At 39.3% G+C, this 68,220-nt stretch overlaps 9 protein-coding genes and 1 long non-coding RNA gene across 12 annotated transcripts in view; 3 read left to right on the forward strand and 7 right to left on the reverse strand.

Moving 5' to 3' along the window:
- Positions 1 to 1,559: 1,559 nt before the first annotated feature.
- mrpl51 (mitochondrial ribosomal protein L51) lies at positions 1,560 to 5,615 on the forward strand. The gene is made up of 4 exons (XM_003450577.5): positions 1,560 to 1,743; positions 1,929 to 2,034; positions 4,758 to 4,865; positions 5,224 to 5,615. The coding sequence occupies exons 2-4, from the start codon at positions 1,944 to 1,946 to the stop codon at positions 5,418 to 5,420; spliced, it is 396 nt and encodes a 131-aa protein (XP_003450625.1). The 5' UTR covers positions 1,560 to 1,743; positions 1,929 to 1,943; the 3' UTR covers positions 5,421 to 5,615.
- Positions 5,616 to 7,164: 1,549 nt separating this feature from the next.
- LOC100706223 (synaptobrevin) lies at positions 7,165 to 12,236 on the forward strand. The gene is made up of 5 exons (XM_005455443.4): positions 7,165 to 7,934; positions 8,964 to 9,111; positions 9,299 to 9,457; positions 9,874 to 9,925; positions 10,304 to 12,236. Coding segments are annotated over exons 1-5 (378 nt in total). The 5' UTR covers positions 7,165 to 7,932; the 3' UTR covers positions 10,321 to 12,236.
- Positions 12,237 to 13,623: 1,387 nt separating this feature from the next.
- tapbpl (TAP binding protein like) lies at positions 13,624 to 21,105 on the reverse strand. Its single transcript, XM_003450641.5, has 8 exons — positions 20,748 to 21,105; positions 20,267 to 20,476; positions 19,909 to 20,178; positions 19,613 to 19,813; positions 17,396 to 17,563; positions 17,209 to 17,312; positions 16,579 to 16,804; positions 13,624 to 16,048 (listed from the first exon to the last, which is right to left on the reverse strand). The coding sequence occupies exons 1-8, from the start codon at positions 20,809 to 20,811 to the stop codon at positions 15,981 to 15,983; spliced, it is 1,311 nt and encodes a 436-aa protein (XP_003450689.1). The 5' UTR covers positions 20,812 to 21,105; the 3' UTR covers positions 13,624 to 15,980.
- Positions 21,106 to 24,628: 3,523 nt separating this feature from the next.
- On the reverse strand, positions 24,629 to 25,221 carry LOC112848258 (uncharacterized). Its single transcript, XR_003222279.1, has 2 exons — positions 25,080 to 25,221; positions 24,629 to 24,719 (listed from the first exon to the last, which is right to left on the reverse strand). It is a non-coding gene; the product is annotated as an uncharacterized LOC112848258 (long non-coding RNA).
- A 499-nt stretch (positions 25,222 to 25,720) lies between these two features.
- On the reverse strand, positions 25,721 to 29,375 carry LOC112848257 (complement C1r subcomponent). The gene is made up of 11 exons (XM_025911752.1): positions 29,224 to 29,375; positions 28,662 to 28,875; positions 28,293 to 28,470; positions 28,058 to 28,198; positions 27,703 to 27,908; positions 27,472 to 27,619; positions 27,262 to 27,380; positions 26,969 to 27,050; positions 26,654 to 26,859; positions 26,346 to 26,560; positions 25,721 to 26,159 (listed from the first exon to the last, which is right to left on the reverse strand). Exons 1-11 carry the CDS (start codon positions 29,310 to 29,312, stop codon positions 25,793 to 25,795), a joined length of 1,965 nt encoding a protein of 654 aa, XP_025767537.1. The 5' UTR covers positions 29,313 to 29,375; the 3' UTR covers positions 25,721 to 25,792.
- A 444-nt stretch (positions 29,376 to 29,819) lies between these two features.
- Positions 29,820 to 34,930, reverse strand: LOC100706759 (complement C1r subcomponent). The gene is made up of 13 exons (XM_025911751.1): positions 34,769 to 34,930; positions 34,189 to 34,402; positions 33,021 to 33,204; positions 32,796 to 32,936; positions 32,391 to 32,596; positions 32,129 to 32,276; positions 31,901 to 32,019; positions 31,717 to 31,795; positions 31,479 to 31,613; positions 31,079 to 31,153; positions 30,774 to 30,979; positions 30,466 to 30,680; positions 29,820 to 30,279 (listed from the first exon to the last, which is right to left on the reverse strand). Exons 1-13 carry the CDS (start codon positions 34,867 to 34,869, stop codon positions 29,913 to 29,915), a joined length of 2,190 nt encoding a protein of 729 aa, XP_025767536.1. The 5' UTR covers positions 34,870 to 34,930; the 3' UTR covers positions 29,820 to 29,912.
- A 4,268-nt stretch (positions 34,931 to 39,198) lies between these two features.
- Positions 39,199 to 44,627, reverse strand: c1s.2 (complement component 1, s subcomponent .2). The gene is made up of 11 exons (XM_005455444.4): positions 44,482 to 44,627; positions 44,128 to 44,326; positions 43,860 to 44,040; positions 43,166 to 43,291; positions 42,761 to 42,954; positions 41,089 to 41,239; positions 40,873 to 40,988; positions 40,682 to 40,766; positions 40,459 to 40,593; positions 40,298 to 40,372; positions 39,199 to 40,215 (listed from the first exon to the last, which is right to left on the reverse strand). Exons 1-11 carry the CDS (start codon positions 44,493 to 44,495, stop codon positions 39,392 to 39,394), a joined length of 2,100 nt encoding a protein of 699 aa, XP_005455501.1. The 5' UTR covers positions 44,496 to 44,627; the 3' UTR covers positions 39,199 to 39,391.
- A 129-nt stretch (positions 44,628 to 44,756) lies between these two features.
- On the forward strand, positions 44,757 to 55,230 carry LOC102079592 (tumor necrosis factor receptor superfamily member 5). The gene is made up of 8 exons (XM_005455445.4): positions 44,757 to 45,346; positions 45,488 to 45,613; positions 46,438 to 46,584; positions 46,697 to 46,790; positions 47,194 to 47,270; positions 50,537 to 50,647; positions 52,527 to 52,655; positions 53,806 to 55,230. Exons 1-8 carry the CDS (start codon positions 45,277 to 45,279, stop codon positions 53,982 to 53,984), a joined length of 933 nt encoding a protein of 310 aa, XP_005455502.1. The 5' UTR covers positions 44,757 to 45,276; the 3' UTR covers positions 53,985 to 55,230.
- On the reverse strand, positions 55,182 to 58,428 carry rbp5 (retinol binding protein 1a, cellular). The gene is made up of 4 exons (XM_003450579.5): positions 58,033 to 58,428; positions 57,438 to 57,622; positions 56,144 to 56,245; positions 55,182 to 55,344 (listed from the first exon to the last, which is right to left on the reverse strand). The coding sequence occupies exons 1-4, from the start codon at positions 58,106 to 58,108 to the stop codon at positions 55,291 to 55,293; spliced, it is 417 nt and encodes a 138-aa protein (XP_003450627.1). The 5' UTR covers positions 58,109 to 58,428; the 3' UTR covers positions 55,182 to 55,290.
- Positions 58,429 to 60,370: 1,942 nt separating this feature from the next.
- Positions 60,371 to 68,220, reverse strand: part of ptpn6 (protein tyrosine phosphatase non-receptor type 6) — a 23,224-nt gene continuing 15,374 nt past the window's right edge. For all 3 annotated transcript variants that reach the window (XM_019364430.2, XM_003450643.5, XM_005455447.4), the window contains 8 exons: positions 68,200 to 68,220; positions 67,925 to 68,071; positions 65,833 to 65,964; positions 65,574 to 65,728; positions 62,945 to 63,012; positions 62,657 to 62,808; positions 62,293 to 62,357; positions 60,371 to 60,666 (listed from right to left, as the gene is read on the reverse strand). The exon at positions 68,200 to 68,220 is cut by the window's right edge and continues 59 nt beyond it. In XM_019364430.2, coding sequence (XP_019219975.1) covers positions 60,570 to 60,666; positions 62,293 to 62,357; positions 62,657 to 62,808; positions 62,945 to 63,012; positions 65,574 to 65,728; positions 65,833 to 65,964; positions 67,925 to 68,071; positions 68,200 to 68,220 — 837 coding nt within the window. In that variant the 3' untranslated portion in view covers positions 60,371 to 60,569. The remainder of the gene's footprint in view (positions 60,667 to 62,292; positions 62,358 to 62,656; positions 62,809 to 62,944; positions 63,013 to 65,573; positions 65,729 to 65,832; positions 65,965 to 67,924; positions 68,072 to 68,199) is intronic.

A 68,220-nucleotide genomic window follows, 5' to 3' on the forward strand; every position in this document is an offset into this window, starting at 1 on the left:
TGAGGTTTGGAACAAAGTGTACTCTTTTTTTCCCCCAGATTTTTATCAGTGCAAGAATTCACCTGCCTTATTTTTTGCTTTTCAGTCCCTTTTTACCGTAAAGTCCAGTGTTGTACGAACTTATAGGAGGGCAGCTGAATGTGAACATCAGGACACATATATAAATATGTTGCTCATAGACGTCACATGCAGATGTTTCATAACAAAACAGCAACAGTTTCCCAGCACAGAAGCCCCTCGGGGCTGAAAGCTAAACACACTTCTCTACTCCTTGTGCACCCACGATTTCACACCAACCCACTGCACACAGCTTGCAGATGACACCACAGGCTTGCACATAATTGTTATGAGGCTGTTTACAGGCATGATTTGCAAAGCGACTGATGTTGTTCCATCAATAACCTGGCATTTAACACCTCCAAAACAAAAACAGCTGATCATCAGCTTCAGCACACAGAAAGAGAATCCTGCTCCTCCAAAGGTGGAGACAATGTGGAAAAGGTTCCAACTTTAAATTCCTCAGCACAAACAGGCCTTTAAGAAAACCGTGCAGAGCTGTTTCTTAAGCACAGTGAGGAGAACCAAGCTGCCCAAACAGCTGCTGGTGTCATTCTACTCCGCTATGGCATTTTGGTGTGAAATACCATTTGCACTGGAGATGACAAAAACGCTCTTGACAGAAACAAAACATCAGAAAAGAAAACCACTGTCATTCAGCTACAAGCACAGCTACAAGTTGTGCCACAAACAACAACAAGGACTCTTCTCATACTGACAACCACCTTTTCCTTCTGTTGCCACTCGGATGGAGCTAGAGGCCTGCAATAAATTGCACACTGCCGCCACGCACAGCATCCTTGTGCAATATCACCAGGGACTGCATAAGGGATATTTGTGTGCATGTTTCTTGTAATTCATAAATGTGTAGGGTGTGTGGATTTTAACTTATACCTGTCCTATTTTTCTAATTTATATCCCTAGATTCGTTTATGTATTTGTTAATTTTGTTAAAGCGAGGCTTTTTTAGAAGTTGCTTGAAGTTTTTCTGCTTAATGTGTCTCAACTTTGCAAGGCTCAGGAAGACGCTCATTATCTGTAGAAACACAAATAAAGGCATTCAGTTTTATTCTGTTTTGTTCAAAAAGTAGATACAACAGATGTTAAACATATTTCACATAACTAAATTCTAATGAGTGCTATTCTCTCCAACCTTTGATTTCTCCTCGCCTGGCATTTGTCTTTCAATTAAAAATTGCATTTAGATATATTAAAAGATTTAATGCTCTGTGGACTCCTTTAAGAACTAGGCCTAGCCAGGCCTTCTAATGATGCTCATTTGTTATTATTTTTATAACTATTTTTTGTAATTTTCTATTACTTTTAACTGTTTTAATGTTCTTTTTATTGTGATTATTCCCAGTTTTCTGTATACAGCGCTTTAAATAAACTTAACTTACCTATTTACTCGGGTATTGACAGGCCTATCTCCCCCTACTGGGTAAAATTCGTAGTAAAAAGTTGCAAAGACAATAATAAAACTCTTCCTTTGCGCATCTCTACAGACAATACGGTACTGCCGCGTTGAATTATGGGACACAGAGTAAAGATGGAAGCCGCCACACCGAGCATGTCAAAGCGTCAATAACAAACATTTTAAAGCGTTACATGTTCGTAAGTGATCCTTGGTTGCGATATAAACAAAGGACTCGAGTGGCATAAGATTCTGAACACGCGTGGAAACAGGTAATGGTCGAAACACGGACTTCGATGTAATGTGCTAGCTGAAGCTAAAGCTAAGGGTCACCGTAAAGATGGTTAAAGAAACTGATGCCGTGTTTAAAGAAGGAAAAGCAAACTTAAAAAAATACACTGAATTTTATGAGCGTTGACTTCAGGTTTCATCCAAATGATCTGTTAACAACTTATAGGAGAAAACTGTGGACATGTCTCTGCTGGGAGGTCTGCTGAGAGCTGGGGCGTCCTACTGTCAGTCTGCTGGGACGCTGCTGCACACAGTCAGGACCATTTCTACAGGTGAGTTGTCTCACTGGTTCCAGTAGCAACTGGTAACCTGAACCGGTCCGGACTTAGTATTGTGACTCAGGAAGTAAAGCAAGTCGTCTACTACTCGGAAGATTTCTGGTTTGATCCCTGATTGCTTCCGCCAAAGTATCCTTGGCGCAGATTAAAACATGTTTGTACGAATGTCGGTGTGAGTGTGACATTCTGCATATGCCTGCATGCATTTTCTTGAGTTCAGTAGCAAAAACAAGTGAGACTCAAACTATATTAGGGATGGGATCTCATGAAATCAAGCTTTCAAAGTTGTATAGGGATTTTAACTCTTTCCTCCTTAGACCCCTATTAGCCCTGTTTCTCTTTTCTGACCTGAGCGGTTTCTGTCATCTATCAGGCCTGCTTCCTGAACAAAATGACTAGATGTCCATCAGAAGTTAGTGAGGTTAATCTCTTCCTACGTGGTATTACTAGGGCTATTCATGAGAAAAACCTGGAACCCATTTTAATGGTTATTAAACCTCATCTTTTATTTTATGTGTGTATATATGGGATTCGAAACACATACAAGTTGTCAAATGCCTTTGTGGGGGAAAGATATAAGATAGCTTGATAAATCAGAAAAAGGGTATTTTTGTCCAGTCAGTGCATAACCTCTCTAAATTTGATTTGAGTGGGAATTTCACTGTAATTTCACCCAAAAAATGGGAGTAGGGGTTAAAATGGGGAGGCATTTCTGTTGTTTGGGTTAAATTATGATAACATGAATTGAACTTTTTTTAATTTTAAGGCATTTTAAGAGTTAAAAGTTTGACTGATTTTTTTTTTTTCTTTTCTCCAAATGCAGGCTAGTTTTAATGTAGGCTGCCCTCATTTAAGCACTGTTTCTGAGTCTAGTGCACAGACTGTGGATTTTATATGTTACTCTTTACACTGTTAGTGTAATATGTTCCAGTGTAAGGTAAAAAGTACTAAGTATGCACAGCCAGCAGTTAGCATAAATTTCGAGAAGACCAGAAATGGTCCAATAGTCTAAAACTCCAATAAGTTCAAAATTACGTCTCAACATTTACATTTGTTTACATTAGACAAATAAAAAAACAAACCATACATATATATATACTATATTGGTCCAGAAGGAAATTTAGACATCCAGTAGCTTACAAAACCCAAAGCATCAAATAATTAAAAAAAACAAACAAAACATTAAATACAGATGCTAATAGACACGCCAGAGAATTATGGGAGGATTATGAGAAGCTGAAGTATTGAAGTGATAATCTTGCATTGCTCACATATGAGAACTGAGCCTGTTGTTCCTGATCTGTGAGATCAGGAGATAAGTGTTTTTATATACGGTAACTACCTACAAACAACATGTTATTTGTTCAGAAATATACAGTATAGGACCATAGACATTAACATATACTATATACCTCTAAAAAACACTGTTAATTTATACAAACTGTGCTGCCAAATAAACAGTAAGCTACATTATAATTAAACATTCACTCCAAAGCGAGTGTTTGTTGTTTAGAAATCTCTTCAGCGTCATTCACGGAAGCCCGAGTTGTTTCTTTGAAGCTGAGGCAGCAAAACTGCAGCCACCCTGTCATCACTCCGTCACTGCCAGTTAGTTGTGTTTACAACCACTAGTTAACGCCACTACCTCTCATGATCATCAGTTGTGAGAAAGAGGACATTGAAGCTATCTTGCTGTGATGGATATTCATGAATCATTCCCTCCATTCTCACTTTTTAGTCGCTCTCAGCTCAGTAGAAATGGGCCTACACTGCCCGACAAACACGTAATGTTTTAGCATATTCCATTCAATATCAAGATGAAATGTTCACCAGGAAGAGTTAGACACTTGTAGGATGTAATTAAGATAACTTAAAGATGAGATAGTAAAGGGAATATCTGCTCTATAGGCTACATCACTGAACATTCCAGCCACCTGGGAGGTGACGAGGGTTGAACTATTTGGTTGTTTTTATATGAGCATTTGTCATGTCTGATATTTTGTGTTAAAACATTTATGTGGACTCCAAAAAGAAGACCTGCTTGCTCTTTGCACTGCCTCATTTTATTTTTTTCAAATAAAGTCACGCATGTTCGAATCATTTAAATATCGTCCACAAGTCAGACTGGCACGATATGAACACGACCTTTTTAAAGCTCTAAGCAGTTACACATTACCAAATAAATAAGACAAAAAATTAGGTTCACATAGAAATTGAAGTCGTGAGCGACCTCTGCTGTCAGGAACAACAGTTATATTTTCCTCAACAAGAAATAGAACAAACTCAAACCACTCGGGACCTGCCGCGCATGAATCACGCTTTTCCCACGTGTGTTTGAAAAGCTTCTCTGGCATCTATTCAGTCATTAGTAAACATCTGTTCCAATATGGCTACCTGCTACAGTTATTCTTATAATTTTCTGGCAACCTGGATGTTAAATATTTTCAAATAATTTAATTGTCTAGGAGTAGAAGAAATGTTATGTGTTTATTTGTACATTTGTACTGTATGCATGGAGCCATATACATGCTGATTCATGGAGTCTGTGAACAATATAGTGCATAAAGTGTACATTAGCTTTTATATTTGATACGTTTGATTTGATTAATTTAATGTGAATGAGTACATCGAGTAATCTGCAAATTGTTTAGAGAACAAAATCGACTATTTTCCCCAAATGTAAACAAGCACTTTGTGCTACTGTGTGCTGTTTTCAGGTACATGCTGTCAGATCAGGATGCACGCCATCCCTCAGCCGAAAAAGGTGGACAGATGGACTGAGAAGAGGAGCATGTATGGAGTTTATGATAACATAGGAATCTTGGGTGAGTGTCCTCAGCATCCAAGAAAACTAAGAGGATGTACTGTACAACTGTGTCGGATGGTTAGTTTGCTGTTTCTAAGTCATAATGAGTAACTTAACTTGTTTTAAGGGCTGACAATCTGTGTGTGTGTGCGCATACAGTCTTACAGTATTCTCAACATCCGCACAGTAAATTGGCAGGAGATGGTGTGAAAAGATAAGCTGAGTATGATCGTGGGTGAACAGATCTATGATGATCAGACATTTAATCTGATATGGTGCCTTGCTTTGCTGTTCATTTTACCAATTTTGCCTCTCCCACAGCACACTTTTTTCTTTCTTTCACATAAACTGTCTCTCTCTTCGTGCTCTTTCTGCAGGGGACTTCAAAGCTCATCCTAAAGATCTAATTGTGGCCCCCTGCTGGTTGAAAGCTTTCAAAGGTAATGAACTGCAGCGGGCAATTAGAAAAAAGAAGATGGTGGGAGACAGAATGATGACTCAGGACAGGCACAACTTGGAAAAGAGGATACGCTTCCTCTATAGACGCTTCAACCGCACTGGCAAACATCGCTGATGCTGAACAAAGAGCAGAGCAGCCAAGAAGGACTGTCAGTCTGTTGGCGTGATTTCCTGCTGTCACTGTGCTCTGTTTCCAATTTTCTAGGTTATTGTGTGTTTCAGACTGAATGTGCTTTATTCATTTCTTATCAGTAACTGATTCAAAATAAATGCTACTAAAACCTGAAAATAAATTATAAATGGACTGGAATTTGTGGCTTTTTATTCCTCGAGACCCAACGAACATTCAGATAAAGCTGAACTAGTCAGTCTGTAATTAAAAATGATATCATGGGATTACTTCATGAAAATAGGGTCTAGTGCAAAACTCAAAAAAGATAAGGAAGAAATGACCTGTTGAAGTAACTGATAAATTCAGACATTTAATACAAAAATCATTTGGAGGGTTTATTGAGTTAGTTTGAGGTCTGGGAAACTTTCAGAGCTTTAACTTTTGTCAAGTGGAGTGAGTAATATTTTCACCTTGTAAAGGACCTTGGATGACTGTAGTCTTTGTAAGGTGCTGTGTAAATAAATTTGCCTTGTTGATCATCTCGTTAGATTGCAGTAAGCTGATGGGTAAGTTTGGGTCCTGATTGTATTTTGATGTTACTTTGGCATGTGCCACTCAAGGTGTCACATTGTTACAAACCAAGCTTGTAGCCAAGGTCGGTGTCAGTGTGCCCTGCAGCCTGGCTTCCCAAACTCCCCCAAGCTAATCCAATACAGGTTTCACAGAAGCCAAAGGACAGCCTCGGAGTTTCTGTGTGTCCTGGTGGGGGGTTTTAGGATCCAAATATTATGCAGATGGTTTTAATGTTATGTCTTAAACAATGGAAATGACTAAAGATAATGCACATGATCTACCATTTCAAGGCTAATGGGACTCCATTGTCTGAGAAGATTTTCAGTGAGACAGTGGACTCTGCATGCAGTGATTTGCTCCTACTCCAGAGCACTGCTGAGCTCGCTCATTGGTGTTCAACCATAAGAAGGCCTTTTCCCACACTCCAGTTCACTCCCAGGGTGTTTGATAGAGTGGAGGCGGAGGCTCAGTGCAGGTGAAGTTCTTCATACGGGCACTTGCGTTGAAACAGGGGAAGCACTTCCCTAGTGTGCAAAAAGCATCTGTCTCCATAGTGTCATGGGATAAAAAGCAAATTTTGTATTGGCAAAACAGATGATTTCTTCATTTTTCTCCATATGCATCATCAAATTTTGAATAAACTCTTCAAAGCTGTTCTTGCAGCTCAGACAAATGCAAGTTATTGTAACGAGCCCCGAAAAGGTTCACATGCCAAAATATGTTGTAGGGAAAATACCCTCAATGAGTCTAAATGTGACATCGTAAACAAGACCTTTTGGACATACTTATCTGTAATTTTCTTTTTAACATCTGAAGAGCGTCACATTTTAGTATGTTTCACTTCATTGCTCTACTGACCTTTTCTATTTCATTTGAGGCTTTTTCTAACTCCGCTCACTTTAATATGCATAAGAGTTGATTCAAGATAGAAACAGGTAGGCTCAGATGTAGGACTCCATTAGTTTTCAAACGAAAGCCATTGCAAAGGGAAATGCGATACAGGATCAGAAAGAGGAGGGAGCTGGGAGAATCCCAGGCCAGGGAGGAAACAGTCGAGTCAACACTCTGTAGGCATTCACGGTACCGCAGTGTCGTCCCGCCGCCCTATCCGACACAGAGCTGCAGTACTGCAAAGTGTGAGGGGAGAGAGAGGGAAGGAGGAGGGGAGGGGGTGCCGCACTGTCGTTACGAGTCCAAGTGGTGAAGGCAGGAGCAGAGACGCATTATTGCAGTTGCCCACAGAGCCACTTTGCACGGACAAAACTAGCGCACCTTGCACACAGCGCGCAGTGAGAGAGAGAGAGTGAAGGGGGCAATCAGAGACAACAGATTTCCCGTGACTGCATTTTCCCCATTTATTGTTATTATTATTATTATTTTATTTCAATCGCAGGTATTCTGTCAGTAGCTTTCAGAAGAGGCAACTCAACAACCAGCCAATCAGTGCTGCGTCTCAGGATCCAGGAGGGGAGCATCACTTGGAGGAGCCGGATGCAGCTCTGCAAGAATCCAAACATCCGTGGATTTCTTTTGCATGGATTATAATTTGGAAGTACTCCCTTCCTGAGCTGGCATCGCTCCTTTTTCACTCCCTGCCCACTAATCCGGTCACACAGTGAATTATCACCCGACCTGTATACGTGTCTCAGTATTGCAGTACTTTTGGTGACGACTTGCAGTATAAATGCATCGCTAGAAGATCGGCTCCACTGCGCCAAGAGCCTCCGCCTCAGTTTACTGTCAGTGCGCCACTTCAGTCTGTTTACTAATTAAGCATCTGGACTTTCCTTTGCACACGTGCCTCCGCTTTTTCGTCTCTTCTGTGATCTTTTTGGGGTTTTTTTTCTCTCTCGCGTTGTACTTCAGACCCTCCTTCTCCTGCCTCACAGCCAGTCACCCCTCCTCCGCTGCCCGTGAGTCAGTTCAAACAGCTGCATAGAAGATGTGAGTATTAATGCGGCTTTTCCATTCCGCTCTTTAAAAAAAAGAAAAGAAAAGAAAAAAACCAACAAAATCAGATATCTAATATGTGGTGGCGGATGAACCCACATTCAAACGTGTTCATTTCATTATTTTCTTCCACTGGCGGTCCGAAGTGAGGTGATTTACTTTCAGCTTGAAGGGTTTTTGCTGACGCAAGCGAAAATATTCCATCACTGCTTCGCTGAATTATGTATTCAGAGGTTGACTTCTGTCTCTTTCAAAGCCCGAGACGGGGCTGAATGAGTTGTTTTGGATGTTTTTGTATCAGATTTAATAGAAAGCAGCGTGTTTTGTGGTGCTGGATGAGTTAGAAGGTTTTTGTGGGACTTGGGGTCATCACATGTTTAATGCTGTAAAACATGAATTTTTAAAGGAAAATTGGTCATCGGTAGCTTCCTTTATGCAGAATTTCTCCTAAAAAAATGGTAAATTTTCATGCTGCAGGAGTTAGTTTATCATATATTAAACTGTCTGGCAGCTGCCTCTGCAGAGGTTTTTTGCTCAGTTTTAATTCTCCTGTATACCCCTTCCTCTCCCCTCCTGCTGGATTAACCCTTTCCTCACTTCTGCCTCACCTTTTCTTTTCACTTCCACACATCTCTCTGTAATCCATCATGAGCAACATCTGCCTCCTCTTTTTCTTCCTCCCCAAAATGTTCTCTCTCTTTACTCATCCACCACCATCCTGTGGCCTACATAATGTTTTTTTTCCCCTCTCCCCCGCTCTCTCTTATGCACCCCTGTCTCACTGAACCATTAGTTCCTCTTTTCTTGCTAACATTTCTGCCTCTTTTTTGCTGTGTGGTGGTTTCCTTCCTGCACATTACCCTCTTGACCCTTACAGGTCTTTAGACGGGGCATTTTTCCTTCTCAGCATATTTCAAGTTTCTTTTCAGATTTTTATAAAAACCTATTCATTGTTGAATGTAAAATGTTCTGACTTCATCCAATTCTTTCTCTCACAAAACTCTCATTGTTGTGCTTGGTCAGGTCTGCCCCAGATGCTGCCCCACCAGCTGGAGCTCCTGGAGCTCCAGGTGCCCCTGGCGCAGATGGAGCCCCAGCTGGCGGACCTCCTGCCCCTCCCAATACCTCCAGCAACCGCAGGCTACAACAGACTCAGGCCCAAGTGGAAGAGGTGAGCTGCTCTGAGTTTGTGGGTTCGGAATGCATGTAGAAACTCACTGATGTAAAATATGCATGAGCTACAAACTGCAGAAGAATGACCACTTACGAAGATGACATTCCCATCTATTTGCCTCCTTTACCCCCCCCCCCCCCCCCCCAAAAAAAAATGTTCTCTCATCCTTGCTGGCCTGGTCTAGGTGGTGGATATCATGCGGGTGAATGTGGACAAGGTTTTGGAAAGGGACCAGAAGCTTTCAGAGCTGGATGACAGAGCGGATGCTCTCCAAGCTGGAGCCTCCCAGTTTGAAAGCTGCGCAGCCAAGCTAAAAAACAAGTACTGGTGGAAGAACTGCAAGGTGGGCACATTACTGTGGCTCCGTTACACAGACTGGTAAAACAGAAAGAAACTTATGGTATCGTCTGACTGAGAATTAACAAATGCCTATTAGTATGTGTTGTGGCACGCAGAGATTTAGTATAAATAGAGGACTACATAGGAATTTGTTAATGAGCTGCTGTGGAGCACTGAAGTGATACCTCAGGGAAAATGGGAGAAAGGCATCTGCTATTGTGGAGTTTTCACTCTAAACACTGAGGGGATTATGTAACTAAGCCACAAGAAACACAAAGAGCCTTTTAAATGTCATAATTGTTTTGTTTTGTGGTTCAGATTGGTCTCCATTCTGTTTGAACATAGTGAAACCCTAAAAACAGAGTGTCATGTATTCTTCTGTAAAAGGATGAAGTGTAAAATTTTCATCTTTTCTTTCAGATGATGATCATGATGGGTATCATTGGAGTTATTGTGGTTGGAATCATATTCTGTAAGTAGTTTCATTCTGACACCAATGCAAAAATTTCCACAATTAACTGATTACTTTCAAAATGTAGATAATCATCATGTGTTGACTTCCCACTCAGCATGGCTATTTCCACTTGCACACGTGAGCAATTTAGAAGTCACTAATACATCAGTGTTAGAACCGATACTGATGGGGTTTTTTTTTTATTAATGTAAAAAAAACCCAACCCCATCAATATTATACATATAAGACAACACCAGCATAATATTATTTCGGCTTTAACAACCCCACATTCCTACATAAGGAGAGGTCAGTGTGTCCTCTGCCTCTTTAGTTTTAATGATGTGTTGCCAGACCCATTAAACTAATTACTTCTTCCCCTCTCTCTTTAATTCACAGTATACTTCTTCCACTGAGCTCAGCTCATCAGTACAGATGAATATGGACTTGAGGATAATATGAGAGGGGAGAGGCAAAAAAAAGAAACCCAAGCGCTGCTCCTCAATTTTGTCGGTCCTCTCCTTCCTCTCTTCACACAGTCTTCCATCAAACCATCTTGCACTTAAACATTACATTAGTGTTTATAGATGTTTCTGCTCTCTTCGTCCTCTTTCCCTCCCTTTCCTTGCTGCTTTCTTCCACTGTTTTGACGTGAACTCTTGCTCACTCTGCCTCTGCACCTCATGTATTATTGAAGGACACAGCAGGCAGAGTCAAAAGAGGAAGGAAGGAAGAAAAGGAAAGAAGGTAGAGGGTGAATCTGCGGGGCGCAGGAACACGTGGGGCTAAGCACGCTGGTGGGGGGTGTACAGAAGAGTTTGCAGTCTTTCTACACCGAGTACGCCAAAGCTTATTCATATGACGTTTTTTTGAGAGTTCTACATTTGTAAATTGATACTGACATGCATAACTAACACTCATCTTCTGTCTGCTGCTTCCACTGTTGCTACTTACTAACACAAGGTCATGTTAGATTAAGATTATGCTAGTTTCTGTTGTTTGTGCTTGTGTGTATCTGTGATCCAAAGCATTGTAGCTAAAAGCTTTTTTCCACTTTTACCTGGTAGGCTTTGATTGGTATTTTTTTCCCTTTCCTGTCTAACTTTCACTCACTTAAGTCTTTTTTTCTGCAACCTCCAGTGATAACAAGAAAAGAGAAATGCAAAATAGGGAAAGAGACTGTGTGAGAGTTTAGGAAAGGAGGAAGTGATTCAGGGAAAGGTAGTAGGAGTACTGCAACACATTTCTACTGCATAAATAGGTAAAAATTTAAATCCGGACTGAAAAACCAGAGTGTTTATACCACAGGCATAGAGGTGGCATTGTTGTAATAATATGCACAGCAATGAAGTCACACGAGATGGCACTTACAGACAATCTAATGAATACATGAACTAACTGCTTCAGTCCAGAGGAAGGCCTCTTAATTCTGATTTTGCAGAGAGTCCCAGCCATAGACAGATGAATGTGTAGCGTCACATTTCAAACAGGTAGAGACACACAGTTATTTTGAGAGTTGTGCTGTCGAAGTGTTTAATTGTTGTTTAAGTTGTCCAGAAAGCAGGAAAAGAGGAGAGAGGATATGATTTTGGAAACCCTGAGCCACCTGGCCGTCCCACCGTCGCTGCTGACTCACATAAAAGCACCCATCTGTCACCGGCAGTACGATAACGGCCAGTATGAAGCGTTTGTTTCTAACCTGCATGGCAAACGGTGTCCGTAGTTTTGCCTTTTTGTGTAACCTGTGTATCTGCCATTTCTGAACCTTACTGCCGACTGTACATTTTTTTTCTTAGTGGTTTAAAGGACCTATGTACAATGTCTTTCTGATCTGATAATTACTGCTTATGCAATGCAACAATGCTCAAGAGTTTGCCAACATTTTGTTAAGATCACTTGCGTTGGAGAGTAAAATAATATCCAGAGACTGCAAACAAACTGCTACTATAGTGAAAAATGAAAACTTAGTATTAGTCGTGTTGTATGAGTAGAACCATAGTACACATCTGTCAGTTTACGCTCCTGAAAACAGGTTTATAAATTCTTTCAAGTTTTTTGACGGGCTATAGGATGTGAAGTTTATTTTCCTTACTTTGGACTGATATTCAGGGTTGATAAAACGCAAAGGGCATTTATGCATAATTGTAGCGGTTAGCCAAAATTATCTAATGATACTGTGCAGTAATATTATTAGATAATTAACATGGGACATGAGAAGATGTTTTGTGATTTACAACTTGGAACTACTGGAAGAGATGCAACTGGATTTAGGAGAACAAATGCATGTTTACCACTTTTTGCTGTTGCCAATAAAGAAATCATGAACTGACTACATACTGACTTTGATTATATCCTTTGGTTATGTTATAGCATCTATCAAAAACTACAAGAATATAATGAAAAGATTTTTGGCTCAATAAAATAAAAATGTTCATAATTTATTTTCTTTATATATTTTACATTAATTTTAATATTTCAAGCCTTTATCGTTTTACTTTTGATGTTTAGGACTCAAAAATCAGAAATCCAGTTTCACAAATTATTAGAATATTTTATTTAGCATTTGAGTAAATTATTAGTCACACAGTATACTGTAAATAATATGTATCTTTTGCTATAGTTCAATACACACAACCACAATCACGGGGAAGATTGCTGGCTTGATTACTGATGATGATCATGAGCAGCCTCCATACGGAGGGCCAGCCACAAGATGTCACTGCTGAAAAGGCTGGCTGTTCACACAGTAAAGAAGCATCTTAATAGAAAATTGACTGCAAGGGAAAATTGTGGCAAAAGCAACAGAGGCGACTGCAGGTTTGAGAGGAATGTTAAGAAAAGTTGGTACAAAAACCTGCAAGAGCTTCACAAGGAGTGGATGGAGGCCTAGGTCACCGCACGCAGATGTCTTTAGGAAATGAGTTACAATGTCAGAAGCTTTTTTTTTGGTCTTCTGGGAAAAAGAGAAGAAATGGACTGTTGCTCCGTGGTCCAAAGTCCTCTTGTCAGATGAAAGTCAATTTTCCATTTCTTTAACACTTGCCTCACAGGATCTGGGTTCGAGTCCACTGTCTGACCTTCTGCATGGAGTTTGCATGTTCTCTTTCTGTTTATGAGGATTCTCCCATGTGGCTTTCTCCCACAGTCCAAAGACATGTAATTATTGGGGTTAGGCTAATTTGGTGATTCTAAATTCACAGGTGTGAGTGTAAATGGTCTGTCCATGTTAGCCCTGGAACAGACTGACGACCTGTCCAGGCTGTACCCTACATCTATGGTGGCTGAAAAGGCTGCAGCCTCCCCGCAATTCTGACAAGGACAAACAGAAGAGAATTTACCTTACAACATAAAGCACCTTGAGATGCTTTTGTTGTAATTTGGTGCTATAGAAATAAAGTTGAATTGAACTGAGGCTTTATAGACATGCCTTTTCTCTTTTCCAAAAGGACTTTGCAGCCTCCCACAGTACCAAAACCACAACAAAATGGTTTGTTGACCAACCTGCCTGACCTGAACCCCACAGCAAATCTATGGAGTATTGTTAAGTTGAAGATAAACACTTGAGCCAAATATACAGACAAGCTGAAGGCTGACATCAAAATAATCTGTGCTTCAGTAGTGGCAGAAGCTGATCACGTCCACATTGATGCAGTCATTCGTGGTAAAGGATATGAGTGTTTAGCATTTTTTAATTAAAGTATAAAAAACAAACCTTTTCATGATGTTGTATTTTTTTTATGTCCTAGTATGACTTCAATCAATTCCACAATGTACAAAGATTGATCAACGAAAATGCCTTAACCATTGTCACAGTGTCACATAATCCTTCAATATTACACGTACAACAAAATAAAATCATACAAAAACAGAGAGATAAAACAAATATATATATTGTACCAAAAATAACAAGTATAACAAAAACCTTCTCAAATTCCCCCTTTAAGTATAATAATCTACATTTATTGGGTCTATGTACCATCTTTCACTGAAGTTACACACCAAGTCACACATTCAAACTAAGGCTTGTATGGCAGCATCACTCTATCTGTTACTACAGATCTCTGGTTAATGGTACATGTCCTCCTTAAATGTCACAGGGAGCATCAGGATCTCCACTAGAATATAAAACAAAGTTCTGCCAGGCTCCAAAATTATTGGATGTACAGTAAATTCAGCTGGTAAGCGGGACTTAAGAAGCTGAGAGTGTTTAAATAGTCATACCAATTTTTCGGTAGAGACACAGAAAAAAAACCCCCTTTTCCCACTTTATATTGATTAAAAAAAGTCCAAATAAGCCCCAAATACTCAAAGCATAATTTTACATTCAAGGAAAAACAACTTTTATACTCATTTAAGGTGCTTTCAATATTGTTGCTCTTTTTTAAAAAGAATTTCTGGGCTCCTGGGAAAAAACATAAAGTAAATAGTTTACAAAAATATTACAGAGACCACATCTCAGGTAATAAATACTCATAGTGCAATTGCGCTATTAGCTGCTTTCAAATACAAATCGTGTGGACCTTTCATGTCTGCAGAAGATGAAAATGCCTACTGCCCCTACACACCATTATTTTCTACCTGCAAACAGCAGGTCCCCTGTCAACAAACATACTGAAAGCTGTGAAGGGAATAATTCCATGTAAGGGAGTGTGCTACTGTATAATTGCAGTGTTATCTTATATGAATAAAATTTGTACTGTTGGTGAATAACATAGTTTGTGATGTAATCTGTGGGTTTTAATGCAATTTAGCATATTGCAAGCTTCAAACTTGCGTAGTGCAAAAATAGGTTGGTATTAAAAATAATAAACAAAAAATGTATCATGTATAGAAATTTCACTGCTATGTCATAAATAAATCAGTTACCATATGCATAGCTTTCACCCCCCAAAAAAGTTTTTTGTACGGAGCAAAATTTGTCCCAAACGTTTACAAATTATATATAAATGAACCGTAAATTAAGATTTACAAATGTGCACAATGATTAAAATTTTCAGTACTCACAAATGGGTGCTCTGATCCACACATAAATAAACAGAACAGCTCATTACACTCGACTAGGAAACATACATTTACCAATTACAGATGCCATATAGTAGCCTAGATTGTTATTCCATATCAACTTAATCATATATAATCAAAATATACAAGAAATTGTCTGCATATATTCACTTCAGAGGACGAGGCATAGAGATGTGTCTCCACCCTACATAATCCATAGTATGATGTGAATACTACTGGCTATATAAAAACTACGTGTGCATGGCTTTTACAGTTGACCTTGACTTGAGTGCCTTTCTGAGCAGCCTGAAGAGATAGTTTCTCGACTCAGAGAACCTGGGTTACAATGTAACCAACTGTTCTCCCATCTGCAGCTGCACTCAGACTGTTGCTCCAGCAGAAGAATATCCAGCATGTCGCAGCAGCTTATTTAAACCATATATTGGCTTTCATGGGCTAATTTATAGCATCTGTAATCAGTAAATAAAATCAACTAAAACAAACACACATATGAATCCACAGGAAGCCCAGATGTTCCAGTTGTTTCCTTTAGCACTTGAACATAGCTTACATTTGTGGAACTATGTGAACATTACAATGTGAAGTCTCAAAACGCCACTGTGCATATCAGAGGATTCATGCATGCATATTTAAAGATCTGTACGTGAGAATAAAGAATGTTACAGGAAGCTTTCTAAAAGTACAAATTATCAAATTTATAAAGTTGAACTTTAAAATTTGTGTAAAATTCTGTTTATTCAGGTTTGATGTATCCATTTGTAACTTAGTTTTCCATGTGTTCCAATTCCTCTGTATTTGTGTGTGGACTGGAGCATGTGAGTCTTCAAAACTTACACACAAATCATTGTACACATTTATAAATATTAGTATACACCTGTTGATCACATATTACACATTTGTAAACCTCCTGAGACTAGTTTTACTTTGTTTTTTCAGTTTCCAGAAAGCTGGGAGAGTTGAACAAACCAGTGGAATACCTAAAAAAAATAACTTAAACACTAAAATGACACAAAGAAACTTTTCTAGTCTCCAGTCATGATGATGTAAGTGAAATTTATCCCATGACCTGATAGAAGAAAAGTACAGTGATGATCAGGAAGCCCAGTATCCACCAATAGGAATCTGCAGAGACACACACAGGTTTTGTGGATAAGGTTAACATCAGACATAAATACAATAACTCTCATAACAGAAAAAAAAAAAATGTTTACACTGTTTCTGAAATAAATTGTCATGTTGAAATTATCCAAAAAAGATCCTCTGATTTGACTCATTTGTCATTTGTATGTCAGACTTCATGAAATATTATTTTTTAATAATTTTTATGATTTTTAAACACAAAGTCAACCAAAGTGTTGTGCATCAAGGGTGCTAAAAGTGATCTGTAAATTGTTAAATAACATGTCAAGGCCACAAATGCTGTTAAGTCAACTGAAAATGTGGAAAACACTCGGTTTAACTACAACTGCCAGTTTCGATATGATTGAAGAAAAACTTCCGCTGTAGGATTTTGTTAGCTCAGGACCGAGCCAGAGTTATTTTCGATAGAAAAATATAAAAATAGCAATGTCAGACTTGTCATCTATTTATATTCCACTCTCAGCAAGATAATAATGATAATGGTAAAAAAAGTGTTAAATAGATATACATACTAGGCTCAGGAGGTTCCACCACCACACTGACAAAGAGTGGTTCTTCTAGAGCTGTGTGGGAGACCTTGCAGATGATTTTGGTTCCCGGGACGGTGGTGGGAGGCACAGCTATGTGAGAGGACAGGGTGAACGTTCCATCACCGTGCTGCCGATGACTGGACAGGGAGCCCTGATCTTTAAAGAGCTGTGGCTCTGTGTCCGTGGGAGAGAGGGAAAACCACTCAATCTAAAAAACAGAAAAGAGCAGAGAATTATGACCTGTCATTCAATTAAACGTAGCCTTGGGAGCTAGTGCAATTCGAAAGGACACAAATGAATAAATATGGAAGATAACTTATTATTAAAACAGCAAATAAAATCAGACACTTTTGATTAACAAGATGAAGAGCATTGGTACGTTTAAAAATATCTACACTTTCAGGCGTCCTTAGAGAGACTTTGAGAGAGTGGCTGGTTTAAGGCCTGCAATAACTGCTCTATTAAACTCCTCTATTTTATTCTGATTGAGAAAAAAATCTCCTTTCATAAACTTGATAATATATTAAAGTTACTAATAAGATTGGGGTTTAAAAGGATGGAGTTACAAAACAGTAATGGGTAACAGTTACATCTCAAAACACAGTTACTGACCTGAGAATCCAGTGGGTAGTATTTACTGCTGTGACAACTTAATTTCTGGGACGAACTTGACTTTAAAACCAGCTTCTCCACTGAGAGGGAAACATCTGGAGGTTCTAAGGAGAAAAAGTAAAAGAGAAGAATTAACAGAATATCAAAGAAAACAGCGGCTGTGGATTAAGATCAGAGTGAAACTTACGAATCATGCGAAGTTGAATGACCTGCTGGGAGTGGAAAGGACCAAGACTGACTGTACAGATGTAGGTCCCCTCATCTCCAACCTTCAGCGTGGTCAGAGTCAAAGAGGCGTTACCCTCACCAACAACCTGGGCAGCATTTATGCTTGAGCCGGCCCTCTCACCATCCACTAAACAGACAGAATAATAATTGTTTGATGTTTCTTCAGTTCGTGCTCTTCACATCATCTCCACATGTGTGCTTTAATGGCACCTGCCTGTCTGTCAGTAATTTAGCAAGACTAAACTACTGAGCAGAATTTCATGAATACACAGAGGTGAATTGTGGGTAAAGGATGAACATATTTAATTTCTAAATGACCTCCTTTAAAACTATAAGATAAATGTGGCTTGTATCCTAAAAGTGCATGTAAAAGCTTTATGTAATTAAAATCCAAATCTAGTTATATGTACACTGACACTGGAGCTGGTGCAGGACTGAGATCACCCATTATCACTGTGATTTCATATGTTTTAACAGTTCTTCTGAGGTCCTGAATTATTTATAAAATAACAAACTTGTATATCTATTTAAAATCTATTTATTTAAATACAGATACAAGCAGCAATGTGGGGTACAAAAAGTATGAAGGTGAAATTATCTTCCTTTTACAGGTGGCACTAGTAGTAAGACAGATGCATTTTGTTTTTCCGTGGGGTTTTTTTTGTTTGTTTTTGTTTATTTGTAAACTTTAAATACATCCATAAAGTTTGGTTCCAATACCATAAAAATCTTTTCATATGACCTCACTTCCTGTTTGCTAGCTTCTCCACGGATAAATATTTTTTAAAATCTCAAATAACTTTTGAGTTAACTTTCCGATAACTTTTTGTGACAACTTTACACAAAGATAGTAAAAATGCTAAGATGCTAAAGGTCATCTTTGGTGACAACAGGCCTGAAATAAAACTCAAAAATTGACATTATAGTCTCCTTTACACTTGTCTCAATACCATTATCTAAACTATTAATAAAAATCAGGCATTTGGTTCAAAACTTACTTAGATAAAGAAACCCATGGGTAGAAACTCACTGAAAACATTCAGAAGACTGTCAATAAAATTATCCTCCTAAGATCACTAGAAACAATCATTCAAAGCCTTTTTTTTTTTTTTACATATATTTGTAAAGTTTGATGCCACTATTGAACTATCACCATCCTGAGTACCATCAGTCTTAAAGCCATTAAAATGAACAGTGTCACGATCCTGGGTCTTATGACCCAGTGTTTTGAGTTTAATTTATTTGGATGTTTATATGATTAAGCTCATGAGTTTCTAGTTCTTTGTTATTAGATTCCCCTTGTGTTTCCAACCCCTGTTAAGTCTCCCCTGCTCTTCATGTGTTTCATGTCTGTGTCTTACGTTGTCAAGTTCTGGTTGTCATGTCTGCGTCTCATTAGGTTTCCTATTTTATTTTGAAGAGATCTTGTGTTTGTATATTATGGTTTATGTTTTGAGTCCTTTGTTGTACTGTTTCTTGTTTCCCTAGGTTTCATAGGTTATCATAGGTTTAGTTCTTTGGCTTTGTAATATGGCTTCCCTGTGTTCAATGTTGTGTCTACTGTGACCTTTTTGTACCATGTTTCAGGTTCCTATGTTCTGTCTGCCCAGTTTGCCCAGTTACTGTTAAGTTTACATGTCTAGAGTTCAGTCAGTGTTTCCTGTTTTACTTTGAAGGTCCGTGTCTCATGTCAGTGTTTCTAGTTTTACTTCCCTTGTCTCGTCCAGCCTGATTACTCCCAGCTGTGCTCTCCTTCTGTGTCTCATTCCCTCGTTATCCCTCTGTGTATTTAAGTCCTGTGTTTCTCTTTGTCAGTGTTGTAGTCTCCCTCATGGCTGTGTTTCCATGTGTGTTAGTTATCCATGTCCCAGTTTAGTTTAGTTATATTTTTTGTGCCATTCTGCAATAAAGCAGTGTTTTGAGTTCTGTCATGTTTCGGCTGTGTGCAGGCAGGAGAAGGACCCAAACGCAAAACTCACCGAGACAAAAGTGAACTCAAGGGGAATCTAATAACAAAGAACTAGAAACTCATGAGCTTAATCATATAAACATCCAAATAAACTAAACTCAAAACACTGGGTCATAAGACCCAGGATCGTGACAAACAGTGTAGGTTCTAATTGCCAAACCCTGCATTACACATGCAGATACACCTGCTATCACCTACAGTGCTTACCTATCGTGCTGCCTTCTGTATCATCCAGCGCCCTCTTCATTTCAAGCACCTTCCTGCCTTTACCTCTGTGCTGCAGACGCCACTCAATGCCCACTTCCTGCGCTAATGGTGTGTCCTGCTGCTTGAAGCCACAGTTGAGGAGAACATCACTTCTCAGAGGGGCAGACACAGACTTTATGTGGGTGAACACCACAAATATCACTGAGGGGTAGAAAACATTTGAGGATGATGTATAATCTAATAAAACCATATAAAGCGCCTTCATATAAAATGTGATATTAAACTATGGATCTCACAGTCGGTAAGCAGAGTTCCTGACTGGCTGAGAGGAAGACCCAGCTTGCTTTGCATCAGGGTTGACTCGTCTTTCTCCACCTTCAAGGTCTCCAGAATCAGCGCAGTGCTGAAGTCAACCTCATCCACGCTGAGGGACACCATGAAAAAGACCCGATCTGAGTTTTCCTCGAATCCCCGAGGAGAGTAACTACTTAATTCGCACATCACTTCCTGCTCATTGCAGTCTGCATGGAGCAGCACGTTTGCATTGGGGATCTCAGGAGATGATACTGTTACAAAGAATAAGAGAAGAAGTTCATCACAGAGTTGTGCTTACATTAGAGGAAACTTTGCACAAAGAGGTGGCAAGGGAAAAACCTTTGGCCTCAAACAGGAGGAGGTCTGGATCAGGGATGGAGGGAGGAACAAACGGAGTGAGTTCTTCGAGTGATTCGTCAGGGCCCACAGCAACATCTCGTAAAATAAGAGTGGCTGGAGTCCGAGTGAAGTGACCGCCTCCCATTCCACCAAGTCCAGCTCCCTCCTCCACCAGAGTGCAGGTGAGTACCACATCTGCAACTCCATCAGCTGAAGAAACAAGAAGAAGCATTTCAGATAGAACCACTGTCTGGGCTAATAGTGAGAAAAGACCAGAGAGCTCAGGTGTTTCGGTATATTGAGCCCGTCTATTATTCTGCTGCCATTTTAACCTAAACACTGTGAATTAGCGGTTCAGAAAATACCCCCTTTTCACAGAGCTCTTCGGTTATCAGCAAATACTTCTGTTAAAAGCTTTAATGCTAAGCTCACAGTCACGTCTCCACAGTCAGTGCTTAATCAATGAGATTTCTGCTCTTACCATAAACGCACGTCATGAAGTATCCAGTTAAAATGGCTTTAATAACCATCATCATCCCCACCATAGTGCCAGTGTTCCCAGTTTTTTTGTAAATTAAAATTAGATGAATATCAAATAACTGCTGAGTGCACCACAGCACTTTCACTTTTGATTTCAACAACTACCACCGCATTATTCAGGAGTTTACTGCTTAAAGTTGTTTATATCCGTTCTTCGCTCCATCGATGGCGATCATCATAAGTGTACGACTTTAAATTTAACGCAATCTAAAAGTAAACAATAAAGGTAGTTCAAGAGTCTGTGCAGCAGTTTCTTTGTCAGGAGCATGCGCACTGCAGTAGTGGGAGAATGAAAGTGAAAGCGAGCAGGCAGGACCGCCCAATGACAGAACAGAGGCAGGTCCGTCATCGGTCACTGCGGAAACAAGCACAAACGCTCATTTTAACGTAAATCGACGACATAAATAAAATAGATGGATGAATGAATGAATAATTAAATAAATAAATCTTCTTTTGTCTGTTTGATTTTAGGGTTGCCACAGTGGATCATGGATAGGGACAGAGATATACTGGACATCCATGCTTTGTCCAGTCCACACAAGCATGTCTCCAAACCGTTCAACCAGGGGTGTCTCCACTGTGTCCCTCTGATGTGCTCATTTCTTATAGACCCTAATGAAGACTTAGATTCTAAATGTATTGGTCTGTTTTGCTTGCTGAATTTCTTCAAGAATAAATTGTTACAGGATTTTATCCTAGGCTTTGTGTTGGCCCTGCGACAGCCTGGTGACCTGTCCAGGGTGCACCCTGCCTCTAACCCTATGGTACTGTAGCTCAGATAGGCTCCAGTGTTTCTCAAGTTCAGATAGTTATAGACACAATATGTCCCCTATGTTTTGCTCCTAAGCAAAATGATTTAATTCCTGCATGTCTCCTTCACCACTGAGAAATGCACATACTCCAGTCTGCTTGTTTGAATCTGCCTGTTACCCATGTTTACAATGCAAAAGCAAAACACCAAAGCCTGAAACAAAAGTACAGTGGGATGCAAAAGTTTGGGCAACCTTCTTAATAGTCATTATTTTCCTGTATAAGTCGTTGGTTATTGTTACAATAAATAATGTCAGTTAAATATATCATATAGGAGACAAACACAGTGATATTTGAGAAGTGAAATGAAGTTTATTGGATTTAAAGAAAGTGTGCAATAATTGTTTAAACAAAATCAGGCAGGTGCATAAATTTGGGCAATGTTGTCATTTTATTGATTCCAAAACCTTTAGAACTAATTATTGGAACTCAAATTGGCTTGGTAAGCTCAGTGACCCCTGACCTACATACACAGGTGAATCCAATAATGAGAAAGAGTATTTAAGGGGGTGAATTGTAAGTTTCCCTCGTCTTTTAATTTTCTCTGAAGAGTAGCAACATGAGGGTCTCAAAACAACTCTCAAATGACCCGAAGACAAAGATTGTTCACCATCATGGTTTAGGTGAAGGATACAGAAAGCTGTCTCAGAGATTTAAGCTGCCTGTTTCCACAGTTAGGAACATATTGAAAAAATGGAAGACCACAGGCTCAGTTCAAGTTAAGGCTCGAAGTGGCAGACCAAGAAAAATCTCGGATAGACAGAAGCGACGAATGGTGAGAACAGTCAGAGTCAACCCACAGACCAGCACCAAAGACCTACAACATCATCTTGCAGCAGATGGAGTCACTGTGCATCGTTCAACCATTCGGCGCACTTTACACAAGGAGATGCTGTATGCGAGAGTGATGCAGAGGAAGCCTTCTCTCCGCCCAAAGCACAAACAGAGCTGCTTGAGGTTTGCTAAAGGACATTTGGACAAGCCAGCTTCATTCTGGAATAAGGTGCTGTGGACTGATGAAACTAAAATTGAGTTATTTGGGCATAACAAGGGGCGTTATGCATGGAGGAAAAAGAACACAGCACTCCAAGAAAAACACCTGCTACCTACAGTAAAATATGGTGGTGGTTCCATCATGCTGTGGGGCTGTGTGGCCAGTGCAGGGACTGGGAATCTTGTCAAAGTTGAGGGACACATGGATTCCACTCAGTATCAGCAGATTCTGGAGACCAATGTCCAGGAATCAGTGACAAAGCTGAAGCTGCACCGGGGCTGGATCTTTCAACAAGACAACGACCCGAAACACTGCTCAAAATCCACTAAGGCATTCATGCAGAGGAACAAGTACAACGTTCTGGAATGGCCATCTCAGTCCCCAGACCTGAATATTATTGAAAATCTGTGGTGTGAGTTAAAGAGAGCTGTTCATGCTCGGAAGCCATCGAACCTGAATGAACTAGAGACGTTTTGTAAAGAGGAATGGTCCAAAATACCTTCAACCACAATCCAGACTCTCATTAGAACCTAAAGGAAGCGTTTAGAGGCTGTAATTTCTGCAAAAGGTGGATCTACTAAATATTGATTTCATTTCTTTTTGTGGTGCCCAAATTTATGCACCTGCCTGATTTTGTTTAAACAATTATTGCACACTTTCTGTAAATCCAATAAACTTCAGTTCACTTCTCAAATATCACTGTTTGTCTCCTATATGATATATTTAACTGACATTTTTTATTGTAACAACCAACGACTTATACAGGAAAATAATGACTATTAACAAGGTTGCCCAAACTTTTGCATCCCACTGAGACTTATGGAAAATTGGAAACATCTACAGGTATTTCATGTTGAAGCTGAGTGAGATCTATAGGTTGGCACTCGAGTGGAGAAAAGCATAAATTGGCGAATGTGTTCACAAGAATCAGCATCTTCTGCTGGCAAGCATATGGACATAATCATAATGAATGAGGTGAATATGATCAAGTGTAGAGGTTTGATCAAGGCGATGGCATTGCTGTAGTGTGATCAGAAACACAGGGGAGACCTGGAGGGTTCTGATATTATTAGATCACATGAAAATCTGCAAATCAACACCATAAGAGGAAGGGGAGAAGTATTCAATAAGCAAATATCAAATAACACATGCAATTGAATATTTACCTGTTAAATTTGATACAGGTTGCCCGTTATTTACAACATAACAAGTTGAAGTCATAATTAACTGGTCTTGCAACCATGCTTGCTCTCCTAGCTCCATTTATACTTATGTTATACTCTTACACTATTAATGGATTTTGCTGTCTGACAACAGACTGAAGACTTAAATGTGTAATTAAATGCCTTTATGTTGACAACAGATTGTTACCTGGTATGCACTCAACCCACCAGCTGACAATCCCAGCAGCCCAGTGTCGTCTATCCTCACTCAGAGTGACGGGACCTCCTCTGTGACCCTGGCATGAGTCCTTCCCACCTTCAGGGAGTCCAGCAAGGGACATGTTATTTGTTAATTCTAGTATTTCATGTGTCTCCTTGTGGAAATACACACGCTCATGTTTGAAAGACCAAAGCCTGAAACCAGCCTGAAAACAAAAATACAGCAGTGACTTCCTGTAAATCTTTTCCACAAAATTAGTGAAATTTATACATGTTGTTACTTGTATAAAAAATTTTTTTTAACTCCTATTAAATAAATATGATACTTTAAAAAATCTAATGTATTTATTTGCCTCTCATTTCAGTGAAGTATGTAGCGCCCTCCTCTGGCAAACATATGGGCATTACACATGAGACTATGAGATCTACATTTGCACTCTGATCAAGTCAGTACCATTGCTGCAGTCTGTACCACTGGAGTTGTTGTACTCAGGGTGAAAATAGACTGAGCTGCTTACTGAAGAGAGCGCTGAAATGTTCTGATATCATTACGTTCCATGAAAATCTGAAACAAGCAGATACAGAGGTCCCATATGGGGACAAGCAATATTGCTTTTGCAGGTGAGGAGGATAAGGTCGAGGATATTGGGGAGACTGGATTTGTCCGTGCATGACAGGCTCAGTGTTGGACAGCTGCCGGCACTCGCTCACTGAAAACCACAGAAACCTGGAAAAGTGAAAAAACCAGAGAGCTGGAGCTGAGTCAGTCGTCCAAAGTTGATGCAAACAGAACAAGAGCAAATAAAGTGACACAACCGCTGATTTTCATTTTAATTTTAACATCAGCTTTCTTCAATCACCAAGCTGGTTTCTTCTATATTACTAACAATTTGCTCAACATGTTCAATTTTAACAGCTTCATGTCTAGAACATTGGTTGTAGACGGAGCATAATGATTAAAAAAAACACCATATAACAAAAAGCTCTAAAATCTTGATAGGCTTTGTGAGCTAAATTGGAAATTCACAAAAGAAAAAGAAAAATCTTTAATACAACAAGCAACTTAAAAAATCTTCATCAAACTCACCAAATGATGCAGCGGGTCCAGCCCATGTTTGTAAGGCTCTGGTGTCGATTGTACTTCCAGAAGAGACGTCTCAGACTGGAATGAACCATGACTGTCACACAGAAGATGATTAGCTGTATTTAGCACTGGAATTTAAACTGGACTTTTTGTTTTCAAGCTTCTTCTTTTTTTCTTTGTTTGTTTTGGCAAAAACAAGTAGAAATATGATTTGAACTGGAGAAAAAATGCCAATAATCTTGAATATGGTTGCACATAAAAGCCGAAAGAATTTAAGTTTGTATCAAGTACAAACCTGTAGAGAAAGAGCCGAAGGAAAAGCACATGGAAAGAGAGCGGGCCTTCTTTGCATATAAACGTATTGTTTAGTAATGTTAGAGTGGGATGAAATGACTGATGATGTGGTTATTATTTTCAAAGTGGGAGGATTTGAATAATCTTATACACAAGAAAAAAAAACACATGCAGATCTGCATTAACTATCTTTATTCAAACGTAGTAAAAGACAGGCTTTGCAGGGATTCAAAGACAATGCACTGACTTACAGACAGTATTATTTGGTTGTTTCCAGAAAGCGGAAAATCAAAAACTGAGCTTTTAATGAAATATAGATTAAAAATTCTCAAATCAAACTCCACAGACACTCAGAGATTAATACATCAGTTTATTGTGCAAATCGTATATTTACACCTTGTTGTTCTGAATTACTGTAACTTTTAGTTCTCCTGCATGGTCTTCTGGATCCAGTTCAGGTAATTAGCGACTCTGGTATAGACTCCATATGTGCCCTTTCTTCCACAGTCAACCCCCCAGCTGACAATCCCAGCAGCCCAGTGTCGCCCATCTTTAGTCAGAGTGAAGGGGCTCCCACTGTCACCCTGGCAAGAGTCCTTCCCACCTTCAGGGAGTCCAGCACAAAACATATTAGTTGTTAAGTCTGGTATGTTGTTACTTCTTCTCCTTGCCGAAGTGATTGAATCCCTGCATGTCTGCTGGTCCACCACTGGGAGATAAACATACTTCAGTTGATTTGTTAGAATCTGACGATTATTCTCTATTGTAAGACCAAAGCCAGACACCAGCCTGCAAGGAGTACAAAACACATTCATTGTGAATTCTTACTAATCCAGAACCTTAAAGATAATAGCTTGTCAAAATAAAGTGGTTAACAAACAACGAGAGCACTTAAATGTAACATCAAATTTTATACAGTGTAGATGACATTAAAGAGACTGCAAAATCATTATGACACAGTTGCAGTTAGTTTACCCCATCACGCCAGTATCATACGTTGCTCCCGGTTCTGGCAAACACACTGGCATTACAGATGAGTTGAATGTAAGTGTGTCTTCCAGTTTGATCAGTGCAATGTCATTGTTGAAGTCTACACTGTTGGGGTTGTTGTACTCAGGGTGAACATGGATCGAGGCAGCAAACAGAGGAGATTTTTTGAGGGCTGTTACCTCATTAAGTCCCATGAAAATCTGCAAGTCAATATAATAAAAGGAAACATTTATCAAGGGGAATCCCAATCAGACAGAGATCATGCAAAGTAATTCTCACAGTCAACTACTTACCCGTACAGATTCATTTGATACCACAACTCCCCTCTCCACTACATTACTTGCTGCTGTCATAATCCACCGGTCTCCAATCACCATGCCTCCTCCCCTGTTTCCACTTACACTCAGTAGCACTTGCCAGGGGATTGCATTATCTGGAGCGTCTTGGCCTCCAAAGATCCTCTGATACACATTTATATGATTTGTTGGCTGACCACAGACTGGTTAAGATGAAATGAACTCAGGTTCATGCAAGCAAAGGCTTCATGCTTTCATTTTGAAGTCTTAAATTTGTTATTAGAGTATTTTATTTTGACAGCACATCAGTACCTGCTATGCAGGTTGGGAGAGGGAGTTGCCACTGCCCGTCGCTTTGACACATGGCTGAGAATGTCTTAATCTCTTGTTGTCCCTGAAAATATGTGACTGTTACACACATTTTCTAACTGACAAATTCACCGAAGAAAAAAACTAAAGAAAAATTAAGAAAGATCTGCTTCTGTTGCTCAAACACAGACACATGCAGATAGCAAAAAAACTCTATAAATATCCTGTGAGGGAAAAGAGGCTGTTAATAAAGTTCACTGATGCACACTGTAGTAAACAATGAAATGTCATATTACCATCATCAACTTGTATTCTTGGTCACAAGTGACATGGATCGAGTCTCCACTAAAGTAATCATTTAAATCAGGAGTGATCCTGCCTTTTGTCACACTCCCTGGGTGCGGGCATTTCACCTCTGTAAAGAACACAGCAACCCAACATGAATCAACAGCATGAGGAAAATAGTTTTAAACTGCTAACGTGGAAATGCCACCTCTCCTCCTCACCATGTGTGTTATATTGCAGGCTCCAGCCGTTGCTCAGACCTTCCTCCTCAGTGTGGTAGTCCAGCCTGACTGTACTGGAGTTTGTAACTATCACACCAGGACTCTTTGTTCCACAAAATTTCATCGCTAATCTGCCTGGAATGGTCACCTACGAGGGGAGAAATAGTAGAAGGCTACAGACAGACCAGAGGAGCATGATTTGTAACTTCTAATCCCTGTGGGTACCGTTACCTTTAAAAAGTGACCTTCGCAGCTTGAACCATGCTGATTATCTTTATTATCAATGTGAAAATTGTCTCTGAAGTTGAGAGTCACGATGAATCTGGGCTCCACAGAGATGATGTACTTGCAGGAGAGAAAAGGGGGTGAGGGTTTAGGATACCCTGGACTGGACAGATGTCCTTCATGCTTGTCAAAAATACACCCACCACAGGACACTGGGCAAGAACCAAAGGTCAGCATAATAATAACAGTAAGAGAATCAGTAGTTCAGCATACCACCTCAACCATATTCTAGCGACTGAGCTTCACAGCATGACAAGTATTAATGTACAAAAAGGCCTAATTTCTTGTATTTGACACTTACACAGACATGTGCGCTGGTCTAAATGAAGCTTGTAACCACTGTGGCAGGAGCAGTGGTAGGACCCAGCAGTGTTGATACAGATTTGAGAGCAAAGCGGACCTGAATCCAGTCCTGGGTCTGTTTTGGAACACTCGTCTATGTCTATTAAAAGAATATTTACTGTATTAAACTTTTCCTGAAGCTGGTGATGAAATAGTACATTAATGGGAGGTGGAAAATTTCAGGAAAACTGTACCTATTGCCTTATATGTGGCAGAAAAACCAGTATGTTGTTGATGCTCTGGTGTAGAGTCACTTGTTTGGAATACGAGAGTCAGTCTGTTGCCTGGAGAAAGGATCGTCTCGTCACCGTGGTGATCAGTAGAGTTTCCTTGGCCACAAAACTTTCCCAAAACCTTTTCATCGTAGAAAAACTGGAAAATTAAGTCAAAACTCATGTTAACAAACTGCTTTTGTAAAAATCTTTCTAAACCAACGTCGTAATTCAAATTAACTTCCAGTCAAACTGAATGAATGAATACACTAAAATTGAAAACTGCAATATAAAATGTTTTGTGTCTTGTTTGGAATATTGTTTAAATTCAGATCTAATCAAAGCTCTGACTGTGAGAGAGTCTTGACTGCAGTCTGCAGAAGCTTTAATATCCAGATGTGTTAAAGACAGCTGGATCTGGTAACCCCTGGGAACCCAGAGGTCCCATTGCTTTTGCAGGTGGGGAGGATAAGGTCGAGGATATTGGGGAGACTGGATTTGTCCGTGCATGACAGGCTCAGTGTTGGACAGCTGCTGGCACTTGCTCACTGAAAACCACAGAAACCTGGAAAAGCAAATAAACAGAGAGCTGGAGCTGAGTCAGTCGTCCAAAGTTGATGCAAACAGAACAAGAGCAAATAAAGTGACACAATCGCTGATTTTCATTTTAATTTTAACATCAGCTTTCTTCAATCACCAAGCTGGTTTCTTCTATATTACTAATAATTTGCTCAGCTTCTTCAACTTTAACCATTTCATGTCTAGAACATTGGTTGTAGATGAAGCATAATGATAAAAAAAACAAACATTATATAACAAAAAGCTCTGCAATTCTGATAGGCTCTGTAAGCTAAATGAGAAAAGAAGATTCTTTAATACAACAAACAACTTAAAAAATCTTCATCAAACTCACCAAATGATGAAGCAGCTCCAGCCCATGTTTGTAAGGCTCTGGTGTCGATTGTACTTCCAGAAGAGACGTCTCAGACTGGAATGAACCATGACTGTCACACAGAAGATGATTAGCTGTATTTAGCACTGGAATTTGAACTGGACTTTTTGTCTTCAAGCTTTTTTATCTTTGTTTATTTTGGCAAAAACAAGTAGAAACATGATTTGAACTGGAGAAAAAATGCCAATAATCTTGAATATGGTTGCACATAAAAACCAAAATAATTTAAGTTCGTATGAAGTACAAACCTGTAGAGAAAGAGCTGAAGGAAAAGCACATGGAAAGAGAGCGGGCCTTCTTTGCATATAAAAGTATTGTTTAGTAATATTAGAGTGGGATGAAATGACTGATGATGTGGTTATTATTTTCAAAGTGGGAGGATTTGTATAATCTTATACACAAGAAAAAAACACATGCAGATCTGCATTAACTATCTTTATTCAAACGTAGTAAAAGACAGGCTTTGCAGGGATTCAAAGACAATGCACTGACTTACAGACAGTAAATCAATAACTGAATTTATAGAGTTTTTTAATGAAATATAGATTAAAAATTCTCAAATCAAACTCCACAGACACTCAGAGATTAATACATCAGTTTATTGTGCAAATCGTATATTTACACCTTGTTGTTCTGAATTACTGTAACTTTTAGTTCTCCTGCATGGTCTTCTGGATCCAGTTCAGGTAATTAGCGACTCTGGTATAGACTCCATATGTGCCCTTTCTTCCACAGTCAACCCCCCAGCTGACAATCCCAGCAGCCCAGTGTCGCCCATCTTTAGTCAGAGTGAAGGGGCTCCCACTGTCACCCTGGCAAGAGTCCTTCCCACCTTCAGGGAGTCCAGCACAAAACATATTAGTTGTTAAGTCTGGTATGTTGTTACTTCTTCTCCTTGCCGAAGTGATTGAATCCCTGCATGTCTGCTGGTCCACCACTGGGAGATAAACATACTTCAGTTGATTTGTTAGAATCTGACGATTATTCTCTATTGTAAGACCAAAGCCAGACACCAGCCTGCAAGGAGTACAAAACACATTCATTGTGAATTCTTACTAATCCAGAACCTTAAAGATAATAGATTGTCAACTTAAACTGGTTAAAAAACAACAAGAACACTTAAATGTAACATCAAATTTTATACAGTGTAGATGACATTAAAGAGACTGCAAAATCATCATGACACAATTGCAGTTAGTTTACCCCATCACGCCAGTATCATATGTGGCTCCCGGTTCTGGCAAACACACTGGCATTACAGATGAGTTGAATGTGAGTGTGTCTTCCAGTTTGATCAGTGCAATGTCATTGTTGTAGTCTACATAGCTGGGGTTGTTGTACTCAGGGTGAACATGGATCGAGGCAGCAAACAGAGGAGATTTTTTGAGGGCTGTTACCTCATTAAGTCCCATGAATATCTGCAAGTCAATATAATAAAAGGAAACATTTACCAAGGGGAATCCCAATCAGACAGAGATCATGCAAAGTAATCCTCACAGTCAATTACTTACCTGTAGAGTGTCATTTGATACCACCGCTCCTTTATCTACTATATTATGAGCTGCTGTCATAACCCAGCGGTCTCCAATCACCATGCCTCCTGCCCTTTTTCCACTTACACTCAGTAGCACTTGCCAGGGGATTGTATTATCTGGAGCGTCTTGGCCTCCAAAGATCCTCTGATACACATTGATGTGATTTGTTGGCTGACCACAGACTGAATTGGATACAAACTTGCATGTAAATCTCACACATCAGTTTCCCATTTAACTAATCATTTGATCTTCATCAAGTTTTGCAGGATGGAAATGTATACCTGGTAAACAAAGTGGACTGTCAATAACTTCATGGGTTGATCTCCATTTCCTGTCTGCGTCACATGTGAAGTTAACTGAGGAGCAGAAGAAGAAACAATGTGACTTTAAAAGTATTTTTTGCTGATCTTCAAGAGTTTCAGTTCTCCCCCTTGTCGAAGTGATGCAAAGGGTATATATTTCCAGTTAAATCATGTTAGCATTTAAATCTTATTTACGTTTTGAATTATGGTAGTATATATCATGTATCATCATATCAGTATATCATGATAGTTTGACTGAATGAGAATCGCACATTATAGTTAATGGAGCCTGCTAATAGTAAAGTTTCAGAACTGTGCAAAAGGAAAGTAATGAAAGGTAGGAATCCAAAACAGATTGCACTATATATTAACATCTCACCGTTTGCATCCCCAAGGAGAGAGTAAAATGGTTCATTGCAGCGATACTGAATAACAGAAAGATACTGATTCTGAAACCCAGAAAGGAAGGCCACGCCTCCATTCAGCAAGGGGTCAGGTTCTCCGCAATCAATTACTGCACAGGAACAAAACAAGAAAATACAAGAAAATGCATTTTGTCTGTGAACACTAGTATGGATGAAGAAGACTTTGTGTATATATGCTTAGAGACAACCTACTGCGGCATTCTGGCAGAGGACGGTGCCACTTCCCATTGCTTTGGCAAATGGTAGAGAAACTCTCAATCTCCCGACCATTCTGACAGATTAAAGAAGGGTGTAAAAACCATGTTTTACATTATACTCAGTAACCAGTAAATAATTATTTAGTTTTTGACTGTTAAAAAATACAATTTCAGCTAACCATCATCAGCTTGTATCCTTGATCGCAGCGTACATAGATGTAATCTCTGAAGAGATATTCACTCAAACTAGGAGTGACCCTGCCTTTAGCCACACTTCCAGGTAATGGACACTTCACCCCTGGAAACAGCAAAAACAATTAAACATATATTTTACACTGAGATTTAAACCCAGAAGGACAACCAGGAGAACTGTAGTTGCTTGATGACATGTTACTGGTCATGCTCACTGTGTGTGCTGTAGTCGAGGCTCCAGCCATTGCTCTGTCCTTCATCATCAGTGTGGTATTCCAGCTTGACCATGTTTGAGTTTGTGACTATCACTCCTGGGCTTGTTCTGCCACATAGCTTTATGGGCTGTTCGTCTCTGACAGTCAACTTTTTGAGAGAGAGTAGTGCACAGTTTATTAATTGTATGACATGCACCATAGAGACATTTTTATTTCCTGTGATTTTGATAAATCTAGGTGTGCTGAAATCGCTCGCCATTACCTCCAACCAGTGATGGAGACATTGCGGGCCCTCTGGGCTGTCCATGCTCTCAATGTGGAAGTTGTCAGTAAAGTTTAGAGTAATAGTGAAGCCCTCTTGTACAGAAATGACATACTGACAGGACACAGCATGAGGTGGGTGATTAGGGTATCCTGGACTGAACAGATGCCCCTCTGGTTCATCAAATATACCACCGCCACAGGATACTGGGCATGAGAGAGAGGAAAGAAACTGAGAAACAACAAACCCAGACTCCCCATCCTCTCCTCTTTTTTACAGTGCTACTGGTAATCTTGAGATCCTATATGTTTGAATGCGTTTGTGAAGTGGAGCTAAGTTCTCCCAGCAGACTCCAGTTTGATGGTCTGAGCGCACATTCATTGGAAGCATCTTCGTGGTACTCACACACACAGGTGCGCTGATCAGAGCGAAGTTCATAGCCATGATGACAGGAGCAGAGATATGAGCCAAGAGTGTTGAGGCAGATCTGAGAGCAGAGTGGCCCTGAGCCATCTCCAGGCTCTGGTGCAGAACATTCATCTATGTCTAATAATGAGAAGTCATTATGTTAGTGTGAGTGGGTGCAGCAGTAAAAGAAGGAAGTGCAAGAAGCAGAGGTGGGGGAGCTACCTATCGCCTGGTACTGGGCAGAGAAGCCCAGATTCTGGTGGGCCTCCGGGTTGTTGCTGTCTGATTGAAATATGAGGGTGAGACTGTTTCCTGGGGACAAGATGGGCTGGTTGCCTGGGTGATGTCCATCAGCAGAATTCTCACTGCCACAAAATTTCCAGAGGGCCTTCTCTTTGTAGAAAACCTGAAGGATCAAAGAATAAAATCATACATGAAAACATCAAATCTGACCTTACTGTTAAATTGCCCAAAATAAGCAAATAAGCATAAGGCAAAGGCCAGAAGGTGAAAATTTATGTTCAGTTCATGGGTTCTTTTATTCATATGTCTAAGATGGGTAAAAGTGCCAGAAAGGCCGAATATAATCCAGAACTAATGCTATGTTTAATTAAGCCTACCACAAACTGGATATAGTAATGCAGAGAAAAAAATCTGTTCAGTTATATGTCCCTCCACCATTTTAAATTCTGTGCAACGTCACAGTAAAGACTGAATCTGGAACTTGGAAGAAGGCCGTAGATTTCTGTCATAGCAGCAGCGATACAATCTGCTGATAAGCTACAGCTATCTGTTGCTGTTGTCTCCAGTGGTTATACACTGTTGTAAATTTTTAACTTAAAATGATCACAATCAACAAGATGATCACGGTGATTACCAGGGCCATCATAGTTTCAGTTTAGTCTTTTTAAGTATTATTGTATGGACGTATATTTGAGAGGTAAGATCAGTATTACAATAAAAACACATATTTTTGAAAGCAGTTGACTCACAATCCTTTAGATATCCAAATCTCATTAAACATGTTTGCCAACATCTCATCAGACAAGTGTTGATAAAATTTTGTTACTCTGCGATTATATTTTATTTTAGTTTCCCAACTTCAAAAAAATAATTTCAGTTAGTTTGAATTTTATTCAAAATTTCAGTTTTCATTTTTATTTTAGTTAATTCAGAAACAAACTTTTACATCGAGTTTTATTTTAGCTTCAGTTAACTATAATAACCTTGTTAATTATCTTGACAAAAACATGAAAACATGTAAGTGGTAAGCTCGAATCAGGTTGTCAAGCGTTACTCTTGAATCATATTTGGGTTTTCAACTTAAGCTATTTATTAATATTATGATTTTTAGGGTAATTCTGTAAATGTGTTGAAATATGGGTCTGACTGTAAGTGAGTCGTAGTAGCAGTTCGCAGAAGCTTCAATGTCCAGATGTGTGAAGGTGAGTCGAATCTGGTAGCCCTCAGGCACAGCGAGGTCCCACTGCTCCTGCAGGTTGGGAGGGTAGGGCTGCGGGTACAGAGGGGATTGGACCTCCCCGTACATTTGAGGCTCTGGTTCTGGCAGAGGTGAGCACTCACACAGTGACACATACAGAAACCTAGAAAGGTACATAAAAGGAAAGAGTTTGATCTGTTTATCAGTCTGCGGTCATCTGATCTGCCGGTCCAAAGTTGATACAAACAGAGAAAAACAAACACAGTGGCACAATCGACACCACTGTGGAACCAACATAATATTGTTAAGACTGCATATATATGGCATACTGACTGATGAATAAAAATATAAAACACTGTTCATCTAAAGTAAATTCTTGCAGTTTATCAGTATAAAAACACCTAGAAGTAATTCTCCACTATTTGCAGCTACATGATTGAAAACTTCTGATCAAAAGTGGAAATTTATGACAAAGAAAAAAAGGATTTTAGGAGATATTTGAGAACTTGAAAATGTCTAATCCACTTACCAGATGATACAAGAGGCCCAGCGCATTTTCCTATTAAACGTACCCATGAGTGAACTGGTCGGCTGCTGCGAGAGCAAATGTCTCACATTCAAGTAAAACATTAATGTCACAAAGTCTGTCGTTTCCAATGTTTAGCAACTCACTACGTTAATGCCAGGAATTGTTTATCTTGGCAAAATCAAGCAACTCCAAATTGCAGATAAACAGGAAAAAAAAAATTGTTCTAAACTAGAGAACGAGACAAACCTTGCAAATTCTACATCTAAAAATTTAACATAAACTCGTGCAATTTTTGAGCACAATTATCATATGAGAATAACGAACTGAGCTTGGTTTATTTCACTGTCTAATCCACTCTTAATCCTCATCCTACCACCAGAGGGAGGCATTAACTGTTTTTTAAGCATCCTTGATCACAGCAAGTGTTTTCAGACTTTAACTTGAGGCCAAGCAGACATGCCGAAACGTCTGGATGTTAAAATAGCAAGTGAGGCAATTGATTTCCAGAATGAGGAATCAGATTCATCAAGTATGTGGATGTGTTTGTTGCTTGTCATTATTTATATCAGCATGTGGTTTATTTTTGCCCTCAAAATAGTATCAGTGTTTCAGTTTCTGAAGGCGAAGTGAAACAACCCGTTCCTCTCTGCTCTGCCTTAAAATGTTTTGCATTAGTTCCCATAAGTCTGACACTCTTTAATCTTGTGTTCTTATATTTGTTTATCATTGTTAGTTTGGAAAAACTTGAGCTGTTAAAAGTATGCCACAAAGGACTGAGTGTAGAGGAGGCCACGCTGTTATTTTCCAGACCACTAGAGGGTGGTCTACTATTGAAAGGCTTACATTCTTTATCTGATCCTAAAAATTTAATAGATAGAGGCATAGAAAATCTGTTACTTTAAGTTGACAGAGACAGGAGTCGGCTATAATTTGATACAGAATTAGAAAGTCTGTTACAATGATGCTAACTGGCTAACATATTTTAATACAGATACATTTAATACACTATGTTAAAAATAATGAGTAATACTTAATGTTTTTATTAAAAAGTAGTACAAAGGATAATCAGGATTCATTCATTATTATTATTAGTAGTAGTAGTAATAAAAACTACAGGCAGATAAACCTATGGGAAAGAGTTGTTGAAGCTAGGCTGACAGGTGACGGTTAGTGAGCAAGAGAGAGAACTACAGATGCTATTTTTGCTCTGAGAGTTTTGATGGAGAAGTCTAGAAAAGGTCAGGAGGAATTGCACTGTGTCTTTGCTGATCTTGAGAAAGCGTATGATAGAGTTCAAAGAAAGGAAGTGTGGTTCTGCATGAGGAAGTCAAGAGTAGCAGATTGAGGCTGAAAGTGAGGGTGGTCCAGGACATGTATGAGGGCCACAAGGCAGTGGTGAGGGGTGTGATATGAGTGACAGACTGGTTTAAGATTGGGGTGGGATGATGTCAGGGCTCTGATCCACTGGACAGGTTGACAGATGAGGTCCGGGCTCCGGGCCTGTGATCGTATGATGCCTGCAGATGACACTGTGAGAAAAATTGAAGATTTCCAAGATAATAATAAGACTTACGTGCTTGAAAAGAGAGCAACTGGACTTCCTTTCTTTTTTCTTTTTTTATTGAAGACTTGTCTCCTCGCACCCAAGAGGCTTCTCTAGTAAAACTAAAGCATGTAGAGCCCCCAAATATTTAAACCCTAGTGGGTGTTGTTCCTTAAGAGGTGCTCATTGACCTACTTTTAATCATGTGCCTCATTTCACGAACCAGGGTGTGAAAATCAGAATCTGAGTATTTTATTAAACCCAGACAAAATTCTGTGGTCCCAGTTGGTCCAAGACAGTAAGAATAGTAACAAACGAGTTAAAGTACTATATTAAATAATACATGACATTACAAAATATTGCTCAGTAGCTCCAATAATACAAATATCTCTAATATATAAATATCCCGACATATTAGATAAAATTTAAATACAGTATAATATAAAAAATAAAGATAAAGTAACTGTCACACTGACATTTTTTTTCTCTGTGCAGATGTTAATGGTGTGCAACGTCTGCAGTGTGTACCTGTGCTTTTAGATGGAATCTTGTTTGCAAATGACCTTAAAAAAGGGGGTGTGGGTCACCTCCTCTGTTCAGTGATGATCATTTACAGTTTTACACCATCTGTCTTCTCGGTCCCAAATATGAACAAGTAATTCATTCCTTGAAAGAGGGACCTTTATACTTTAGGTGTAACTGTACAGCTGAGTCTTGTACTGTCGAGGTAGCTTTTAATAGTGAGACCTGTTATGATGTACAGTTTGGAGATGGTAACAAAAAGACAGGAGGCAGAGCTGAAGGTTTGAAGATTTTCACTGGGAGATGAACAGGGTTAGAAATTTGAGGACCAGCTCAGGCTGAGTTGGTTTTGACATCTGTCAAATAGCTGAAGTGCTAATTATTTATTTACAAAAGAAAACAGGCAGAGGACAGACACCAGTGCTGATTATGTTACCACTCAAATGAAGATTTAAAACAAAAGTATAAGAAATACAGCAGCAACATAGCACTTTGGTCAACGGCTGTTTTTTAAAAAAAAAATATGGTATACAAATAAATTTGACTGGACTTGAATTAAATGCTCACACTATTTACATTTTACGCTTCATTCTTTATAATTATGCTGTTTTCAATGCATGCCAACCAACCCCATACAATAATTTAATTTGTGTTATTTCTAAATAATAACTGCAGCATTTTTAACTGGTTCCTGTGATTTACATAAGTTTTCATAGACTTCACTATGAGCAAAATGAGCAGCACATTGAAATAAGGCCAAATCTATTATTTATTTATTTATTTCTTTTTGGTCTGTGTTTTTTAAAGTATATTTATTGCCTCACACAGTCTGTGGTCTCACATGCAGCTGGCTAGTTTGACTTGTGGGCTTTCAGCTGGATGTTTGATTCTCCTTTATATCATTTTCAGTTTTCTGTCACAGTGTAGTTTGGTTTAGGAAGTAAAACCACTCGGCTGAATCTAGGACAGCTCAGAAACCTGTGTGAGAGATAACCAAAAATTCAAACTTACCCCATGTGCACCGTCTACAGCTGCAACTCCGGCTGTTGCTGATGAAGGCCAAAGCAATGCAAGTGAATTCTGTTTGTTTGTTATCTCTCTCTCTCTCTCTCTCTCACACACACACACACACACAGTTTAACTCAGTTTCTTTAGGTCTTGCAATCATCCGATTGGCGAGGCGACCTCACAGTTTGATCATGTGATAAAGTATGCACATTCATGCACTGACCAATTTTTGTAACTAGAGAAAAAAAATACAGGTGAATGTATGTGGAAAAAAAAACATATAACGGGAAGTTAACAAGTTCAGTTTTATTTTGGATGGATGGATTTACAGTAAGTAATACGTGTCACCACTAAGCGGCAGTAGAGCATCACTACCCCTCATGAGGAAGTGACACTGGAGCCATGATTTTTTTTCATAATGAGCTGAGGGTTGTTTTTAATTATTGTTTAGTTTTTTTAAAGAGCATATTGGCTGCAGTATTAATCAGAACAACGTTTATGAAGATTGCGCTGCTGTGACGCTAGAACATGCTTCTCATACTGATGTTAAACACTGCAGTGAAGGGATTAGGCTGGTGGTTTGTGGCTGTCTAAAAATAAGTGCGCTTCTCCTGTGTGGCTCTTGCAGGCTGTTGGTTTGAGGGCCGTGTTTTCAGTTGTCTTGCATTATTATGCAGACGTTGTCATGCAATATCGGAACAATGCGACACTTCTTGTGTCTGTATGTTATAACAGTAGATATCATAGCCAGACCTCTGCCACAAAAATAACAAATAACTGAAGAATTATTTTGAAGAAATAAATTTTTTTTAAAAACAATAGGCGAATCGGTTAATTAATTCAATTCTGAGAGCAACATCTGGAGCTACTGATGTTAGTTTTTTAATGTGAGAAAGCTTGTTTGTCTGTAAAGCACTGTGATGATCCTCTAATTTATAGTTCTAACAACATTAGAAATGAATACATCGGAAGGACAGCTAAGTTTGAGCGATTTGAAGATAAAGAGAGACAAGGTTGAGATGTTTTGGACATGTGCAGAGGAGGCGTAGTGGATATGTATTGGACAAAGGATACTGAAGATGGAGCTGCCGGGCAGGAGGAAAAAGAGGAAGATGGATGTAGTGCAGGAAGGACATGCAGAGGTGACAGAAAAAGATGCTATAGAGACAGCAGAGGTAGATTATCTGCTGTGGCAACCTCTAAAATAAGCAGCAGAAAGGAAAAGAAGATCTGCTCTCACTTAAAGGGAAAATATATTGATTATACAAGAGTTTTTAAAAATGCAGTTTTGTGTGTCTCTAAACTATTAGGGATTAAATAATTGAAAACACGTACACACACACAGATTGTCTGCAGATGATTTGCAAACATTTCTCTTTAATAGAAAACAATGTAGAAATAACAAGCTGTTGTGATTGTGTTATTTATTTTGGTACATTTGATTATAAGGTTGCGGTCTTTATTTTATAAGCAAAGTAATTTTTTAAATGTGAATCAGCCCTCAAAATGATTTTATTATCATATATAACAGAGTGTTTTCATCATTTATTTTACTTTCTCTCTGATTCTTCTGCCTCTACTCTCTCTATTGTCTGCTTAATCCACTTCACATAATTCCCTACCTTGGTATAATAACCCTTGTTCACTATTCTAGTTGAACCTGCCGTGGGAAGCTTGCATTCATCTCCCCATGACACAATCCCAGTCAGATAGTAAGGGCCTCTGCTAGAAGACAACATGGGCAAAACAAAAGGACCTCCACTGTCTCCTTGACAACTGTCCTTCCCGCTGTCTCCAGCACAGAACATGTTATTACTGAAAATCATACGGTTGCCATTCAGTCTCGGTGTATTCTCACATTCTCTGCGTGAGTAGGCTGTAACATGAGCATATTTTAATAAAACTGCTGCAGCGTTCCACTCTGTCTTCCCCCAGCCTGACACTGTACCTTGTTCATTTTCCATCACACCACTGTTTTCTTCTGGCAGACAAATGGGAAGGAGGTTTGGGCCTAATTTCACTCTGGAGGTGAATCTTATAAGAGCAATATCATTGTTATAATCAGTGCGTGCACTTCCAGTGATCCCCTTACTGTAGCCAGGATGAATTATGATCCTGTTAGTGATCAAAGAAGGTGTGCTTGGGGCATTTGTTGTCCTTCTATTTGTCAGTCCACCAAAGACACTCAAAGGGCTGTTCTCATTCCCATCCACAACATGAGCCGCTGTCACAGCCCACTGATCATTTATCAGGGATGCTCCTCCTCTGCTGGGCTCTTTTATGAATAGCTGCCATGGTATTTCTCCCAGTTTTGCATTCTGACCTCCCAAAATTCTTCCTGTACCTGCTATCAGTGTTTCAGGCTGCCCACACACTGAAACAAATAGAAGTCATCATTAAACCCAGAGTGCCAAACAAATACTGACATTAAAAAAACAGAAGGAATACATCCGTACCTGGAAGACATTTTGGAAACTCTGCATTTCCGTTAGTTGATATCCATTCGCCACTGGCACCGCAAATGAATGTGTCTGAAAGGTGGCAAAGAGAAATTTGCTAAAAGAATAACAGATCAGTGATACTAGAAAAGGTATGAGCAAAAACCTCCTGTAATCACCATCTCCTTCCAGCGTGTAGTACTTTGAGCTGCAGTTAAACTGGATCTGGTCTTTATATTGAGTTTGTGGATCATCTGAACCCACCAACTGAAGAATGCCATCTTCCGGTATATCAGGAAGTCCACAATTGACCACTATATATGAGAAACAATATACTGAGTGTGAAAAAAAAACAAGTAGACACAAACAGAAAAATCAGAAATTAATTGTAGTCGGACTCACATCCGCAGGTGTAGCTGGGAGTCCATATGCCTGTGCTCTGGCACATTGCCTTGAACTCTGATTTCACGTCATGGATGCTTTTATCCTTAATAAAATGAGAATTTAATTTAAGTTAGAATTTAATTTATTTAATAAATTAAATGCTTACATCAAATGTCAATGATACACTTCAGATTTCTTTCTGCACTCACATCATTTACAACATAGCCTTCGTTACAAGTGACCGTCACTTCTTCACCACGATTATATTCTGCTTTCTTGGGAGTCACGGTGGAGTGTGAGGTCACCACCGCTTGACAGACCTTGTCTGCAATTAAGATGTGAGAAGAAGAGTCACAGTCATTCCCAACAAACATCCAAACAGATGCTCTTTACCAGCTGTGTCTGAGATGAGGAGGCTGCAGTACCTCTGGTCGTGAAGCTGAGGTGGAATCCTTTGTTGGTGCCAAAGTCGTCAGTGGTGAAACGGATCGTGAGCTTGTTTGCGTGAGTGAGAAATGGCGATTTGGGAGGCGTGTTGCCACAGAACGGTCCCAGAGTCCCAGAGGGAGTCTCAATCTGCAAACAAAACAACGCAGGCACTGTCACCAAGTTCAAGTTTACAGACTTTCTTTAAGATGCAGACGTGCAGCATCTCTCAAGAATTTAAACACAGCTGCTCGATGGATGTGCGAGACTATCAGTTTATAGCATTCTGACATGATCGTCTGTCCGTTTAAAAAAAGAAAACATGATAAAAATTTAATTAGGCCCACAACAGTGTGTTATCCTCCCAGCTACAGAGGAAGACTAGCCTTAGAAATCACGCATTATAACCCACATCACTGCTTTCCAGAGATAAGGTTGCACTTGACAGCTGGATTTATGGTTTGCATCTGCTTATGTGGTTACTGATGCAAGTCTAAGGTGTAATAGTCTGTTAACCAGCATAGCTACCACAGTATCCTGCAGTGGTTTGTGCTCAGTGGGATGATTATTTATTTTTGAACAAGACAGTGACCTAAAACACACCTCCAGGCTCTATAAGGGATGTTTGACCACAAACCCCCACAGCCTCCTGTCCTCATTGTAACTGAGACTACACAGCAGCAGCCAACAAGATCGTCAATTTTAGGAGGCGACAGTCTTAAAAAAAGTCACAACATTTAAGTTCCAGAAAATGCATACAGGAGGCTTTCACATAAAAATGATTGAAGTGAATTACAGAGAAATCCTGGATGAAATTCTGATGGCGCATACAGCAGGGTGGTGACGTTGTTAGCGCCGTTTCCTCTGTAGGTGCATACAGCAGGGTGGTGACGTTGTTAGCACCGTTTCCTCACAGAAAGAGGGGCCTGGGCTTCAAGCCCCAGCAGGGCCCTTCTGTCTGGAGTTTGCACATTTTTCCCACCGCTTTGGGGGGTTTTCTTCTGGAGCTCTGGTTTCTCTTGGTACCAGCCGTACTCACCCTCCCTCCCCCTTTTGGTTAGCGCTTGTCTCAGGTATTTCACAAAAGAGATTCTGAATCACGAAAAGTTTCACTTCCTGGTTAAGGGCTAAAAAAACTGCTGTTACTTGGTGAAAGACATGGGCTCTGAATGTAAGAACTGAGGCGTGATATGACCTTAAAAATATCAGCCTTAAAGTTCCTGTGTAGATGACTCAGTCCACATCATGACAAAGAACTACCCTAACTTAGATTTCTAGCACTTATCCACTTATTGTTTTATTATTTGGAAGAGAATTTACGTCTCAAATGTCATTAGAGACTCTTTTTCTGTGGCTCTGAAACAAGAAACAACAACAGTACAACAACAACATTATAATAAGGTTATATGTCAAATTGAAACTAAACAAGATGAGAGATCAATGTACACAGGAACGGTACGCAAAGAAAAAACCCAATTGTGTAACACAGAGAGACCATAAAACGTCAAAAATAGGATGCCTGCCTGTCAAGTCCATAGTTACAACACTTTTTTTTCTGAACTTCCTCTTTGTTTATTGATATGTAAAGTTAAAGTTAAAGTTTCTGGGGGGAAAACACACAACACACACACAGCTTCAAGAGGTATTTGCATATTCTGAGTCATCACTTACTCTCAGTGCATCTATGCATTGACCATCGGGGCCTTGTTCCACATCAAAAACGTCAGAGAATTGGAGCTGCACCTGAGACTGGGAGTCCACGAGCAGCGTGTACTGACAGTTTGCGCTCTCTGCATATGAGTTGGGCCAGGAAGGACTGGATATGATACCTTTGCTCTTTCCTGACAGGTCCTCATTGCAGTTCACTGTGAACATGAGAGCTCATTGTCATCACCTTCATTTTAATGAACAAAATCATAAGTTTTACACAATCAGTACCTTCCCAAAAATCTCCCCACAATACTTCTGCTTCCTCTATTTTCCCATTTTCACTTCTCTTTGTGTATTTTTGTCTCCTTCAGACGTGTTAAATCCTGATTCTGTAGAACTTTTGGAAGCAAATTTGATTATTTATACCAGTGCAAGTGTGGTTGTCCACATCCAGATGGTAGCCGTGGCGACAGGAGCAGTGGTACCCTCCGATGAAGTTGTGACAGAACTGGGTGCATTCGTTGATTTCGTTATCCTCGCATTCGTCATAGTCTAACAGAGGGAATGAGCTACAGGTTAGATGCAGAAAAGCATTAAAAAAAACAAAAAAAAAGCAATTCCTTGGAATGACTTGATAAATATATCAATCATGCGATCTATCCTAACATTTTAACACACGTCATAACTCAACAAGTGATCAAACAGCAAACATTTGTTCATCTCGACAGAGTGACAAAAAAATCCTTGACATTTTGCTTTTCTTGCATAAAAAAATCTGAGAAAACCACAGTTTCGCATCAGTTCTCCTGGTTTGTATTCTAGGTAACATATGTGGCAAAAGTTTTCAGTAGAGGAACAAAAGTCTGCTTACTGATACTAGACGAGGTTTAGGTGAGACATCAGTCACTTTAGTGTAGTCAGCACATTTTTTTTTCAGTGCAAGAAAGACAAATCTTGCACACAAATGTTTTTAATCTTGTTTTCTTTATTAAATAAAACGCTTTTTTACACTGTGATGTATTCTATAAAAAAGACTTCTTCCTTGAAATATGATTACAAAAGTATAAGTAAGTATCTTTGCACAAGCTGAGCTCCTGCAGATTTCTTCTCTGATTCTCACCTTGGGTTGTATAAAAGCCTCTAAAGCCGGTGTGCCTCTTTATGTTTGAGTAGTCCGAGTGGAACGAAAGGGCGAGGCAGCCACCCGGGGGCGAGAAAAGTACAGGATTTACGGTGGACTGAAGCTCCTCAAATTCCTTTGTGCCACACAAAACGGAAATTAAGTTTCCATTTGAAAAGATCTGAGGGGGGAAAAAGATGAGAGGCATAATGAGAAAATAGTATGTGGCAGGTATTAACATCATTTAATATTCTAGATAGCCTCTTACCTTCACTGCATCATTTTCACAGTTGATACTGTCCTCCAGGTCCAGGTGGATGAACCTTATGGAGAGGCTGTGACCTTTGGGTGCGCACCTGCTCCAATTTAGACTAGCATGAGGTAAGTACCCATTGGGATAACCTGGAGACTCCACCCATCCCAGCAGCATGCAGTACGTGGAGTGGAAGAGCGGGAGAAGCAGGAGACTGAAGAAAATGGTGCAAAGCAAAAATAAATATAAGGGTAAAGAATATTTTAAAAAAACAAACAAACAGAAATTAAGTTGTTGGATGTCAGAGACAGACACTCTGTAATCACTCTTTGCGCATCTATTGTGAAAATTAAACAAATCCAAACCCACCTTGATCTTAACATCTTGTCCTGATCAAATCTCTTCTCAAATAAAGCATTTAAACTGTCTCCTTCCTCTTTTCATATTAATTTCTATTTCACCCTCTTCCTGCTGCCCCCTTCCTCTCTTGCTTATGTTTTGCACCCGTAAGCATTTATAAATCTATTTCTAGATAGTTTCTTTGTGCATCTACAGCAACAGGAGGGTGACTGTGGAGCAACAGGAAGACAAACCGAGCCAAAAGCTTTTCAGCAGCTTTGCACTTTTAAACTCAACACTGATCCTTTGCCAGCGGGACAAATATTGTATTGAAACAATGGTGACAGGATGAAAGGAAAGGGTGTAGTGGATGAAGGAAATATTCCTTTGTGCACTTCGAGTGCCAAAATCAGCATTTAGTCCTGTAGCTACAGTACGGAAACACATTTACAGTTAACATAATGCTGAGAAGGCTAGTACAGGAAGGAAATGAGGAACGAGACAGAGATACAGAGAGCGAAGGGGGGAAACAGCAGATGAGGGTCACTGGGGCTTTCCACTGTGTAGGACTAGAAAAGACATGAGAAGTAGGTAAGACCGAGTGAGGAGGGGGAACAAATCAGAGACAATACGTCAGAAAAAGAGTGGAGGCAGAACCTGAGCAGCAACTGCGTGATCATCAGAAAAGCCGAGGCGATCGACAGAGTTCACTTCTGTATTTTATCTTCTGAGCTACGATACCGATTTAGCCAATTTTCAGGTATAGAAACAGGTTGAAAAGACACGGGCTTTTACAGTTTAGGGAGTTTACACCCAGGTGGACGAATGGGAGACAAAAGGTGCAAAGAAGATGAGCTCGAGCCTAATGGGGAATGCCGTCAACGCTGTAAAGCAGGTCAGTGAACACGAATGCTTCAGTTCCTCACGCTTCTCCTCGGTTAACAAACTTTCTTTACAGGATGCACATTATTCTTCAAAAACCGCATTTTCATTACCCATCGTCTAAAATACAAGTCTGTTTGTTTCACCTTGTCAGGAGAGTACATGAAGACAGCATCCGATGGCACAAAAAAGACCGAGTGTGCCAAATGTGAATATGGGTCCTACACAGACTCTCAAAATCATGGGGACAAATGCCATCCCTGCAAGCAATGCCTTCTCAGTAAGTTACACAGGCATACACGCAGCACTAGTCTTAGAAGCTCAGTCAAAGAAACAGAGAACCACAATTCAATCTATTTCTAATAAGAATACAACGATATAGAACTCGAAAGACCGTATTTGAACTCTACTATGCAAAATACAAAAAAGCTAGGAGTGCTGCTTTCACAGCAAGACAAAGAAAGAAAGAAAGAAAGAAAGAAATATACTGTTGGACCGCAGGAAACTGCACAATAATGATGTTGCAGATTGTGAAAGCTGATGGCTTTTGATATCTATACTTATGGAGTAATAATACATGCTTTGCTGTTGTTTGTCCATGTCAGCACCACATGCTCACAAATCCACTTCTTTAACATCTTCTTTATTTCTCATAGGGGGTCGTTTGACTGTTGGGGTTTCTTTGTGTTTTTGCAGCGTCCAAAAGCGTTTTGTGGCAACTGTTGTTGTGATTTGGCGCTATGTAATTAAAGTTCAAGGGAAACTGGAATTAAACTGAATTTCCATTTTGAACTAACTGTAAAGCCCACAGAGCTTAGCTCAGATTTATGTTAAGGTAATTGTGTTAAGAGACAATTTTAAGACAATAAAGGAACTTACATTTTCAACTTCAACACTTTCAAAATGTTTCATAGCGCAGAAACTGTTAGGTGGGTTTTCACTGTTCTTTATGTTCAAGCCACTTTAAAACTTTGAACTGGAGATCAACAACCCCCATCTATACACACACACACACACACACACACACACACACACACACACACACACACACACACACACAGACTTAAACGCAAAGAAAAAAACATCTCTCTTTTGCTCTTTCAGGTAACAAACAGCAGACATTCAATCAATGCAAAGCTGATGCAAACACAGTGTGCAAGTGTGTGCCAGGTTTCTACTGCAACGATGCCGAATGTGAACACTGCCTGCCTGTAACTCACTGCCAAGTGGGTGAAGGGGTCAAGACTCCAGGTAACCTTGAACTATAAAAATCATAATGAATTATCATTTTCTCCAGTGATGATTCACATTCTTAGCTAAAATTCCACAAGGCCAGGTGAATAAATTTCACTCCTCATTACAGGCAATGGCACGAATAACGTAATCTGTGCTCCATGTGGAAAGGGGACCTTCAGCAACGTAACAGATTACGAGTCACCCTGTAAACCTCACACCAGGCAAGACTGCATTACAACTATTATCATTGTTATTATTATTATGTTATTATTAAATCTGAAGAACTGTGTGTTTTATGTAGACTGTGAGTGAATTAGTCATCCATTGACACAGAGCAGAAATTAGTCTCTTGGTTTCGGTTGGCGCCCTCAGTCTACAAACTCGAAACATTCAACATCCCACATCCTACCTACTGTAAATATATTTCATCCAGACTGTAAAAATTGTGCTGAAACAGTTTCCCATGCTTGTAGGAGGCCTTTTTTTTTACATCTCTTTAACACAGAATTTGTAGCCGAAGCTTGTCCAGTTTTTTAAAAAAAAAAACTATAAATTGCGACTTTTATTATTTTATTATTATTTGTATTTATTGTGTTTACCTGATGTTGTTGTTATGTTTTTTAGATGTGAGGATTATGGAAGAGTGCTGAAAATCCCAGGAGACAATAAAAGCGATGCAGTTTGTGGAAACTTCAAATCTGGTAAGATTCTGGCTTTATCAGTGTTTGAGATCTTCTTAAAAAAAAGAGAGATGGAGTTGTTAGCGGATGCTCTTATGCTGAGTGGTTCACTGAGTTCCTGTTGACGTTATGTTCCTGTAACATGACCTTTAATTAAGAAAGGAAGTTGAAGATGTAGTGATGCAAAATTACTAACATATACATTTTTCATGTAAAATTTAAGTAGTAGTCATAGTTTAGCCCACTGGACCTCAATATTGCTCTGGTTCATGCTCACTACATCTATAGCTTGCCTTTAAAACCAAACATCATATCTAGTTGAAGGCCGTGAGCTGCAAATAACACTAAATTAATGTGCCACTCAAGCAGCCTCACAGTCAACCAGCGTAAAATTCCAACAACTAAATATGAGACAAAGAGTATTCGTGTGGTCCATTTAACTAATCAGAAATTTTGATCCTCAAGCTTAAAAAAGAAATAAACTCTAGGTGCTAGAGCGGTCGGAAGGTGAGTGGTACACTCCCAAACTTCTCCAGTCAGTTTGTTGAAGCAAGATATTGAAGCCTCAGTTTGGTCTTTGTACCATGACTTGGTGTAGTTATCTGAAGAAACATGAAAGGTTTAGGGCAGATACTTTCAAGGCACTGACAAGAAGAGAGTCGTGCTTGTTAGGTAGCAGAGTGCTGTGGTGTATGGCCACATCAGTAACCCTGTGAGGCTGTATTTAGGTATTAATGTTGACCTGTTAACATCCTGATGTTAAGAACGTATATTGCTTAACTAGCTCACCACTTCAGATTTTAATTTTAGAAAGTTAAGAGGTGCTTAACTTTCTTTCAGAAACGTCTAAACCACAAACTGAGTCTAGCATTACTTCAGGAAGGCTACTAAGCTGAGCTCAGCCCACAGTCCCAGTAGATCAGCTGATAATGGCTGATCTTAATATCAGCACACATCAGCTGACACTCTTCTGTGTTTCCAACTGACAAATCTTAAGTAGGGTGTCCTATTTAGACTGGTTTAGCCTGTTTATAGCTGCAGTGTGAGCTATTTTGCAACCCCAGCTCCTTCTTTTCACGCTACATCTGACTCAATTCATGTGATGTTTGTTGTAATCGATGTTAGTTTTGTTCTGTGAGGGTGTCCTGCTGCTGCTCTTTTTACCATAGGCTTTCCCCATCTGAGCATGGAAATGCAGAAAATTCCCAGAGCACACCACCAAATATAAGTAATGGCATATGGCTAAAGTTTTTTGGATTAAAAATCAGTTTGATGGTGGTGTCAGCAGAAAACTTCATCAAAGTTTTTAAAATACTTCCTGTGAACATCCACATTACCGCGAAGCTTATGTGGCTATTGTGATTTTGCATACGACCCCGCCGAGTCTTATTTTTCAGTGGTATTTCTTTTTAATGAAACCAAAGGAAGACATTCTTTTTCTTCAGTACTAAAAACAAATTCACCTATCAAAGTCACTTCTGGGAAAGCATGAAGCCACATGCATTGTTTAACAGGAAGTGTTTTTGTGAGGCGCATTGAATTTTGAGCAGCTAAAAAAAAAAGAGGGGGCTGAAGAAGCACACAGACGAAGAATACAGACATACTGAAATGTCTAAATATACTCCAGACAATGAATCAAGCCGGTCACAAAAGTCCAAATATCCCATGAGATGACTTCTTTTAACTAGTGTGATATTTGCTGGGGTGATACTGAGAGGGGGGCGGGGGGGTGGACGTTGAAGATTTTCAGTGTTTATAACATTTTAAATATAGTCATGTTATGCAAGCTTTAAAGCCTACTTTCAGGTTTCATAAAATGCACATTTTACCCCTTAAACATTTGTTTCCATTAAATTGAGTCAGATCAGTAGTGAAACTCACACATATGTCTAATGTTGAAGTCTAAATTTAACCTAAAAAGGTTTAAATTAGAGTCCGATTTACCTTTTTCATCTTCTTATGTAGAAAAAACAGCATAAATTAGTATTTAATTCAATATATTTAAAAAATCTAATAGTTTATAACTCTATAATGCATTGCTGCATTACCATAAAGCTCCTTAAATCTGTGGAGGGCTTCCCAAGATGAGTGTTTCTTCTTCACTCCCCTCTTTTTACTCTCAGTGTTTATACACCACTTTGTGTTTAATGATTAGTTTTTATTCATCTCTGGCTCTCTTCCAAGCGTGTCTTTTGTCCTGTTTCTGTCCCCTCATCCCCAGCCTACTGTGGCAGTTGGCTGCCCTCCCTGAGCCGGGTTTCTTCCTGTTAAAAGGAAGTTTTTCCTTCCCGCTGTCACTAATCGCTTGCTCATGGACGGGGAAGTCATCTGTTTGTTCTATTATTGCAAGGTCTTTACCTTATTTGGCACTATATATATAAAATTGAACTGAATTGAATGATGAAGCAGCTTAACCTGCTGTACAGTCAGTAAGTGAATGCTTGAAAATATATTGAACTGACGTCTTATGTCTTGGCTCCCTCCCTTCATCCTTCGTCATGGCAGATGGCCATCACTGCCTAAGCCTGGTTTTCCACAGGTTTCTTCCTGTTAAAAGGGAGTTTTTCCTTCTCGATGTCACCAAAGTGTTTGCTTGTAGTGGGTCGTCTGATTGTTGGGGTTTCTCTGTATTATTTTAGGTTCTTCACCTTACAGTATAAAGCACCTTTAGGCGACTGTTGTGTGATTATATGATCATATGTGACTATATAAATAAAATAAAACTGAATTAAATTGAATACATATAATTTATATCTTTCAAAATATGACTTTAAACATCTATTCAACATATAGTCAGCCATATTTATACAGCACATTTAGACCTTATGTTATTTTGCTGTTGCTTTATGAACACAGTCCATAAAGCTGTATGTTACAAATTATTTAACTGCTCTGGAGTGGATTACAGTCATTTATTAAGTATTAATGCTGCTTAGACATGTTGGCACTTCACCAGAAAGAGTTTTCTTTAAGTGAGCTTCCACGGATCATGAGTCACCACCTGCAAATTCAAAAAGAAATGCATATAATCTTTCAGTAACTACAATCAGTCTTTTTCTTTCTTTGATAACGTCAGAAAAAAAATAAAGTTTCTTCTCATCACAGTCATTTCAGTCACTACCTTATTAATGAAGAAACATGAGTCGTAATCAGTAATCACTCCCTCCCACTTTAAGTTTCCCAGAAGTTATAGTATGCTTGTGAAAATTTATTGTGCAATCAGGTGAATAACCCACTAGATGTATTTGGCATGGCCCTAAGAACAATTTCTTCTCTTTGTTTTTCAGATTGTCACTGGGTGTTGCCAGCAGGTTTGTGGTCAGGGCTCGTGTTGACCGCAATCGTCATCGCGTTGATTTGCATCCTGTGGCGAAAAAAATGCAAATCGCACAGAGCAGGTGTGTACGACACGTCACTCGGATGGGCGTGTTTGCCACTTTTTCTCACACTTGTTCTCATAATTGTTTAAAGTCTCCCTGAAGAGGCGGTGAAATGATGTGTGTGTAAGCCCACCCACTGGCAGTAACTACTCATGCTTTAAGCCACAACAGTGAGAGGGGACTGGCTTTGAAGTCTTACAGTTGAAGGTCACTGCTTATCTCTCTCAAACATGGCCTCCCACTGTTTCCTTGCAGTGTATTAATAACAAAACCTCAGTGAAAGCTAATATTACATTTGCAGACTGGATTTTTTGACTATTAAAATGTGCTCTTTCATGTAAAGTAAGTGTAATTTCTCTTTTTCTTTTCGCTTGAAAAGGATATGATGTAGTTGAACTCTCTGACAGATTAAGAAAGCAGCAGCCGAGTCTGATGCTCGAGGAGCTTTAGCGAACATGACTGTCTCAATGAGGAAACCACATCCTGTACATATTCAGGCTGACACAGTTATTTGGTGTAATGTGACGCACACTTCACGGGCAGACAGCTCATACTGAGAAACAATTCCTACGTATGTGGCACAGTCACACAACTTATTATTTTGGCTACCCTTGTATTTCACTGACATTTGTTTTATTTCCACAGAAACAATGTGCTAGTACTGGAAATCACTGATGAACTCACAGAATATAATTATTGTCTTAGAGAGCGTGTGTGCCGTTTTGCTAATATTACAGGAAGGGGTGTGTGTTACTTTAAAAGCACCAGTTGTTACTCTTTGTACAGTCATGTGGGAAAAATTTAAGAGTGATAAGGTTCACTTTGAGACGGTGATTCTGAACCAATAAGATCCTTTGATTTCATCACATAATGCCTGTATTTTCCACATATCTGCATGTGGATATATCAAAGGCTTATTACTAGAGAAATTACCAAAATGCAAGTTTCCTTTTTCATAGCCTCATAATATCCTGCCATGCATACAGTTTCAGTTTTATCTTCTGAGGTTTTGAGATACTTATCTTTAGGATTTTGCTGCCAACTCAGTACAGTAGATGGTACGAATATACTATATATGTTGGTTTGTTTTCTAGTAATTAATTTCTTGCTATGTTTATTTTAAAATATGTGGTATGAATTGGAAGTTTCTCTTTGCTCAGAAAGTGTTTTTTAATGCTACTTGTTTGAGTCTTGTTTTAGAAACACTTCAGAGTAATTATAGTTTTGAATTTATTTTAATTCTGTGGGTTTTTATTTAATCAGTTGTTTCCTGAGTCTCGTTACAGGGTGGTTATTTTTATTGACGTGTATGTTGTTTAAAACTGTTTGGTTTTAGTATTAGTTTTCGTTTCTTTTGTTGTGAAATGGTCATTATTAGTCAGGGGTTAGTTTACAGCAGTTATTACAACATGCGCAATTATCTGACAGTCATGTCGAAACCCCGGTCTCAGTAAACAGTAATTAAAATACCTCCTCGGGCTAGTTGTGTTGACAAACTGAAGAAAGTTGACAAAGACTAAAAGTGGATTTAAAAAAAATAAATAAATCAGTAACCTGTTTATGGCTAATGTTCTGTTTAGTCACGGGAACTTAACAACCTTGGTTTGCTTGTCTGTATCTCAGAGCTGTTCAGAGCTGACTCGGAACAAAGTTTACACAGATGGTCAAAAGAAGGTGAAGGGACACAATGTCGCGACTCTAATGACCAGTGGCTGGTGTTTGCTTACATGGAGGTGCTTTGGTCAAGCTCGACCACTTGAATTTTGGGGGTTTTGGAGAGGTTATAGTGCCATCTGAAGGCCAACTGGTGGAATTATTTGTATGTTTTTGTGTATGTTTGTGAGCATAAGACTAAAATGCCTTTTTTTTCTTGTGATTTGTGATGTCTGTGTGACAGCTCGATCCAGTATTTGTGTTACTCCGGTAGCAGTGGTTCCCATTCCAGATGTGATGCCTCGAGAGGAGCCTTCTTACTGCCAAGAAACCTGCATCATGTCCGACTGCAAGTTACCAATTTTTAATGAAGGTGAAGAATCACATCGACTCTTTCATATCATTTACACATAATGTTACAGACTTGTTCTCAAACAGCAGGATTTAAGTTTGAAACAAAGTCACTACATGCAACAAAAGTGCCCCAAGACTTTTGTGTTGTTGCAGCAGTCCACTTGTTTAGGCTGGAAAATCATTTTCTGTAAAAATTCTTCAGCCATATTTAGTGCCAGTTATAAAACCTTGCTGACACGCTTGGCTTGTTGTGCATTATTGTTATTAATTTCCCTATAATGTTTGTTTTTCAACACTGTATCTATTCTAAGCACAGCCTCATAATGCCTAAAACAATTCAGTTATCCCTCCACACACACTTAGTGTTTGACGTTGGAATTAGTGATTGCAGAAATACAAGAACAATGGATGTAAATAACAAATCTCCAATGATCTCAGCTTAAGTCAACACCTAGATGAGACTGTGGCAGCCTTGGTTGATAATTAAAACAGCATTTCCCCCTAAAATCGTCAAAACACGGCCTTAATTCATATAGGACAAGCCTGCTTCATCTATGCCGGGGATGTGAAACTCTTTATATCGCAGGCCACATACAGCCGACTTTGATCTTATGTGGGCCAGACGGGTGAAACTACAATTTCTGTCAGTGTGAAAAGTTGAACTGCATATTTAATCAATGAGATAACTTAATATAGGACAAAGAACCACAATTTCAACAGTATGACTCAGTTTTTCTACATGGTAAAGGAGTGCTGCTCTGGTGTTACCATGAATTTTTGAGCTTAGATCGTGAGAATGCGCATAAAATTACACAACTCTAGAAATCAATTATTTTGGTGTATTGTGAAAGGCCATGAGGGAGGATTTTATGAGTAGAAAAGGTCTAAAACTTCTGAAAATATAGTTAAAAGTCCAAAATGTATTTTCCAAAACCATCCAGTGGGCCAGATTGGGTTCTTTCTTAGGCCAATTCTGGACCTGGGGCCTTATGTTTGACACCCCTGATCTATGTGATATAGCACTGAAGCTGGATGCCTTATGCTGGTCATTTCTGCAGTTTCTCAGGAACTCATTTACATTAATCTTACAAACATTGCAGCTCATAAAGTGCAAAACTGTATTTCCAGTGAAGGATGGTCACACTTAATGATTTTATCGTTCTCCTCAGATGATTCATTGGTCATTACCCGCACAGAGGACACCTTGAACACCAGCCTCCCCATAACTCCACTGAAGGCTTCCGTTTCCTTTGTCGACTCCAGTCACACGAATGGAAACGCGGGTTACTGCAACAACTTCTTCAGGTCGCAATCCGAGCCACAGGAGGACGAGTACTGTGGGACATAATCCAGTGTACCGGGATACTTACCCGAGCTCAGACCCTCACTGGATCGGGGACAATGCAGTTATTTTCAAGACCTTTAAACCTTTTTAATACCAAAAGAGAGAGACTGGGCTCTCTTTCAGGTCCCTTGAAGGTTGACTGATGCCACCTGCAGGACGCTCATGAGAATTTCCTCTCAAATGAAGTGACATTTCTGTGCTGTCCTGGCCACACAGCTGAAAAAACACTGGTGATGCACAGTGGTGTCCTGTTTTCACAAATAGTCCGAAACGGTTTGTTTTTGTTGAGTTTTGTTGCTACAACAAATCTCACGAAATGACCAAAGCAAATTAAGCGGTGATAGTAACAAACCGAGATGTAGTTTACTTCTTTAAGTTCTAATAAACACATATAAGCGAGCCAAAGTGACGCAGTGCGTGACATCATCCTTCATCATCCCACATTCTGCTGCTGCTATGAGTATTTTTGAGCAGCGGGAAAGAAATCTTTCAAAAATAGCATCATTTCCACCTATTTCAGTAACATTTTTAAGTATCCAGATGACCAGAGGCTTTTTCTTTGCTTTTAAAAGAGTCGCTTTCTTTACAGGAACAAATCGTTTTATTGCTGACAAGATAGTGAAATCAGAAAATATATGAATCTTTGTAACTTTTCCTTGGATTTGTTGACAGTGGGAAATTTACTGCTACCCTGACTGTTTAATGGAATCTGTATATATTGAGTTGTTTAACTTATATTGTTCCAACTTAAGTCAGTAATTCAGATTTTAATGTATTGTATATGTAAATCATTATAATGTGCATGAACACACTGATTCAAGTTTTCCTTTCTGCCATGCAGCGCACAGCAGTTAATAGTCCGCTTCACATAGACTTCCAACCAGGGAACAGGAACAGGAACTGTCTGACTCTGTCAGACAGTTTTTTTGTTTTGTTTTGTTGTTTTTTTTAAATATTTTTTTACTTTGGTACTTTCTGTAAAAGTTCAGGGACTTAAAATGACTTTAGATATGAAGCAGCAACACACACACACACACACACACACACACACACTTTGTATAATTTAAGACACAGAATAGAAACACAACAGATGTATGACTTCTTTATAACATTGTGCAATATGGGGAAGGAAGCAGTCATTCTGCTAAACTGCTCTCTTCTCTTTGTTAAACCCATCAGACATATTCAGTTCATATTCTGTTTTCGATATTCAGTACTGCTGATTATAATAAAAATGCTATAAACATGACTCTTGTACCGGCTACTTTGTTTTAATAGGATTATTCGCTGTAAAACATTTCCTGTGACTTCAGTTAGCCTTCTTGAAGACTTGGTTGGCTTTGATTCCTTGAACTCTCATCTCCTGCAGAGAGGAGGTGGAAAAGAAGAGAAAAAAAAACATGAGGTGAGAGGGTGTAAATGAATGGTGAGAAACAACAAGAACATTTGGCACATTAAAAACGGATTGTATCCAGAACACCATTTCCACCCCACCTCTCTCCTTCTCATCCTTTGACCTCATAATCCGTCTTCCACTCTTTCACCATCTATTCATCAGGTCTTTTCAGCCCGCTCCCCACTTTCCTCCTCCACCTCTTCATTAGTCCCTCACTGTTCCCTTCCCCTGCTTTGTGTAACCTCTAAAACCCACCATTATAAGTCTTGATCCTAGCTGGCATTTCTTTCCCAATTCTCTCTTGAGTTTAGCATCAACAACACATTGTTTTCTCCCGACTGCAACAAAGGTATTAAAAAAACCTCGTGAGAGCTTTTTAGCGGAACAATGTAGCTTGTTTGAAAACGTAACCAGTAATGAAAGATAAGCTATGAGCTTGAACTGTTTGAGCTCCAAAGTGCCTCTGAGCGTCACTCCGACGTGCATTCAGGGCTCCTCTGCCTCCTTTGTGTGCACTCCTTTGTCAGGTTGTAGTTTGCCCTTAGGCATGTACAAACTTCACTGACCTCTTAATAAAAACCTGATCTCACAAAGACAGCAACAGAATTAGCCAATGAATAACTTCTAAAACTTGCCTTTTTTGCATACCCTCCCTCATTTAGCATATCAATTACTCCATCACTTCCCTTTAAGCTTTCATTTTCCTTGTTCCCTCTTCCTTGCTTTCTCTCTGCACTGGCCTCTTGTTCCCCTCATACATCCTTACCAAATGCAGCTTGTCGCCCTCCAGCCAGTGCGTCCAGCCTCGTCCCTCTTTCTCGCCTCGCTGTACACAAACCAGCTTGTCTCCGTCCCAATCTACTGTAGTCTGTGTAACCACAGAGATGCCATTAGTGTGAGACATTAGCATGTACAGTAGCCCAAACAACACTGAGCCACACAGAGACCGGAAGCTTTGTGCAGCGCAAAGAGGGGAGACTAATACAGTGATGCGTGAAAGGTCATGAACCCTTTAAAATATACTTAATTTGTTCATTGATGTGATTAAAAACATCAGATTTTTATACAAGTGGATTTAAGTTTAAAAATTTATATGTATTAGATTATAAAAGTCTGACTCTGGTTTGTTTGCTGAGAAAAATGATCTCTGAGTGGAAAAAATTAACGAACCTTTGCATTTTTTGTATCATGTAGACAACAATAACTACAAAAAATACATTTTAAAGATAAAAGTTTGGACTTTGACTTCCAAAACATCTTCATTCTTCTTTGCCTCACTTTGATGGGGGAACTTGTGAGTTTGGGGCCATTATCTTGCTGTATGACCCACATTCTCGTGGGATTTAGTCCACGGACAGGCGTCCTGTCACCTCCCTGAGAGTTTGCTGGCATCATTCAGAATTCATTGCTTCACTAATGAGAAAAAGATGTTTAAGAACAGCAAAACAGGCCACAAGAACGTTTCCTTCATTTAAACAGAAGATTTATATACGATTTTATACCAAAAAGCTCTGCTTTAGCCTTCACAGCCTGATGAGCATCAGCAAATCTTTTTCTGAAGAAACACATCTATTTGGGCTGTGATGCACATTCGTGTTTTGCTTTGTTTTGTTTCTGACCTTAGATTCCTGTCCCACTCACACCTGATCATCATGCAACGCACTGACACCTCACCCAGTTTCATCTTGGCAAATGCAAAAAAATTACACATTTTTCCACAGCGGATCTGCTTTAAATGATTTTAATGCTTATATTTATTTAGAAAATCCAAAAGAGTTCACAAACTTTCAAGCACATGGTCTCCTCCTAGCTTGGACCTTTTCAAAACCATTGTTGAGTTAATGTACATCACTGCAATTCTTAAGCCCTCCTTTAAACAGCAAGTAGCGGCTATAGAAAGAAAAAAAAAACTCAGCAGGTGTGCTGACTTTGTTTGAATAATAAGCATGCAAATCAAACTTGTATAACAAGTAATGACTTAATAAAATCAATGTAATGTTAAACCTGCGTGCATGTCCAAACATGCCGATGTGCACATTTGGAAAAACCAAAACACATACCTGACACACACGGCCATCCACTGGCCCCAGGTCCTCAGTAAATTCTTTTCCAATAGTGAAATCCATGTTGAAGTTCTTGAAGGTGGTGAGTGTGCGGATTTTCATGGTTCCAGTGGCCGGGTCATGGGTGATCTCTTTAGTGGGCTTCAACAGACACACGATCTTCCTCAGAGCAAAATTAACATCTAAGAGAAGAAAGAGAGAGAGATGTTGTAGCATAAGCCACACTCTGTTACTTCAGTAAAGCAGATTTTTTGCCTCTCACACACACACACACACACACACTGCAGGCAGAGGAGACACACAGTGTGAGGGAGTGAATGGGTCCGGGGTCACACAAAGGACAAGGTGGTGATTTCATTACACTAATGTGCTTCAGCAAATACAGATGATCCTCATCATTAAATCAGACACTTAAGGTTACCTTTTCAAGTAACCTAATGGCAACGAGTCAGTGAACATATGACTACTTTAAAAAAAAAAAAGACATGAAAGATTATTGTTACATTGGAGGGTTTTAACTGCACATCTGTTACAAAAAGCAACGCACTTGAAGATTACAAAAGTATTTAAAATACTGTATAAAGATTTGTACCTAAAGCTCCGAGGTAGGAATCCATATTCTCCTGCTCCACCATATGATAAGTGCCGGTGTAATTAGGTTTTGCCATTTTTTTTTCTTCTTTGTTCGTTCCGAAACTCCAGAAATCCCTGTTTTTCCTCGTTCTTGCTTTTCCTTCAGTCCCGTGTGGATCTCACAGACTAGCTGCCGGTTCCTGTGATATCACTTTCAGTTGCGCAACGTTTTGGACAATGGACCCGGATTTGACGGGAATGCGCGTAAAAAGAGTGCTGCCTGTTGCAGATTGTTGCTGGAGTTTGGTGCTGGTTATGCTGCAAACTGCTCCAAGTATGCAACTCTGGTGGTGACTCACGCTCAGTATATGCAATCGTTTCCAGGGAGGGAGCGGGGCTTTTTCTGCAGGACCTCATGCAGGGGGAGGTTCATTCATCTTTACTAATGCTTTTCTCAGAGGGATCAGTTGCAAGCAGAGGCGGTGCTTCGGATCCCAGACATGGAGCAGCACAAAGTCAAACCGAGGAACAAAGAGACATCAAGGATAACCTGATATGCTCATTTCCAGCGCCATCTTTTATTTTTTGACTATACTAAAGAAGTTTTGCATGTTCCAGATGGTCCTTATTTACTTTGTACCGGCCTTGGTACAGACCTCATTTCATCATTCCTCTCAAAAAGGCTGTTTTCTCCCTTTAAGCCAGTTTTCCTCTGATTGGCTGGTTTTAATGAACGTCCTCTTCAGTACACATGGCTAACTCTGACCCTATTTATACAAAAGAAAACTCTGACAGAGGTTTTTCATGTTTTACTGATTGAAGCTTTTGTAGGTGTTTCCTTGTTGGTAGCCTCCCAACTGGTACTGATGAAGTTTACTCTAAATAGTAGAGCAAGTTTTGTTACGCCAACAGGTGAGCGGCAGGAAAACAAGTTCATAGCTAACCAGTGAAACATGTTAAAGGGCCAGATTGTGTCTCTTACCTGTGTGCCTTCTTCTGCTTTCTCCCAAGGGTGTTGCATCCAAAAGAGCTCCCTATAGTATCAGTACCAACACTGGATTGAACTAGTGCATATACTTCAAACATGCACTATAAAAATGTCTGAACCTTTTTGTGTCTATTTTATTTACAGCCTATAGCACATTTAAACAACTGAAGTTGACCCAGATCACTTTTACACTCCAGGTCCAACTCAAAATACATGAAAAGCTGAAAGGTGTGTTTTGTTTTATTAAGTCATTATTGATTCTGAGTCAGTGGTCGTTACAGTTTGTTCAGAATCTCATAACAGTGATTTATCTTATATGTCATGACACACTGCTCTTCTCTACAACTGCCTTTATAAGTTCAAAGTATCGGTGCTGGTATCGCCAACGCTGGGCCTGTATTTACTTGGTATCAGATCAATACCAAAATTAGCTTAGACTCCATCACACTTGTTAGTATTATTCAGTTAATATTAACATAATCAGTATCAATGTGAGATTTAAAGGAGGTCTGAGCAGTCTGTTGGTTTCTGCTAAAAGAAATAAATGTGTATGAAACTGGGTAAATGTAAAAAAAAAAAAAAAAGAAAATAGAAATTGAAACAATTTTGTGAATTCAAATAAATAATTTTAGAGAAAATATCCTTAGTTTTAGGATGTGCTAATTTGGTAAGATTTTCTATCATGACTGCATGACTGTGAGTCAAATACTTTCAGTAAGTTATGTGATTTATTGTAATGACTGTGGGGATTTTCCTTAAAATAATACTTAAAAAGACTAAAAGTAACACTGAAATTAATAAAAACTCATTTAAAACTAAACATTTTCAAACAATAAAAAGGAAACTGAAACAAGCAAAGCCACTCTGAAGCTAAACTGAATTCAAAACAAAAATTAAAAACAAAACAAAAATAAAAACTAGAGTAGAAAATACAAATTTAATAATAACGGCTATGGGCGAAACTTCCAGAGAGGCACAAAAAGTCTGATTAATGCTTCTAACTGAAAATGAATTTAATGAGTTTATAAATGGTCCAACCCAGAAAGCTTTAGAAATTGAATAAATGCAAAATAAATTAAAAAATAAATAAAAACAAAAGAGAATTATTATGGTTTTGTATAGTTTTGCTAAAACTGTGTAAGATTCATACTACTATTGCTCATGTTTCATTAAAATTAAAACCTGACACCAGTTTTCTTTATGCAAACAGAAGTAAAGCAAAATTGAAAATGTGTTTTCCCTCCTGAATGAAAACCAGTGCTGAATCCTGCTCGAACTGCAAACAGGGAGAAGCTCCCATCGGTGTTGCATGCCTTATAGTTTCTGATGTTTCATCTTGGAGAACAGACATAAATAAAGATGCAGCACAGAAAGTGTACACACAGCCCGCCTTTATTCTGAACAAACATCAACCAAGCAATCATGTAGCATAGACGATGTCATCAAGTTATGTTGTTTTTCTAAACCTTCCTTTTATTTTGCGTAAGGCTGCAACAAAAAGATTGCATTAACAAGAGTGTCTGCATAAATATAACATGACATACTTTGATAAAACCTCCCACAGTCTTCTATCTCTTTTTCACGGAGCCACTCTTCTTGTCCGACTTTGACTTTTTCGCGTCTTTCTTTCCTTTCGACAGATTCTCGTAAACGTCCTCTTTGTTTCTGGAAAGAGCCGAAGAGAAAGCTGATTAGTGATTTCATCCTAGCCGCCAACACTGATTAAACACAGATCTGTGAGAAACGCATCAGAGAGAGTGGAGAGATTAATGAAGGTCACGCTGCATGAGAGACGTTTAAACAACCCGTCACTCAAAGCTGCAGGCCATCTATTCGGCTCTCCAAGTGGGTCAAAGTTTACAGCGTTACAGTGAACCGGCCGATGTGTGTCTGCTTTCTCTTAATAATTAAGTTCATTAAAAGCCTCGTCCAGTATGAGCAGCTCATAGTCCAGAGGTCACAACAGATTAAAAAAGGTAAACAATATGACTTTGTTCATTCATACAGCGCAAAATGTAAAAAATGTCTATGGCTCTTTTTTACAGCTATCATCCATTAAAAGTCCTCTTTGCATTAAGTCATCATGATGGCTGAAAGCAGCTTTTAGCAGGATGCTTGTGCTTCAAGCTCATAAAGCAGGGTTTGAAGAAGGTGATATTCAGCAGACAGGGAGGTGCCAAAAAAATAAATGAATAAACTATCCAGTGTGTGGCAAATGTAGGATCCAGTGTTTTTGGAGGTTGACCAAGTGGCCAGTGCAGTAGTGCCAAAAAACTGCAGTTTCTCAAATAGACTGATACACTCTGCTGTGTGATGGGGACCAAAAAGCTTCAGAAGAGTGTCCATCTTTTATACACAGCCTGTGTTTGACTAATAGTCAGCATCAGCTGCTTTGATTTTTAATCGTTCTTTCTTAAACTTGTCTTTGGACCTAACGCTAAAGACCAAATCAGCTGAATTCTACTTCTTTTATTTTCTCTTTACAAGTATTTAGGGAGCGCTGCTACATCTATGAATCATCTATGAAAAAACAAGATTGTGGAAAATCTTTTATGGCTCCAGAGAGAGCTCTGAAACCTCTGAGATTTACTGTCAACTGGGTCTGAATACAACAGGCCTGAAAAAAAACCCCAACAAATAAAAAGGTCTAAGGTCTGCCGATGTCGAAACAAGTGTTTCTCTCATTAGTATTTTTACATTTCAGAGATTTTATCTTCATAAGGTTAGTCCCCAGAAACCCCGGGCCTTAAAGGTGTCTACTGTAAAACTGAAGCATCGAAGGTTTGCCTCACAGACCTTTTAGTAGCTGTCCTCAATACAATTTTTTGCGCTCCCTACATAGGGAACTAAGCAATATCTAAATAAGTAAAGATGTGGGTCGAGCCCTGCCTATTTCTCCATTTCCTCTCTGTATCTTTTCTAATATTATCAAAAAAGGGCAAAACTGCCACAAAAGTAAAATTCTTTCTCATTTCTTCTTGTACTGATGTCCCTTAGTTAAATTAAAATGAAGTCAATTTGTTTATCTAAGAATATTTAAACACATAAATCAAATTTTATCTGTCAGCTGGTTCAAACTAGAATACGAACTACTCGCCAATAGCTCCCCAAACTCTACGAAACAAGACTGTAAATCGGTTCTTCCTCCAGAAACTGCAGACGTGAACCCGAAGACAGCGATGGATCATGTTTTTAAACAAAAATAGGGTGGCAGTGCAAGATTTAGAGGAACAACGTGAGTGCATTTGGGACATTCGATTCACAATCACACACACACACAGAGTCACTCACTTTGACACCACTCTGCTCGCTGGTTGGTGTTTGACTTGGAGATTTCCGTACTCGGTCTCGGTTTCCTGAGGAAGAGAGAGGCAGAGACGTTTCACAAGTGACTGAGACAGAATTAGTCAAACAGGGAGTGAGGTCACGTTGCTGGATCAGTCTGCGTGGTCGACTGTTTTCGCGTCTTTGGGTCAACGTTCATCTTTCATGAGGGACTCTGATAACTTATCATTTGTGCTGGCATTGAACTGCTCCGCTGTAGTGTTTAAATCAATGATGAAATGAGCCAACACTCATTCACAGCCTCCTTTCTATGTTTTCCAATTTTAACGATATTTGAGCCACAAGTGACTAGATTTTCTGCTCCTCTCACCATTGAAGCGGAGTCTTTGGCCTTGGTGACCTGTATGTACTCGGCCACAGCCAGGTAGATGAATTTGTACTGGGCCTCAGTCTGCACCATACCGGAGCGCTGCTCTCGCACCATCTGAATGTATTTCGCAATGTCAATATCAATGTCCAGACCTGCAATGAAAGGGAAGGGAAAAAAAGGAAGGTGGTGAATGGAGGCACAGCAACAAAGAGTAAAACGCTTATGTCGATTGATTTCATTTTTACTTGACTGATTTATCAAGGACATATTTCTTTACTGTATTGTTACCTAAAGTATCAATGGTCTCGATGATCATGTCAATTACCACGATTGTGCCCGTTCGACCGATACCAGCACTGCAAAAATCCCAAAAGAAGCAAAGTTAGTTAATCTCACCCACGGAGACAAACAGGTCAGAAATTTGGACTTGCTCCAGAAAAAGAAGCACAAATGGATTAATGATGCAAAGTCCATTAAGTGTTCTAGTAAGCAGCGATACTAAACCAACATGTGCAACAGTAAGATCTCTTCTAAGTACAATACAACCATCAATAACAATGTGCTTTGAGAAGTACTTACCAGCTTCCCAATTTCTTAGTTTGTCACACTTTTATGTTTCAGATAATCAAACAAATTTTAATATTAGACAAAGATAACCCAAGTAAATACAAAATGCTGTTTTATTAAGTGGAAAAAAAAGATCCAAACCACCTGCCCCTTTGTGAAAAACTAGTTGTGCCACCTTTGGCAATGATTATTTCAGATCGCTGTGGAGGAATTTTGCCCCACTCTTCTCTAGAGAATTGTTTTAATTCTCTAGAGAAGAGTGGAAGAGGTTTGAGCACGAAACACCTGTTTTAGGTTATGCCAAAGCGTCTTAATCCGATTTAAGTTCAGATTTTAACAAGGCCACTCCAAAACTATTGTTCCTTTCTTGCTTTCTTTTGTTTTTGAGACATTCAGAGGTGAACTTGTTGGTGTGTTTAAAATCTTTGTACTGCTGCATAACCTGACAGCGACTGAGCTTTAGGACACAATATGATGGCCGGACACACTCTGCTTCAGGATTTTCTGGTAGAGAGCAGAATTCATTGTTCCATCAATTGCAGCAAGTCATCCAGGTCCTGAAGCAGCAAAGCAGCTCCAGACCATCACACTATCAGTACCATGTCTGACTGCTGATATGATGTTCTTTATATTAGGTGCTGTGTCAGTTTGTAACGGGATTCAGCTTTTGTCTCAGTCTGTCCACAGACGATTTCTCTGATTACTTTTTCACACAGGCAGCACTGATCTAGAGGCAGTTACACTCACAGCTCAGTGAGATGCCAACAGGCTCGCATTACTCAATCAATACTGGTGCTTAGCATGTGCAACATGTGCAGCATTTATCATCTAATATCTGTCTTACATACAGCAAAACCCAATGCAAAGCTAAAATTGGTCATAAATCAAAGTAGTGCACACCCTAATAGTAGTGAACGCTGGGAAGGGACTGGCATTAGAGGACTAAAATCAATGCAAATCCATTCAGTAGTTATTGAGACGTTTCCCCAAGAACCACAAATGTCAGCCTCATGGTGCTGCAAGAGAAAAACTCAGCTTGTCACGGCACCATTAATGCCAATTATAAACTTCCAGACAAAAATAGGTAGAGTGGTCGCTTCATGATGGGAAGGTCAGGGGTTTGAATCCACTGAACGGCTACCCTGAGGTACCCCTGAGCAAGGTACCGTCCCCACACACTGCTCCCCAGATGCTAGATTGGTGGCTGCCCACTGCTTCACTGAGTGAATGGGTTAAATGCAGAGAGGAATTTGTCCCCACAGGGATCAATAAAGTATACATTATTATTATGTAATTTTTGTTGTTTCTGAATCACTAGTCATAAATCTATATTTATTTCTCTCTAAAGCAAAAATACACATGCAACCATTTGTGAATATTTTTTAAGCCATTTTGTTTTTGCAGAACCTCATGACAATCAGACGATTTTGATCCTGTTACTGGATTATTATATCCAGTGATGTGAACAAATGGCTTTTTGTAGCCGACTCATCCACAGCCCTGTGCAGGGGAAAGTGCACAAGATTTTACTACTAAACTTACACTTTTACTAGTTTGAAATACGTAAAACTACAAAAAAAAGAAATATATCATGTTTCAAAAAAAAGAAGAAAGGCCAGGATGAAGCTTTAAAACAAAATTAAAATCAAGTGGTCATTTGTTATTAATTATTAATCAGAAAAATATCAATAGGTTTGTCTAGGAAATGTCAGAAATGTGGACTTGATGCTATAATATTAGCTGATGAGACAGGCACTCCCAAACAAGCAATCTGAGAGTAGGTGAGATCACTTTAAAAAATTAATTTAAAGTCTTTACTTGTTTTAATTTGAAAATATTCTATATTTATACATTATCAGGCAAAAATCTAAGTGAAGGAAACATCATGCTGCTGTATGCAGAGTCCGGTGTTGGGTAAAGTATTAAAATCTTTATAATTCATTTTTTAAACATGTCTGTATCGTTCAAAAATGCTAACACAGGGATCACATAATCACTCGACCAACATCCAAAATCTCTTTAAGGAAGCACAAGCAGCCTCAGCATCTTTTAAATCACACTGGGGAAATTCCAGTAGGATAAACTGTCAGTACACTTGAAGCCTTTTGTTTAGTTACTACTAATCTTAATCCAGAAAATGTGCTTGTTTTAATCTTAAACCTCTAAGTATTATCACCTAATTAAGGATTATGAAACCCTGCATTTCGCAAAAAAAAAAAAAGAAACAGTGTTGCTTTGAAATGTCTACTGCATTACAAATGCAGATGTTTTCCACATCACTTGTTTAAAGTATAAAGGATTTGAGAAGTGACATATTGAGTGAAGAGTGTGGGCTGCAGCTGTTGGGTACCTGCAGTGGACGATCATGGGACCGGCGTGAGGAAATTCAGCCTGTTTAGAGTTCACTTGAGTGAGGAAGCCGAGGACACCGCATGCCTCCTGAGGGACGCCGTGATCTGGCCAGCTGAGGTACTGGTAGTGCCACACTTTACGAGCATGTTTTGGCTAAGAATGGGGGGAAAACAAGAAAGGTCAAAACCTGGAGAAATAATTAGGTGTGCAGAGATGAGGAAGCGCAGTGAGGTGAGAGTTTGGTGTTTGTAGGTCACCTGGTCCATGGGAGCGATCGTCAGGACTCGGATTTTATAATCACCAGCTTCCCTCTCTGATTCGCAGCTCACCACGTAGCGGCCCACCTCCTTAGTTGAGTGGAGCTCAGGCCAGTATGGAACGCATTTATTCTGCACAAAAATGAAAAATAACTTCACCTTAAGCGTCACTTCAAAATCAAATAACATCTCAGGCTTTTTAAAAATCATGGTTGTCTTTCCAATTATAGTATTTTTTTTTTCTGTGCTTCCACTTTTAACTTAAAAGCTATGCAGACAACTATTTAAAGAAGTTTCGCTCTGATAATTGTTTACCAGTCTTCTCTCAAAGGACAAACGAGGGTTACTTTAAGAGGGAAGTAGTCAGATGACGCATGCTTTTGAAGTGTTTTCACACATGAGCATAAATGGACCGTGTCGGGAGAGGCAGGTCAGGGTGACGTATGAAGGTGGCTTGTCTCACATATAGCACACAACAGGAAATTGTTGGCTTCAGCCACTTTCTCACACCCAAGATTTTTTGGGGGGGGTGTAAGAGGTAAAACATGGCGACCAATCACACTGTGAATTCACTCAGTAGGTTAAAGGCTTATGTTTACAGAAGTTCAGGACAGCATGGTAAGTGTGAAAACCACTTACAAATGTTGGATATATTGTCAGTTGTCTAGCACCTAACATATACACAGCAGCTAATATGTGAGAGGCCAGAGCCAGATTTTACATCAAAAGCCACATACACATAATGATAAGTGGCACAGACCAGTGAAACTATTACCTCATACTGTTAAAAAATACCCTCCAAATTTGTCTCTTTTCTTTCAGCTTAATGATACACAATAATTAATTACTTGTAAATAATTGTTTGTTTTAGCTAATTACTTTGGGACATGATAGGCACAGATAAAAGTCCAAAATTTCCCCTTCTTTGTCATTTTTACATTACAATCAGACTGAACTCTCCAGCCGCTCATTTCTGGTTCTTGGGCCTTATGTTTGACACCCCTACTATAGATCATCAGTTTTATAGGTCATAGCCAACAACACGCAACAGGTATGAAACACAAACAAGAATCAGCACACTCTATAAAACTGAAATAAACGCATTAGAGTATAATTAAATATCTACCAGTCACTTTATTAGACATATCTGTTCAAACACCTGTAACCCAAAATGCTTTGAGCTGATAGAAAGGCAACAGATAAACCTCATATAAACCTCATTACAACCCAGGCATGAAGAAGGGCACCTCTGAATCTGCAACATGTTGAACTTTGAAACAGATGGGCTACAGCAGCAGAAGACCACACCGGGTGTTGCTTCTGTCAGCTAAGATCAGGAAATTGAGGCTATGATTCACACACGCTCACCAAAATTAGACCGGAAGGCTGGAAAAACTTTGTTTGATGAGTCTTAATTTTCTGCTGCATCATTTGGATTGTAGGGTCAGAATTTGATGTAAAAAAACATGAATCCACGGATATATCCTGCCTTTTTTATCATCAGTTCAGGCTGATTGGTGGTGTAACTGTGGGGGGGACATTTTCTTGTCACACTTTCGTCCCCTTAGTACCAATTCAGCCAGCTCAGTCGCTGACCAGAGTACATTCGTCTCAAACTAGTTTCTTAAGATGACAGTAAGCTCACGGTACTCCAATAGCCTCCACAGTGCTCTACATAGAGTACATTTGGGAAACCGTGGGACAGGAGATTCACATGCTGACAAATCTGCAGCAACTGTGTGATGCTATCATGCCAATGTGGATCAAAATGTCTGAGGATCTAGCACCAATCTATGCCATGAAGAATTAAGGCCGTTCTGAAGGTAAAAGGAGGTCCAACCCAGGACTCAAATTAAGAGGATTGTTTAAGGATGTCCAGACCAGCTCACAAATTCATTAAAAAAACACACAAAAAACTCAAAACAAAATTGTAAAAGTTCCTAATCTGCTTTTATGTTATTATATTTATTATTCTGATACTTTGCGATAGATTGGTAACATGTCCTGGGTGTACCCCGCCTCTTGCTCCAGCCCAACTGTGACCCTGTGTTGGATAAGAAAAAAAAGGATGCATGGATGTTGCTATACTGACCCGTCCTTTCTCGACCTCTCTTGTTGTCATCACGATCACGCTGGTCCTCTCCTGCCATACCATCTGCCAGAAATCATTAACTGTTGTTGCTAGACATCCCTGAGTGGCAATGTAAACTTTCTGATCTTCGGATTCCCACAGTTTGTTCTGCAAACACAGAACGAATCAATGCACACTCGGAACCAAGAAAGACTTCAAAGCAACAAATATCACAGTTTTCTTCTGTGTCTTTGTCATGCTGTGTTTCTATGAGCTCAGTGGCTTTGGAGTCTTACTTTCACATAGTTGGCGTTGAT

This window comes from Oreochromis niloticus, linkage group LG11, assembly GCF_001858045.2.
Source record: "Oreochromis niloticus isolate F11D_XX linkage group LG11, O_niloticus_UMD_NMBU, whole genome shotgun sequence".
In the NCBI taxonomy this organism is placed as follows: Eukaryota; Metazoa; Chordata; class Actinopteri; order Cichliformes; family Cichlidae; genus Oreochromis; species Oreochromis niloticus.

Bases quoted from the DNA above. Each gene is read 5' to 3' on its own strand.
- LOC102079592 (XM_005455445.4), top strand. From the start codon at position 45,277: ATGGGAGACAAAAGGTGCAAAGAAGATGAGCTCGAGCCTAATGGGGAA. The intron at 46,791-47,193 runs GCAAGACTGCAT...TATGTTTTTTAG, and splicing joins CCCTGTAAACCTCACACCAG to ATGTGAGGATTATGGAAGAG. The intron at 47,271-50,536 runs GTAAGATTCTGG...TTTGTTTTTCAG, and splicing joins TTGTGGAAACTTCAAATCTG to ATTGTCACTGGGTGTTGCCA.
- c1s.2 (XM_005455444.4), bottom strand. The intron at 43,292-43,859 runs GTGAGAATCAGA...TCCCTCTGTTAG, and splicing joins AGGCTTTTATACAACCCAAG to ACTATGACGAATGCGAGGAT. The intron at 40,594-40,681 runs GTGAGTCCGACT...TCTCATATATAG, and splicing joins TCCCAGCTACACCTGCGGAT to TGGTCAATTGTGGACTTCCT.
- LOC100706759 (XM_025911751.1), bottom strand. From the start codon at position 34,869: ATGTTTTACTTGAATGTGAGACATTTGCTCTCGCAGCAGCCGACCAGT. The intron at 34,403-34,768 runs GTAAGTGGATTA...GTACCTTTCTAG, and splicing joins TGGGCCTCTTGTATCATCTG to GTTTCTGTATGTGTCACTGT. The intron at 32,277-32,390 runs GTAATGGCGAGC...TCTCTCAAAAAG, and splicing joins GTCTCCATCACTGGTTGGAG to TTGACTGTCAGAGACGAACA.
- LOC112848257 (XM_025911752.1), bottom strand. From the start codon at position 29,312: ATGGTTCATTCCAGTCTGAGACGTCTCTTCTGGAAGTACAATCGACAC. The intron at 28,876-29,223 runs GTGAGTTTGATG...TTGCTTTTCCAG, and splicing joins TGGAGCTGCTTCATCATTTG to GTTTCTGTGGTTTTCAGTGA. The intron at 27,620-27,702 runs GTAACGGTACCC...CTCCCCTCGTAG, and splicing joins GCGAAGGTCACTTTTTAAAG to GTGACCATTCCAGGCAGATT.
- mrpl51 (XM_003450577.5), top strand. From the start codon at position 1,944: ATGTCTCTGCTGGGAGGTCTGCTGAGAGCTGGGGCGTCCTACTGTCAG. The intron at 2,035-4,757 runs GTGAGTTGTCTC...TGCTGTTTTCAG, and splicing joins AGTCAGGACCATTTCTACAG to GTACATGCTGTCAGATCAGG. The intron at 4,866-5,223 runs GTGAGTGTCCTC...CTCTTTCTGCAG, and splicing joins TGATAACATAGGAATCTTGG to GGGACTTCAAAGCTCATCCT.
- tapbpl (XM_003450641.5), bottom strand. From the start codon at position 20,811: ATGGTGGGGATGATGATGGTTATTAAAGCCATTTTAACTGGATACTTC. The intron at 20,477-20,747 runs GTAAGAGCAGAA...TTGTTTCTTCAG, and splicing joins CTTCATGACGTGCGTTTATG to CTGATGGAGTTGCAGATGTG. The intron at 19,814-19,908 runs GTGAGATCCATA...TCTACCCCTCAG, and splicing joins AGGAACTCTGCTTACCGACT to TGATATTTGTGGTGTTCACC.
- rbp5 (XM_003450579.5), bottom strand. From the start codon at position 58,108: ATGGCAAAACCTAATTACACCGGCACTTATCATATGGTGGAGCAGGAG. The intron at 57,623-58,032 runs GTACAAATCTTT...TTCTTCTCTTAG, and splicing joins TTCCTACCTCGGAGCTTTAG to ATGTTAATTTTGCTCTGAGG. The intron at 56,246-57,437 runs GTATGTGTTTTG...GTGGTTACACAG, and splicing joins TGGATGGCCGTGTGTGTCAG to ACTACAGTAGATTGGGACGG.
- LOC100706223 (XM_005455443.4), top strand. The intron at 9,112-9,298 runs GTGAGCTGCTCT...GGCCTGGTCTAG, and splicing joins CTCAGGCCCAAGTGGAAGAG to GTGGTGGATATCATGCGGGT. The intron at 9,458-9,873 runs GTGGGCACATTA...CTTTTCTTTCAG, and splicing joins ACTGGTGGAAGAACTGCAAG to ATGATGATCATGATGGGTAT.